We start from the raw sequence: 70,006 nt of genomic DNA on the forward strand, positions 1-70,006 counted from the left end.
TTCCTACACCTCTTCTGCATAAATCTCAGGTTTTCTGCCGCATCCATGCAAAAGACAGTGACTCTGTCAAAACTGCTTGTGTTACACATAAAAGATGTATCTTTCAGTCTTGCTGTATTTTTATTTTCATTATCAAAACAACGGTCAGGTTATAGTTTTATATTGCAGGCACACACAGGACAAGAGCTATGAAGTAAGGTTTTCACGTATGAATCCTCTTCAGCAAGCAAACTCCTGTAAGTTACCATTGTTGGAAAAATCTGCTGGATCTTTGCTTGTAATTTAACTAAGGAACCTATTGCCACAGGTTGCCCCTGAAACATACAGCTTAGGTAGGCTTTTGGAGAAGCTTTACGTTTCTTAAGAGCATTGGAATTGTTTCTCAATACTGAAATTAACCTGGAATAGAAAACTAAATGCAGCAAAATTAGAAATAAAATTGCCTGGACTATTACTTCTTGCCCTTTGATATTAAAGATGGTCTCAAATCGGGCTGAGAAAGGAATCTCTGTTCCAGCTCCACTGACAAAATGTTTGTTACCAGGTAAGGATGATTTCAGCGTCTTTTGAAACCTCCATTGCTGCCAGTTACCGAGACATCCTACTTGATGGGCTGCTTTTTCTGTTACATTGTGAGCAACGTTATTCCTCAGATTTTGCCAAACCCCAAACAATAGGACAAGTGTTAGGCATCACGGTTCACCCCCTCTCCTAAGCTGGATAGGCAGCAATGACAGAAAGCAAATGAAAGTCAGGCTAGAAACAGGAAACATCTGCTCCTATTTGTCTCACCCCCACTAAGACTTATCTTATTGCCCAATGCAGTGGATGTGCTGTGAATGAAAATCATATTGGAACAATAGCTCTGAGGGGATGCTTCACTTCATAACTCCCCTGGGATGTGCCTGTAAACTGTATCGTCCGATTCTCTGGGAACGTTTAATTACTAGTAAATGTTTTTCGCTGCAGTCTTTGTTTCATTCCTGACTTGCTGTGGGAGGGGGTATAGGAGGATAGCTGTTGCAGTGACAACTGCTGTCTGCACAGTGGGTATCGCAAGATAAAGGAAGGTTTGTCACTCGCTCTTTCTCCTTTGCAGCCTCTCAGTTCATTCACATGCACTTTCTTTCTGAATCTTCCTGTTGATTTATGTCCTGGTGCTTGAGCATCAGGAGATACCAGCGTATTTCCCTCGAGAAGTTTGCTTTAAAAGGGTAGCCGTGACAGAGCAGTAGTCACTTCAGTTTTGGCTGTCCTTTGGGGCTGATCTCAGCTTGGCAGGCCTTAGCAGTTTACCTGACTTCAACGTCTTCCTTACACAGAGTTGTGAAGCTGCTGTGATTTCTTGGTTTGTTCTCAGTAAGCCAGTAAAAAATATACTTTTTGCAGAGTCTTAAAAGACACAGAAGATTTGAAATAGTTGGTGGAATATTTTTAGGTGGAGACAGCCTAAGCAGCCCTCCTAAACTGGTCTATAGTCTCAGGTCAGTAAAAAGGCAACAGGTCCTTGTGCCTGCATCCCAAAGCATCTGAGTGAGTTCCCTTTCTACAAAATGCCCACTGACCCCTATCAGTCATGGTTTGTCCTCTTACAGTTGCTTTTATAGGGCCATCTTATTTAGATGGTAATTTGGTTTGTGCCATGGAGAAAATTGGGAAATTGACTATTAAAAAAAAAAAAAAAAAAGAGGCCTACTTCCCCTCTACATTTATAATTGTGATATTCTTGATGCAAAATCTGTAAAGGTTAGATGTACCTGTATGTCTGATTTGGAATGGGTTTGTTGTCGGTCTTTAAATTAAGATCATTGTTAACTTTTCATTGTATATGTATGTTCTCAAAAAAGGGTTAATGTTGGTATATTAAAAAAGTAAATCCAAGGAGCGTATGTTGTATTTCACTTCTGGAGCTGCACAAGGAAAACCTGGATGCATTTAGAAGGGAGAATTGCAGTGACAGGTTATTTTGCTACATAAATCTGTGTTAAACGTTAAGTATCCAGAGTGTACTCTAGAAAGATCTGTCAGTGTTTTGTCTTTCCCGAAACTGGAGTTGGATGGTTGTCTTTGAAGTAGAAGTTTGCTCTGCACGAATTCATCCCAGTCACCTTTTTGGAGAGAGTAGTTGTTACTCTAATTTTCTGCCAAGATTTGACAGTAGCATTTAATCTTGGAGAAACAGGGAACAGATCCTTTCTCCGTGAAGAGAGACAGCAAATGTTGAAGAACCGTGCTTTCGAGAAAAGAGCTTTGGCTGAGCCGTTGGTATGGCGGACGTCAGCGTGGTGGCAGCTCTCTGTTTCCAGCAGCGCTGCAGCGTGGTCCCCGCAGAGCATGGCGCACCTTGCTACTTGTGTATGGCAAGGGGTGTGATGGACCGCAGTGCTTTCCCTGCCACTCATAGCGAGTCTTAAGGATACATTTTTAGCATCATCACCTCTCCCTACAATGTGTTGACTCTTTTCTTCCTCACGGCTCCACTATCTCATTACAGGATGTGCCAGATCAAGCCCTGATGTTCTGAATTACTCTCTCCTGCCATCTCCAGCTCCTGCTCTTGAACCTCCTGCCATCCACTGTGCTTCCACTGGTGCGGTTCAAATATGCTTTATTTTATCCCTGCCAATTATCAATTCAAGGGCCTTTTAAACTCAAGGGCCTTGGAGGTGCAGATATCAAAATAATTGCAAGGTGGGATTTCAGAGGTGCTCAGTGCTTCTGACTCATTTTGCTTTTAGGTTGTACCAGTGAATGGTGAGCACTCTGGAAAAATGCTGTATTGAAAGACATGAAAATGAATTTAAGTAGGCGATTTTAATGTTAAAATACCTTCAAAATTTGCCATGAATGCCCTCCATAATGAAAGGCTGGTACCCTGGGTACTTCTCACGGGTAGAGCACCTTTTGATCAGGAAAGGTCTCAGAATCAGGTTAGTTAGTACTGCATAAATCTGTCCTGACCTTTCACAAGGAAGCTGCTGTCGTAACAGGCTACAGCACAACACAGGAAAGAAAAACTAAAATTGGTGGTACTGATGAGAAAATGGAATTTGAATGCCCTAGCCAGAGATCCAGAGGGAGTGAGTATGGTTATTTTTTTTCATCATTCTTCTTAAAGACTCGCATGTTTAATATTTTACTAGGACTGCTGCAAAGCATGTTCTTTTGTAAGCTGAAGTGCAAACTGCAGGTATTTCTTGCAATCGTGGATAGTACTTAATCCAAGAAAAAAAACCAAACCATCCTGCAAAGTCGTGTTAGATTATGCTAGAAAGTGAGCGGGTGCAGTTGCTAACTTCAATCTGGTCCCAAAGAGTTGGGAGGATCAGAGCAAATACTAGGCAAATGTTCCGCGTATATTGTCTTGTTTTTTTTCTTATTTTTAGGCTGAAAGAAATAATTTCTCTCAAACTGCCAGAAAACTCTGAACACAATATTCTTTCCATCTTTCTGTAGGATCTGAAAGTTGTCCCGTAATGAAGTAGTCACTTCAGACCTCTTGCTAACATCGGTTTGTAGAGAGAGATGGCGTTTGCTTAGCAGAAAAATCAGCTAGAACGCTTCAGCTTTACTGTTGGTCCGTGGATCCTTCGGTTGTATCTCATGCTGTTGGGAGAGCATGTAGGGCTGTGTGAGTTCTTTCTATGATGCTGGCCACTGCTGTAGCTGAGCACAATAAATTGAGCTTCGCGGTCCTTCCGCTTGGGTAAGATCAGCTTCTTACCTGTTCCTGCAGATAAGCAGTAAGGAGAGAAGCTGCGATATAGCCGAGGCCTTAGGAGTTGTGTGGGGAAAACCAGATTGAACACCAGCATCCCAAGCCCGTGTTGTAGCAGAACGGCCACATTTTGTCTGAACCGTTGGGTTTTTTTGTAGTTTTGGGTAGCTCAATACCAAAGTAGAGAGCCGTTAGCCTTGACTTTCAGTGTCAGCGTGCGTCAGCCTGGCCTGGCTTGAAGCCATTTAGAGACATTCCTGGTGCACTCTGTGTAATTTCAGCCTGATGGAAATGGCTGTAATGCAGTCCCACCTCTGCTGATCTTCAGGATTCCCCTGTCTGCAGCTTCTTGTGGTTGCTTTGAAAGCGAGTTATGTTTCCCATTACAGGATAACAGCAACAATTGAGGCAATTAAGTGGAGTGGCATGGAGTTAGCAGCACGCAGGGAGTTTCCCGACTGAAAACAGTGCGGCTCAAAGGTTGTCCCTGCAAGGTTTGCCTGTTTGCCGTCTTCATTTGTCTGGAAAAGGATCCAGTAATTCTCCTTCAAATTTCCTTTACTCATTCTAAATGCCAGTTTACTTGCATAAATAGGAAGTGCTCCTGCTCCAGATAAGCGTGACAACTCTGCAGTGACTCTGGACTGAGATCAATGCGACTTGGCCGTGATTTCGTTAGGTCTATGAACTTGAATCAGTGCTCAGTGCCAGACCGTATGCAGGGGGAAGACAACAGGTAAGATGGGCAAGGGGAGAACTAGGTGTCTATAAATAGAAATAACCCATGTTGTGACTATTTCTACAGAGTCATAAGAAAATACCAGTTTAATTATTTAGTTGCATCTGTTGGGTTTTTAACCTAAATTTTAGGTGGCGAGGGACTGGAAAAAGGTGAAAGCTGGACCATTTGACCAACAGAGGTGTGAAGAACTTGGGCTAGGAGGTTTTTCCTGTGTGATTATGAGATGTAGTTGCTGTTGCACCCTGTGCTTTTGAGGATGAAGCTTGTCTCTTCTACCCCTCACCCCCATTCTGTGCAGCAATGGGAACCTGTAAAACTAAAAGCCAAAGCTTGGGACTGACTGGAAAGTGCCACTTACGGGTATCCAACTGCCCCGTCTGAACATCTAATGCTCGTCCAGTAGATAAGCGCATAGTCCCTTGGAAAGACACCTGAGGTTTTCAGGCGAAAGGCTCTACGTTCCCTTCTCCCTGTCCGTATAGCCATAAACTCACAAAAAACCTGCTTCTCACCGGCTGGTCTCTCCATTTGAAAACTTACAGGTCCTTCTTTTGTGAAACCTTTCTTTCCAAAGGGAGGGCCAGGTCTAGGCACAGTTAGTGCTGGGTGCCTTCAGCTGAGGACCGAGGGAAACAATATCCTCTTTGCCACGCTTCATACAAACAGGCAAGGGAAAAGGTTGGAAGCAGAAAGGACCGTAAAATGAGATCCAGGAATTCAGCAAGGCCACAGCAAAAGGAGCAGATTGCTAACTCGGAGCATCTGTCTCTGCCCTGTGAGTAAGTTACGAACTGAAAAGCAAGAGAAAGTGGAAGATCCTTTCACAAATAATAAACACTTGTTTGTCTCAGATTAAATGCAACACCTTTACATGTGGGCTCCAGCTGGCTGTAAGTAGGTGCACCTTGCACGGCTGTTACCTTCCTTGCCAACGAGAAGATTATCGTACATCCATCTGCTTAAAGGTTAATAACTGGCTTTTAAAAAGAGGAAGAAAAAAGGCAAATCTGTTTAGTTTACAGGAAGAAAAAATTGTTTTTCATTAAAACTGCCCGAACTTTGCCCTGCCTCAAAGTCATATTCTCCAGCAGAGAAGGAACGCGTTAACCTAGGTGCTGTAGCCACATCTCCTGGAGAGGAATTTTTCCATGTGCTTTAAGCAACTCCTGTAATGCCAGTTAGGAAAGTGCAACTTCAAGAAAAGAATGTACATTTCTAATCTGGGTCCTGCCACTATCTGGAGTTTAAAGAGACTTTTTAGCTCTTTGGCAACATTCGGGCCAGGAGCGATTTGTGATGTAAACCCATACAACCAGGATGTTACTGAAACTGGCTTCAGGCTCTCAACAGTCTGAACTCTGCCAACATCTGGAAAATCTGGCTTTGAGTGCTCAGGGAGGGAAGGAATTTTTCTCCTACAAATGAGAGGAACGGATAAGCTTGCAACAGCACCTGCGTTATCCGTTTCTTTGCGAGATGGAAAACAGCCATGCTCCATCTGAACCGAGCTGACGCTCCCAGGCAACTGATGGAAAGGCCAGAGGGGCTCTGTGGGTCTTGGTGGGTTGTTGACAGCTGCTGGGCACCTTCTCAGCTCTGCCTGAGCGTGAAGGGCACTTTCCAGTTCACCCAGCATCTGGAGCTTGGGCTCCTACTGGTGCCTGTGCTGGTGGGTCCGTGGAGTCTGAAGGAAACGGCATCCCAGCTGAGTTCATTCATGGAGTGAAAGTGCCCTCCCGGAAACAATTTTTCCCCATGTTGGGGTGGGGTAAGACCCCCTGGGAACCCGTGGGATGGAGACAAGCCCCCTCCCCTTGGTGTGGGGAGAAGCGAAGCCCAGAGAGCTTGGTCTGCCCCGCAGCCCAGCGCAGGCACCTCTGGGGAGCCCGGCAGAGCCGCGGCAGAGGAGAGGGTGGGTGAGGCTTGGAGGCTCCTGCCAAAGCGGAGCTGGGAGGGGAGGGAGTGTGACAGGACCTGTGGGAATGGGGGAGAAAGGAGGGATTTTTTGGGGGGAGCTGTAGACTGCCAACCCCAGGTGTCTTCTCTTTGGATGTCAGGAGACCTCGTGCTGTGGTGCTCTGAGCATGACTGTGCGGTGTAAAAGAGGTGGTTGCTGTAGCACGGGGAGCCGGGTGGCTGAGGCTCCGCGGCATCTTGTTGCCAAGTCACTCACTTCTCCATGTGTCAGCCGTGATGGATTACCTGCTGCCTCCTTAGGGACTGCTGGGGAAGGGCTGGGAGACCCGTTTTTGGCTTAAGCTCTGCCAGAAGCAGCAGCTCCTGAGCGGTAAGCAAGGGAGACCATCCTCTTCTCTTCCCTGGGGCCACGGTACCCTCTGTGCTGGCTAGTGGTGATGCTGAAGGGCTCTCCTCAGCCGGGAGCTGGCTGGCAGGATGCTCCCGCGCCCGGCTGCTGGCTGTTAACCATCTCTTTGTACGGGGAGAGGCAGCGGCCCGTGAGCTGCCACCTGTTGTTAATCTACCCCCGGCTAATCCGTTCTGCACTGTGTCAGCAGTTCAAAAGGGCACTGTTAGTATTTTTTGCCAACTTCAATTAACGTGAGATTTTGGAGGCCCCTCTGATCACATTTCATCTGTCATGAGTCAGGAACAAACCAGCCAGATTGCAGTTGAGAGAAGAGAAGGAGTTTATTGCAAACCAAACCAAAACAACAACAACAGTGTTTGTGCCCCCTCGGCCAGGGCGCCTGGGAAGCGGGGTTCTTCCCAGCGATGCCATCCCTTTCAAAAACTGGAAAAATAAAAAGCGGCACCCAGAAATTCCAGCCCCTCCACCTCCCAAAAAAAAAGAAAAAAAAAAAAGGGGGGGGCAAAAAAAAAAAGCTGCAAGTGCAATAATTTACTTCAAAAAAAAAAAAAAAAAAAACCAAGTTAAAAAGAATCAAGCTGCAAGACCGTTTGTTCTTTTTTAATATTCCACTGTAATGAACTGGTAATACATGGCTGCATAGGCAATAACATTGCATGGCACAAACCTCACATGGCAACATTTTTAATGATTTTTTTTTTATTCTTTTTTTTCCTGAACTTTTTTAAAACTTTTTTTTTTTTTAGTATGTTCTACCCCAGGCCCTTAAGCTAAAGAAAAAAAAAAAAAGTTGCGTTTATACAAGGTTACAATATTTTACAACAAGAAAAACAATAATATTGATTGAGGTTTGTTTTCTTTCTTTCTTTCTTTCTCCCAGTCTCTCTTTCAAACACTGCACACCTAAACTGATATATTATTATACATTGAAAACTGTCCTTCAAAATCAGTAGTATAAAAGTCCTAGCTCTACCTACCTACCTAGCTATGTGGGGGCGTGGGGAACCGTGTTACCAGCAAAGAGTTAAGGGGGTGCAAGGCTGCTCCGTCACCTCCTCCCAGCTCCCCTTGGGAAGCTGCAAAGGGCTGAATGACTTTCCATCCGATTCCGTCCCCCTTTCCCATTTGGGTTTAATTTCTCCTTCGGTCTGTTTGCTTTTTGCCATGTCAGTCAGAGCAGCAAAATAAACGCGGGGCTCTGCCTCTGCTTGATTATTTTTCAAACCTTTTCCAGGAAACTACCTTTTTGCCTTTGTTTGTTTGGAGAGTGTTTTACAACGTGCTGCCCGGTCTGGGTGTGCTCTGGGAAACAGGGAAACGCGCCTCCCCTTCCCGAAACACCTCTGCTGATGGAGAAACCCAGCCGGCAACCCTGCTCGGGCAGCCCACCGGGTACACCCGACCCGGTTTGGCCCTGCGTCCCCAGGGCTGGCGGGGCAGGGAAAGCCACGCGTGCCGCAGCTCTGCGACCTCACCTGTGACGCGCTGTCACCACACGTGGCCTTCCCCTAACGCCCTGCCTGCGCTCACGGCTCACGCCAGGTGTGCTCCGGCTGGAGGGATGCGCGCTCCCTCACATGCTGCCGTGGGCTCTAGAGGAGAGGGAGGCTGGTTCTCCTTCCCCTGGCTGTCTCGGTCCTCTTCCCCGTGGGCTCTCCCCAGGTGGTGGGAGCTGACCTGCGCGGCACGTCAGGCAGCAGGAGCCTGGCCGCTGGCTGGAGAGGCCGCTGGGAGTGCGGGCGGGCGGTGGGCGATGCGCTGGGGGGCTGACTTAGCCCCCATCTCGCTCCTCTCTTTGAGCTTGTTCAGACACAGCAGCCCTTGGAGTTTGGGGCCCAGCAAGCCCCAAGCCTGGTTCTGCACTGGTTTGCAGTTGCTACCAAAGCACTAGAAGTGCCTCCAAGTACTCGGCAGTGAGTGGTACCCAGCCGCTTTTAAGCAGGTGCTAGGGACCTGTGCTGCTCTCACTATTTACGTCCTCCTAATCTCAAAGCTGTGTGAGGTTTCCGGTGTTTCTAACTGTGGGCAACGGAGGGCAGCCACCTTGCAGGGTACCTGCTGCGCAGCCGCGGCCAGGACTGCTCGGGAGAAATGTTTTGATACCTCTGTGAGGCCGGAGAGGGCAGCTGAGCGAGCCCAGCTAGCCGGGTGCTGCACCCACAGAGGAAGCCACCGCAGCCACGGCGGGTGTCGGGGTGGCTGGGGCTTGGGAGACATTCTGCTGGTGGCCAGGGACAAAGCTTGCAGCTTCAAAGGCAAGCCCAGGACAGGGAGTCGCAACTCAATGTATGGACAGGAGTAAAATGCTAAATAAGAAATAAATAGAGAAGAAAGTCATAAATAGAGTTTAAAGGTATTAAAATAGTAATAATAATAATAATTATTTTAAAAGGCATCATCGTGGTAACTTGAGATTGCAAGAACAGCACTGACCCTGTGACCCTTAAGAAATGCGGTAGCCGCAGGTTGGCTAGATTAAGATACATATGTATATATAAAAGTATATATATATATTTATACAGTTTTTCTTGTTAATTTAACAGCTAGTTTTAAAAAAACTTTTAAATTAATTAAAAAAAAGTGTTTGTAAATACAGATGCACATAGCTTAAAAACTGCCTGAATAGCTGCATTCGGAGGCTTCTGGGGGGACCGCCTTCCAGCGCAACCCACCGATGTGGGCACGAGGGGCCGTGCCGGTGTGGGGGCAGCACCCGGAGAGGCGAGGCAGAGCCCGGCAAGCGGGAAGGATGCCCTGTGGCAGAGGGGCTCCTGGGAACAGCATCCCTGCCCTGGCCTCGTGATGCTTTCGGGCAGGCTCAGGGCTGGGCACGTGTGGTGTCATTTAAAATAGATTGATGGAGTCCAACATGTGCTTTGCGCATGGATTTTAAGGTGAGAGAAAGCGGGGGCCAAGCCTCTATAAATGCCAAGTCTGCTGCCAGGAGACTCTCCTCTCTCTCTAACAAGACAAGGGATACGGCGCTTAATCCTCTGGGCTCTTAAACAGCTCGGGTGAAATCCTGGCCCCGTGGAAGTCCATGAGGAAGAGCTACCCTTTAACTTCAGTAGGGAATGCAGCTAACCTCTTGAATGGCTGTGGCCCTCCGTTGGAGCCGCCTTCGGTACCTGCAAGCCTGGTGGGACCCGTCCCTGTGTGCCCACCTGCCCCAGCACCCGCTCCCCCGCTCTGCCTGCTGATAATTTGCCTCGTCAGTGATGTTAATGGGCTGTTTGGGCAGCGGCCCTTCACAGGACTGCCTGCTGACTGGGGCGAGCATCACGCTCCCCGCTGCACCTTGGAAAATGCTCTCGGCACTGAGCCCAGCTGCCTGCCTGAAATCTGCTGGAGACATCGCCTCCTGCCACCGGTCCCTGGGCGGCCCAGGACTCTCAGAGGCTTCCAGGTACAACCCTGACCGGTCAGCGTGATCCTGTCGGGTTCGGTCATCGGCATCACTTTTAGCACCTAGGCCCTGGTGCCCCATTGCTGAGCTGGGACATACATCCTGGCTGCTCGTGTGGGGAGAGGCCCTGGTCGTACACTCGGCGTGGTTAACTGCGTGCTGGTTCCCTGGGTTTACCAAGGCATGTCTCAGCATTTCTGAGGAGAGACAGTACTGCCGGTCTTTTCTTATTCCAATAAATATATATTACACTTGATCTAGCAAGGCCCTATCATTTACGTAGTGTATGGCAGTCTAAGCACTATAGAAGTCCTTGCGTACCTTGTTAACCTGAAACCTGACATTTGGTTGTAGCTTATTTGGAGCCTTTTCCAATACCACTAAATACTCCTGGACCTCGAACTACAAGATCTCCTAACACTGAGCATGAGGAGGGAGGGCAGGGTGACGCACAATTTTTTATGGGAGTAAAATCCCGTAGTTCCTTGGTGAATCTCGGAGACGGCTGCCCCAGCTGAAGCTGAACGGCGTAGCCACCCTGTGGGGGTGATAGTGCTCAGCTGGCCATCAGCTTCTCCTCGGTGATAATTCAGTGGGGCAAAAGGGTGTTCCAAAATTATTTCTAGCACTACAAGATCATTGAAAAATCTTGTAAAAGATTTAACCTTGCAAAGGAGAACTTACTTAACAGTTAGTGATGTTGCAGGTAAGAGCGCCGGGAAGGAAAAGCGGGAGGCACATTGGCTCAGACAAAGCAGGCCAGTTCTGGTGTCTCCTGCTTCCTCTGCAAGGTGAAGAGGATCCGAGGTGGCTGGAGATGGGGCAATGCCACCTCGTCCAGCCTCAGGTCCCTTCCCAGCCAGGTCCCTGTGCCGTCCCCCGTGCGGAGATGCCCGCCGCGGCTGCGTGCAGCAGAGCCCTGGGGTTCAGGGCTGCAGGGAGGGGCTGTCACCGCACGTATCTGACCCCAGGACAAGGCGTATGAGGAATCTGATGGCCCCGCACAACCGTGGCTGTGTGCTAGCGCTTGAGCTGTTTCTCAGAGCAGTCTCTATGGGGACCTGTGGATTTACACAGCAGCTGTACTCCCCTGCCATAGCTGCTGTCTCTAAATTGAGGGTAGTAATTCCTGACCCAGTAAAAGCCAGAGGAGACATTTTGCTGCCTCACCATGCACGTGACCCCCAACATTGACCGTGACCGTGGCAAAGCAAACCTCAGGTGCTCCCTGGGGCAGCCGGCCGTGCTGGGAAGCTATTGCCTGCTGGGGTGCCCGCCAGGTGACCAGGGAGCGGGCAAAGACACCCAGCGTGGTGGCACCGTGCCCTGTTGGGAAGAAAAGCATCCCCTTCACAGGCCTCTACGGCTCCGTGCTTCACCTCAGACTGCAAGATGGAGAGGAAGGAAGCAGGGTAGAAGGAGACAGGATAATGTTGCCTTCTTTCTAGCCCTGGGTATCTTCCCAGCTCTGTTCCCCGTTCAGCTGTGGGAAGTTGTGGCTCCTGCTAAGAAGACAGGAGCAGCCTGAGAGGTGTCTCTTTGCTGGTGCCAGAGTCCCCATCCAGTCCCCTGCCCAGGGCAGAACAGATCTGAGCAACACTGTTGACAAATTAGGAGGGGATGTTTTGTGTGTGTGTGTGTGTGTGTGTGTACGGGGGTGGGGGAAGCCGCTGAAATGCCAGCCGGCTCTTGCTCTTTGGAAAGGCAGATCTGGTGTCAGAAAAAGGAGTGGGGAGAAAAAATGCCCAGGTTATTGGGGAGGTGGTGGTGAGAGGGGACGCATCCCGACCCAGGTCTCACTGGAAGAGGTGCTGCTCCACAGCCTCCCTCTCCCTGCCTGATCCCAGGAAGCCGGGAGCTGCCACGTTCATGCTGGAAACACTCCACTTACGTTAACATATGTACTTTATATGCCTAGGGTAGCTAAAAGTGCTGCATTCAGATCCCCGAGGAGGCAACTGCTGTCTGGAGTCCAAGCGGATGGATTTATTGGGCTGTCCCCATGTGCTCTCTCCGTGTCTGGCGGGCGCTGGGCTGCAGCCCTGTCATGTCGCCCAGGAGATAGCGGCGCTGTGCTCCTTCGCTTTCATCCTCAGGGCAGCGATGCTGGAGGTCTTGCGGTCCGGCTCGCTGTTCAGCTCGTAGCCATTGAGGCCAGGGCTCATCCCGGCTGTGCCGAAGAGGCCGCCCATGTGAGTCTGTCCCACGTGGCTGCCGGGGCCGGAGACGCCGAGGAACTCGGAGACGCCGCCGGCCGCGTGGGGGTGAGCATGGGGGGACATGCAGGAGGGCACCGTCTCGCAGGGGACGACGCAGGCAGGCACGGGGGAGGCAGCTCCGTTGTTGCCGATCCAGGAGGGGTTCTGGATCTGGGGGTGAGAAAAGAAGTGTCAGGGCTGTCCCGTGTGGGATGTGGCCGGTGGCTGGCCTGGGGAGAGAGAGTGTGTCCGGCCCTGGCCCCTGGGGCCAGCCAGTGCAGCGGGATGCGGCATGCTGGCCCCTGCAAGCAGTGGCTTCCACAGCCCGCCCTGAGCCAGTGGGTCCCCTCCAAAATCTGTATGCCAGCCCGGACAGCGGCAGGGAGCGTGCGAGACTAACTTGCAGGGGAGCAGGACTGTGCCCCTCCTCTGCCATAGCGTCTCTCTGTTCATCTGTTCCTGCTCCCAGCCATTTCTCTTTCATTTTTTGGTACCATGAGCACTTTTTGGAGCAGGAATGCTCTCGACACAGAAAACCTGGTACCATCCACCGTGTTACTGTGGGCCTACCTATCACAGGGGGAACAGGCAGAAAGGGATGCTGTGGGGCGGCTGATCTGCCTTCCTGCCCCAGCTGGGGGCAGTTTTGCCAAGGCAAAGGCTTTTCGTACCACACAGACATGCCCATGGGAGCTGAGCTGCCTGCAGCCCCCCTGCCTCTTGTTGCCCATTGCAGAAGCATCGCCTGCCGTGCTGCAGAGCAGAGCCCTGCGGGGCCACCTCGTGCAGCCATCTGGGCTCCTGCAGTGTCCCTCATAAAAGGATATTGCAGAAGAAGAGAGGGGGGGGCTCAGTATGTGCCAGCAGGAGTAGGTGCACTGCGGCTCGGGGGGGTGGACACAGGCACGCAGGATGAAAGCGGGGATGAGGCGAGCAGCTGGCTGGAGCGAGAGAGCAAAGGGCCCTTCATCCCACCGCCCCGCTGCACCCCTCACCCTTGGGCCCTCTCTGATCTCTTACCTCCTGCAAATTGCTTTTCATTTTTTTTGATCTCTGGGGCTGGGAGAGGAGGGCAGCATGGAGGGAGGGAGCAGTGTAAGTTACAAAGGCAAGAGAATGGAGTGCTGAAAAGGCTGCTGAGAGCGTCATCTGCTTGAAAAGCTGCTTTGGCATCTCTCAGCTGTTTCATAAGGGCTTCTTGTTCAGTTTGGGGGAGACGCCAAGCAGGAGAGAGGTCAAACGCTCCTGGCTTGGCCGCGGGGGAGCTTTGGTGCAGCGCTGGCTGGGGAGGTAGCTGACAGACGGGGCGTCAGGCGGGGAGGGCTCCCAGCAGATCTGCGAGGACAAGTCGGGTTCAGAGCATCACGCCTGCAGAACTGCGCCCTCCAGCAAATTCTGGGTGGCGGGAAGAGGAGTCGGCAGGATGGAGGGAGTGCTTTGTGGGGGCACAGCCTAGCCCTCCAGCTAATGAACGCCCGTCTGCCCTGGCAGCGTCTGAAGGCAGCGTTGTGAAACAGCGGCTGGGCCAGTGCTTAGGAGGCTACTGTGGTGACAGGTTTCCCAGGCAGCTGTGTCACCTGCCTCCTGGGCCAGGGCAGGAATGATCTCAACAGGACCCCGGAGCAGCCCCAGATACCCCAAGAAGGCTGCTGCTACCCTTCCTTTGGAGCACAAACACACAAGCCCCATGGGACGCATCCCCAGACGTCACTGAGCACGCTGTGGGTACCACAGCCCATTACTGGGAGATGGCTCTGGGAATTTGCCAGGGGAAAAATGCTTTTGCCCAGCTGCCTAAAGAAGCAGCATGGAAACCTAGGCAGGGTAACAAGAAGTGTTCCTGAGAACTACTGGCTTTTACGCATGAAATAGCCTTTGGGACCTTTTCCAAACCAGTGGGAAGTTAGCGGGCAGCAGCACACGTGACGGGAGAAGGACAGCGTAACAGGATGTGCTGAGCAGGGTGACCTGTGGCCAAAGGGTGGCCGCACCATATCACGCAGGGCTGGGCTTGGTGCCTGCTTTAGAGACGGCTGCTTCGGGCCAGGGCACAAGGGAACTGGGCAGGACACCCGGCTAAGTAACTCCTGGCCTTTCAGTGCTTGGCCATATAGCCCCAGCCCCGGCGCTCTTGCAGCCTTGCCCGAGGGCAGGTGGATGAACCCGAGAAGGGAAGCATCACTTGGGGGGGGGAACGGGAGCAGAAGCGGTGTGTCCAGCCGGCATCGGGACAGATGGACCAGGGCGGGGAATGCGCTCACCTGGGCGTAGTTCTCAGCACGGGTGAGCAGGGGCAGCTCGTAGGCGGTGGAGAAGTGGGTCCGGACCTGCTGCATCTGGCCGAACCGCTCCCGCTTGCGCCATTTCGCTCGCCGGTTCTGAAACCACACCTGGGGAGAGGGCGACAGGGGGGCTGTGAGCAGGGGGGCCGGCAGCGACTGGGAGCCCGGCAGCCCTGGGGAGCCCACGGGCAGGCAGGGCTTCACACACCAGCCCCACAGGGGAGCGGCCATCCTGCCCCACGTCCCCGGGGGGGTCTGGAGCCAGCCTGCCCTCACAGACTGGGAGCACCACAGACAAAAGGCGATGGCCGGCTTTCAGTGTCCTGCCTGTCTAGGGACAGTCACAGCTCTTGCCTCCCACGGCCTGGTTTGCCCTGGGATAACCCATCTTCCTCCTGCCCCTGAATCGGTGTTACCCCGGCGCTGGCCACAGCTCTCGTGCCGTCAGCCAGTCTCAGAGACGCGTGAATACACCCGTGTGTGCTGCTGCCAGGCTGAAACCAGCCGTGCTGGGGCTTTCCCCGAGCCTAACCCTGGCTTCTGATGGTGCCGTTGGCTGAGAACTTGCTTTTCTCACTGAACTCTCAGTCTTATTTTTCCTAACTGTTAAAAAAAATAAAAAGTGTAACACCCCTCCCTCCTTAGCTGCAGGAGAGGACAAGTGCCCTCTACAGAGCTTCATGTCCTTTGCTTTTCACCGAGTTTTCTTTGCAGGGTTTGCAGCGCTCTGCTTCACAGTGCTGCCCAGATCCCTTCAAGGCAGAGGAAAGACCAAAACTCTGTTTCTGCTCTTATTTTTACTGGCTTGACATCAGTGTGGATTATTGCACTGTTGTCAGCACCATTGCTCCTGATTTGCATCAGCCTAAGAGAGATCAGAGCCTGGCCCAGTGTCTTCAAAGCCTCTTGAAGCTTGTGAGTCAGGGAAACACATCAATCAAGAGCCGCTTTGAAGGCAGCGAGAGATGCAGGCGATCACCAGGGGCTGGGTTGTGCAGGTCACGCCAGTGCATGAAAGCAGCAGCCCTAGAGACGCTCGGTTCTGCTTCGAGTTTTACACGGTGACCGGTGGGGGGGGAGGAAGGGGGGGCATCGCTAACGAACAGCTCGGCCCTGCCTGCGCCTGGCCATGGGGCAGCCCGGCTGCTTGGTGGGCAGCTGGGGCAACCAGGCGCCAGGTGGGAGGCTCACATCCGTGGAGAATGGTGGGGCGAGCCGGGCACTGGGCACAGGGTGGGGGGGCAGGCCGGCTTTTGGGGGGGCAGGAGAGCGGTGGCACTTGCAGCCTGCATCAGCGCAGCTAGAAGCTGCTACAGGGAGAGACGGGCTCTGTGGTTTCTGGTCTGAGCGTGTGCTGGAAGAGTCATTTCAGGCTCTCCTGCTTCAGTTTCCCCCTCCCCACCGTGCAGGCAGCCTTGTGCTGGCCTCTTGCAGCTCCCCACCGCGGCCAGCCCCGCGGTACGAGTGGGCAGCTGAGGGCTGGCCATGCGCTGTGGTCTGCTCGGCGAGGGGAGCAGGCGGGACGGCCCCCGGGCACGTCCTCCCCATGTGGGCTGCAGATGGTGTAGGGTTTAGCGCCCTGCCCCGCGGCCGTGGCAATGCCACTGGCATGGGCCATCCACAAGCCAGCCGGACCGGCCACACCCAAAGCAGCAACCTGATATTACCCCCCCACCCCGAACCAAAAACCCTACGAGGATTTTCAGCGGGTGCAAAAAGCACCAGCAGAAAGGGCCTAACATAATCCCAGCTGAGCACACGCTGCACATGAAGAGTGTCCTACTGGAGCGGGTTTGATGCCCCAGGCGTCTGTCTGCTTTTCTTCTACCTCTTCTTGGCACGGCCGCTCCAGCCCAGCTGCAGGCCAGTCCCGGGGCTGGCCCAGATGATGCCGCTTTGATCTGCAGATTCAAAGTTAGCGGTGGTGACCCGATTCCTCCTCGGGCGGAGGAGGCCCCGCTGTGCACAGAGGGGTGGAGAGCAGGTAGGGAGCAGAGCGCTGGCTGCTCGCAAGGCTGGGGCGAACATATGCCAGGCATATGCGGCCATTCCTCTAGCCTGGCGAAGGCACCGGCCGGCCTGCCTGCCCGCCAGCCCGGCTGCACACCTGCGCTGCCGAGCCGGGGAGCCTGGCTGAGCATCCCTCCCGGGAGCCGGGCAGCCGCCCTGACGGAGCCACGGGGAGGTTTCCCGGGGCCGGCGGAGGCGGAACAGGGTCTCCAGCACAGGCTTCTCCTCTGCTGCTCCTCATTTACGCATCGGATTGAACTGGCGCTGGCAGAGCAAAATGGTTTAAACTGGCAGTTCCTGCACTGCCAATGCCCACGCGGCTGGTGGGCTGGGAAGCTGTGGAAAACCATCACCTTAGGCCGAAAGGAAGAATGCCTTCAGCCTGGGGGCATTGGAGATGCTCTGAGGGCTGGCAGTGAGACACTGCTCCAAAACGCTTGCGACAAGATTTGCACTGCTTTTTAAAGTTCTCCTTTCTCTTCTGGTCCAGGTCCTTTTAGGCTGCTTGGCATCTTGCACTCAGGTGTCTCCAGGCCTCCACAGTGCTTCAGGGAAAACGGGTCAGGCAGGTCAATAGATAGTGTGACGATGTCAGCAAAAAACCAAATAATCCTAAGTATTTCCTGGCTTCCTCAGTCTTAGAAGACACCTGCTTTTAAAAAGCAAATCTAAAACCCAACAGAAGTCCATTTTCCTTTCACTGCCTGTCACCTTTTGTCAAGCGAGGCTGCTATGGGACAGGGATGTGACAGCTGAGGTTGCAGCAGTCGGTGCAGCGTGTCCTCTGGGGTCAGGATGGGGTACTCCGCGCAGGGATAAGCAGTCGCTGTGGGCTGCGTCTCAGTGTTAACAATTAGAGTGGGAGTGTAGGGTAATGTCATTTATCTGACTCCTGCAGACAATGCTTTGATAAGCCCTGATGTACCAAATCAGCCCTATAAAATTCTACAGAACAGAAAATGTTTCATGTCTCCATAAACATTCAGCCATATGCTGGTACCTAAATCCATATGCATACACAGCTGACGTGCTGCGGGGGGTGGAGAGGCCGGGAACGGCCTGAGACAAAGAAAGCAGGAGGCTCCTGCTCACTGTCCTGCTGCCACCACCCTGGCACCCAGCTGGCGCTGCAGCTCTGCCCCTGCCACCAGGCCCCACGCACCCCGCGCCGGGCACGGCTGGATGGGCTGAGCCGGCACCTCACGCTCTGGCCATGGATGGATACTTGGGGACTGCATTGCTGCGTTCGTCCTTCCTCCAGGTTAAAGAAAAAGATGATTTCCCCTCTCTGCTACCTGCGGCGGAGGGGGAGGTTGGCCTTTGCGGACGTGAGGGTGGGCTGGTGGCAGCTGTGGGGCTGGATGCAGCCCGGTGCCCCATGCCCTGTGTTCAAGCCCCCCTCGCTGCATCGCTGCCTGGCTGCAGGCAAGAGCTGCCCACCGCCTTCAAGCTTCACGTGCTCCCGCTCTCCCGCACCATCCATTCTGCCCATCCCTGTCCTCCAGCCCTGTTGCCCTCCTCCCTCTGCTCAGCCTCTGTCCGTCTGTCTGTCTCTCTCTCTCTCTCCAGGACCCCATCCCTCTGGTACAGGCCAGGCCGTCTGCCCTCTTCCCAGAGATGGCCACCAGCCCTTTACTTTCCAGCCTGCAAGAACAGAGCCAGAATTCATCCTTGAGCGCTGAAACTGGACACCATTTTATCAGTGGCCTGGAATGGGAAATTGGAGCCTGGGATGAGAGAATTGAATAACTTGAGCTTGTTTTCATTTCATGTTTAATTTCCTGCAGGCTTAGCTCAGTCTTTCCGCTCCTTCCACCAGCCTCCCAGGGTTTTATGGGGGAAAAGGGATCAAGATATATTACTTCTTGCTTTGCTTTGCTTTTTTTCTTTTCTTTTTTTTCCAAGGCGGTGATTTTGCTACAGCGGAGTTTGACATTTCCCTCTCACTTTCAAGCCCCCGCTGCATCACAGGCTCACCGCCGAAAACATTTCATTAACGGTCCCAGCAATCATAAGGCTGGCTCTGGGCGGGGGGGCTGGCTGAGGGGTTATATTCCCTGGCCGCCAAGCCTCCTTCCAGCCCCAGCTCTTTCTCCTCTGCCACAGGGCAGGCCGGGAGGCAGAGGTACTTGCAGCCCAAAGCTGGGCTGGCGTGGGCTTGTGTGTGTGTGTCTGCTTGCAAGGGGAAGGAGCCGTGTGTGAATACACGTGTGCGTCTACCACGTTTCTCCAGTGTCATCGCCTCAGAAATCTGCTGCAGCCCTGGATGGGCTGGAAGAAGCTCAGGCAGTTGCCGGTACCAAGCAGGAACTCTTTCTGGGGCTCTGCAGCCCCAGACATGGAAGAGGAGGAGAAAGGAATGGGATATGCATGCCATGTAGGATTACACGGAAACAGTGCACACCTTTGCAGGTTTGTTTCCGAGCCCTAGCAGCCTCTCCCTGGTGGGGTGGCTCTGCCTCTGCGCAGGGCTTATGCATGGCTCCCATGTCGGAAAACAGGGACGTGCAGTAGCTTAATAGAACTTGGCTGCAAGAGGCCAGGTCATGGCGGGCAGGCAGGGAAAACGCAGTGGGAATTAGCTTTGACATTGTCAAACACCAGCACCGATGGCTGGCAAGCAAGGCAGGCAGAGGAATGGAGCAGAAGAGGGATCAGGCTGCGGGATGCCACCGCTCCGCAGACAGCACGGCCCGCCCCATGCCCGCTGCTGGCATGAGGTCTTCTCCAGGCACCGAGGTCTCCGTCAGCTCTTTCACTAATGAAGCATGAGCTTGGGAAAGGGATGGAAAGAAAACAGAGCTGCCGCTTGCCTGTCTGGGCTCTGCATCTGCCCCTGCCTGCAGCACGGTGGCTGGTTGTGCTCCCTGGGGAGCCGAGCCTGGCCAGAGGGGACGACCTCCAGCCAAAAGCTGGCTCAGCTGTGGGAGGGAGCATCACACCTCAGACCTGCTGGGCACCTTGCCTTCCTGCCGCTCTGCTTTGCTTGGTTCAGCCTTGCAGGCAGGTGAAGCTGGCCTCCATGAAAGTAGCCCAGGATGCTTGCCATCCCTTAGAGGACCGTACCTTCCTTGGAAAAGGCGCCGTTGAGCTCCCCTCGAAGCCCATGAGGCTGCAGTAGGTGTGTGCCCAGACACCCCAGAGCAGCCAGAGCCCCTGCCAGCTTGACAGCAGGCGCCTGAGTACATGGCTGCTGTTTGGCTTGCAGAAGGAAACAAGTAAGGGGCTCGTGACTTATTTGTGATTTTCACCCTCTGCCTTGGTGCTGGTTGGGCCCTTGGTCCTTGCAGTAGGCATCTGCTTCTCCATTGATCCCCTGGGCTGCTGCCCCATGCCCGTGCCCGCTCTTCAGCTGCAAGCTGATGCCCTCGGAGCTGCAGCGGGGAGGCACTGCAGAGCAGAGCTGCCCAGAGGGGTGGGAGGCCAAAGCCAAGCCAAAACAAGCTACAGCGTAACCCAGAGCTGGAGACAGGCGCTAGGGTGATTCACAAAGGCCTTGGTCCCGAAAGCCTCCCTCGTGGGAAGCACAGCCCTGTGCCATCAGCAGAAGAGCCCCATGCCACCCCAGGCCGTGTCCCCGTGCCTCATAGGGGCTGCCACCACCGTGCCAAGGCTGAGCACCTCGCTAGCCAGCACCCCAACCCCCTGGGAACCCACGTGAAATACCTGGCACCCGGGGTGCCCCCGAGCCTGCCCAGCCAGCACCCACAGCACTCGGCACAAGCCTGCAGGTTCTCGCTCGCCAGTGACAGGGAGACTGCATTTCTCCCCACGGCACCGCAGCCCTTCAGCATGGGGCAGTGGCTGGGTGCCAGCCCGCAGCCCGAGGGACAGGGTCCTTCCCAGCGGGGCTGGGGGAATGAGTGAAATGCACGTGCTTACCCCTTTCACCCCAGGGTAAGTGCTCGAGCAGCCAGGCCACTTAGACAAGTCCTTCAGACGCTCTGTTATATGAGCCCTGTCATCGCCATCCCAAGTGAGAGGTGCAAGCTGGCGGCCGGGAGAGGAGAGGGGCTGTTCTCGGCTGCCCATGCCGGCGGGCTGCTGGGGCGCTTCTCTCAGGGCAGGGTGAAACCCCCAGGCTGTCCACCCCTCCCCTTGCCAGATTTCCTCCTGGCTGCCTGAGGAGGTGCTTCTGCTGTCGGCTGCAGTGTTATCCAGTGGTAAAGTGGTGAAAAAAAAACCCCCTGAGATCATGGCTCACATGTAACGAACTTGTGGAATGCATCTGGCTCGCCCGCCCTGGCTCTGCTGGCCAGCCCTGCACGCTAGCTGGGATGTGCTAGCTGCGCACCCGGGCTCAGAGGCGAGCAGGAGGAGCCTGCCACCCTCCAGCACCTCATTCCCATTCCCGAGCTAAAGGAATTTCATGCACCGTGCAGTCGGTAACCCGATGCTGCGCCCGGCCTCCCAGGAGACCCCATCAGCACTAGTGATGTGTCCCTGGGAAATCAAGGGCTGCGTCCAGCGGCAGAAGCAAAGAGCTGGTGCTTTCAGCGCTGCCTTCCCCTGCCCATCCCGCAGTGCTCAGCACGCTACGCGCAGGACCAACGGGAATCGCGCTGCTTTCTACTGAAATGCAGCCATGTCCGGCCTGAAGAGAAACAGCTGTGGGGAAGAAGAGCATTGCAAACCAATTTAGGCGAGCAGACGAGAAAAATCCCGCAGCTAGTTGAAACTGGAAGTAAATGTACAGAGAAAGGATGCGTTTACAGGATATATATACAGAAAAATGTACTTATGAAAGGATGCTGGCCTGACTGTTTGCAACAACTGCTTGTAAATGTTAGAGCAGAGGAAAAGCTGGACTGCCTGGGACCTGGGAGTCTTCCTGGTATAAAATGATAATCAACTGCCTCCACACGCTAGATATTCTCAATGCTAAGGCAGGTTCTGGGAGTGGTGAGCTGATAAATGCCTGCAGACGGAAGTCACAGGATTAGCTAGACTGGAGAATGAGAGAGAGCCTAAGCTTCAGCAGAACCTTTGATGGCCATCAAGGCATGAGCTGCAGATGCCCGCTCCAAGTGGTGGTGCTCCTATTTGCAAATGCTTCTGAGCTCTGCCAGGCCTTCGGTTTAACCTTGACTCAGAGGAAAGAGCGGCGTTCAGAGAATCATTCACTTCTCCAGTGCGGAGTTTGGCTCTGCTGGACGCCCAGGTCAGTTCAGGGGAGCTAGTTCATGGGAGGTGGCACCTGTGTGGGTGGAGGCGGTGAGAATGCAGCACAGCTGTTTGACTCTCCTGCTTCTTCCAAGATGGTGGGAGCACCTTTTTGCTCCAGATCACCAGGCTTCGTGCAGTCTTAGTGCCTGCTCAGCTGCCTCTCCTGTACCACCTCATACCCTCTGGTACTGAACGTCCTGGTCACCTCCACATCCCCATCTTGCCAGAAAGCGCCCATACTGCGGGAAAGCTTGCTCCTACTCAGCCTAATGAACCTGTGTTCCCTGCAGAGTCTCCTGAAGAAAGTAGGTTTTGTAGTAGCTTTGTTTAGGGTGGTGGTGAGGCTTATCTGCCTCAAGGACAAGAGGCCTCTCTCTGAACACTGCAGCTCGGGACACCAGCCCAAATTAAGGAGCTGACACTAGTGTCACAGAATCACAGAATGGCAGGGGTTGGAAGGGACCTCTGGAGATCATCTAGTCCAACCCCCCTGCCAGAGCAGGGTCACCCAGAGCAGGTTGCACAGGAACGCGTCCAGGCGGGTTTTGAATGTCACCAGAGACGGAGACTCCACCACCTTTCTGGCAGCCTGTTCCAGTGCTCTGCCACCCTCAAAGGAAAGAAGTTCCTCCTCATGCTTAGGTGGAACTTCCTATCCTCAAGTTTGTGCCCATTACCTCTTGTTCTGTCAGACATGGATGTACCTCAGCACACTGGAGAGGTGTGCCAGCCCGCAGCATAGGCTCTGGGTCGGGCTTGGCTGCCTGCAGGCTGTGGTGGGGCTGCAGGGGACCTCAGGCACAGCAAGGGACAACCAGTTTGCAGGTCTCATGGATTCATTCCCCAGAGAGCAGGGGCTTGTTCGCAGCTTGCCCACCCCTCGCCCAACCCCAGGCCACCCCCATTACCTGTACACGAGCCTCGGTGAGGTCTGTCCTCATGGCTAGCTGCTCCCTGGCATAGACGTCTGGGTAGTGGGTCTTCTGAAAGACCTTCTCCAGCTCCTCCAGCTGGTAACTAGTGAAGGTGGTGCGGTTCCTTCGCTTTTTGCCCTTGTTGCTCTCCGAGTCGGCCTTGTCCATGGGACTGGGGAGGTCCGTGCTGGCCCTGTCCTGGGGCACTTTGACCCCGGCCTCCTTCACGCTGAGGTAGCTGCTGTCCATTCCCGAAGGGTCGGAGCTGGGCTGCAAGTCAGCCTCTCCCAAACTGCTCTCCTTACCTATTTGGGGGGTAGGGCAGAGAGGGGAGAGGAGGGCAGGTTTGAGCAGGGTGGGGAGAGAGAGGGAGACGAGAGGGAAGCAGATGTAAATCTTTTGACCAATTAATTGGTCCAACCAATGACAGCTGGCCATGGCAGTTGGGCAGCAGTCCCCACAGGCAGGCAGAGAGGCTGACGCCACCCCGGGCAGAGGCGGAGGAGGGAGGCGAGGCAGGGGGTTCCTGGGCGGGCACAGGAAAGGTGCCGGCCTCAGCCTCAGGGGTGCTGGCACCCAGCTCAGGGGTGGCCTGGGCACCTGGCTGGGCCCAACTCGAGGGAAGAGTTGGCTCTTATGGCGGGGGGGCTGTTGGCAACCCACGGATGCCAGCACAGCTGGGGAAGGGAAGGTTGGGGTGAGCTCTACCAGGTCCTCCTGATTCCCTTCCACGAGCCTGGAATGGCACCCCAGCGAGACCCTCCTTCACCCTCCCACTGCCCACAGTGGGACTGAACCCCGTGGAAGACTACATTCCTTGGTCCCAGCCACAGGGGCGGTCTCTGAGAACAAAGGGACCCAAACCCAGAGGATGGTCACCAGTCACCAGCCCATCCGTGCTCCCCTACCGAATAAAACATGGCAGAAAACCAGGGGCACACCGCAGCCACGCGTGGTGCTCGGTGGGATCTGTTTTCTGCTCATGCATCCCCAGGCAACGGTGGTGTGCCAGCAGAGGTGTTCCTGACTGACACCCCCGGTCACCCCCACAGCCTTCTGCGGGGACTTGCGCTGCTTTCGGCAAAGCAGCAATGAACGGCCCTCAGTGCCACAGAAAAGGCTGATGTGAGACACCTGTGGAAACACCCCAGCCTGTGTGTGGGGCAGAGAGAAATGAGAGGAGTCTCACAGCAGCCTGGAAGGCTGTTCCTGCCTGACTGCCCTGAGCAATTAATAATTAACAGGCCATGACATACGAGAGCAGTACCGTGAAGCAGGAGGTGGACGTTTCAACCGCTGCAGTGAGCTGGTTCCTCTCTAAGGCTTAGCAGCTATGAGTGAAACCAGGTGTACGTGCCCTCAGGCACAGGCAAAGGCTGCTGCGATGGGGCATCCTCTCCTCCTCACCTCCTGCCTCTAGCAATAGTGGTGCCCCCTTCATTAGCAAGACCCCTGCCACGCTAGCAGGATCTTGATGGGTACCCAGTGGCACGTAGCACCTCTGGTGACAAGTGGCCATGGCTCTCCCTTGCCTCCTGCCGCTGCTTCGTGCAGCAGGCTGTGCCCAGACCAGAAGAAGAGGGATTTGTGTGAGCAGGTGGCCCACCAGGCATGTGCTGTGCAGTCTGGTGTCCTGGTGTCCTCTCTGCTCACATTTCTGGCTGGAATCTTTGGACAAAAAACATGGTAGCTGTACTTCAGGGTTTAGCCTTGGGCCGCTACACTCGGCTCCGAAAGGTCTGGGAAGGAAAGGGTGCAGTAGTAGTACTTCCTATCTGTGCTTTCCTTACCAAGCCCACTGGCTAATCTTTTTTTTTTTATTTTTTTTTTTAAATTTCTCATTAGCCTATTTTTAAATGTCCTCAGTCCCGGATCAGTCTTTCTGGGAAACAGCTCCACCATCTAGTGATGTCCCCCACTGGGAGATTTCCTTCAGCAGTGTCATATCCAGGGTCTTTAATGACAGCTCAGGCATCTTAGTCCATGTCTTTGGAAATTCCCATTTTTTCCAGCACTCATCCCTCGTTGCAACATCCTACCACCTAATTCACTGTATATTATGAGTTTAGTCCTTCTGTGAACAGCTCTGTCATGGCTTCACAGCCAAAAGCCCGTGAGCAGGCTTGTGAGAAGATATACATATCCTTGCTCTTTTCTCACTCTCACAGCGGAAAGACTGCATCGAGGTGATTGGGGTGAAAACAGGAGGATGAAATGTAGCTGTTGTTCTCGGCCACGATGGCAAGAAAGACCCAAGTTTAAGCTTGGGAGCGTGAGCTATGAAAGGTATTTGTGAAAAAGTTGCCCAAGTTAGTACAGAGGAGTTAAGGGCAGAACTGGGATGAAGGCACTGGACGTGCAGGGGCTATCTGCCACTGCCACCCTGCTGTGGTTTCAGATTTATTGCTTCCTCTCGTACTGTTCCCTAGGGCTTTTGAGGAGCTCCCTCTAAAGCTCAGCAAAGCCCGATGTTGTCTAGCTCAACTTTCTTCACTTTGATCCTTAGGAATATTTTGTCAAGATTTATACTTCCTGGGTGCCAGGACTGGTGTCCAGGCCAGTGTCACCCTGCCTCCTCTTTGCACCTGCACCCACTGATGGGCTGAACTGCTCCACCGCTGCGGGGGGATGCAGGGGGACAGGCCCGTCCAAAACGGGCTGGGACAGTGCCCTGCCCCACAGCCTGGGTAAATTGTATGCTACGGCCATGATATTTATTCTTTTCAAAACTAACGATGATGAAACAGTTCCAGAAAGTTGCAGCAAGGCAGACCTACTGCCTATGAGAGTCAGTAGAGATGGAGTAATAAGTACATAAATAAATAAGTAAAAGTATTCTGGGAAATTTTTTCCTCCTTTCTTTCTATTTTATTATTTATGATATCAGGAAGCTCAGTACATTTTCCCCATGCCTTTGGGCTGGCTGCCTCCCTAATTCCCAGGTCCCTCGCGACGCCAGCAGCAGCAGCAAACGCAAGACCTGGGGCTTCTCCTCGGGAACTTCCCTGCCGCTTCTTATTGCTCGAGCAGCTCAGCTAGCTGGGGAAGGGTCTGCACAAACGCACACACGCAGAGAAAAGCTCCGGCTCTGATGTCATTTCGTTGGCTGGAGAGCTGGAGCTGCAGCTGGGAGCAGGGCCCAGGGCTTTCAGCAGTGATACTTATCTCTGCCGCAAGCCATCAGCCCCAAGGAGCAAGCGGCGGGTGTCCCCATGCCTGCCTGCCGCCAGCCCAGAGCCCTCCTTGCCGGCGCGGCCACGCTGCTCTCATGCTCCCACGCTGCGGGCGCTGGCAGGGATGAGCTGTGGCGATGAGGGGGGCAGGGAGAGCGGGATGGAGGGTGGGAGGCAGGGAGCATGGACGGCAGCGTAGGGAGGGGATGGCGTGCATCCACCCTCGGCTGAGCATCCAGAGGAGTAACCCTCATTCCCTAAGAACAGGCTCCCTGACCTCAAAACAGTCATGCTAACTGCTGAAGTGAAACAAATTGCATACATCTGCATATGGATATGTCCAGACTTCCTGTAACTGGAGATGGCCTCAAAGTTTCAGTGCAAAGTTTGGGGTGTCTGTTTCTAATCAAACCTAGAGAGACCTTGAGCAACATATTGTGAAGATCTCCATGACAAGAAGGTAATGCGAGTATCATTGCACCCTTACAAGCCTGATAGGACCGCTTGGTACCTCCTTCATTGCTTACGACTCCGTCCTTGCCCTCGCAGCAGTAGAAAGAGGATATTTTATGGCTTCCCATCCTGATACTCTGCTCTCCCAGTGCCTTGGCTGCCTGCTAGACCATCGGCACTTCCGAGAACTTCCCTGAGTCACTCTGTTTCAGTTGCCAACGGGCAGGGACAGCCCAGGACAGCCGGGCACGTGGGCCCCCATCATCATGCTGCTCCTTTTCGGGTAGGAGAGCTGCCTGCATCCCCACATCACCTGGAGGGGAAATGCCTTTCTGATTTCACCACATCTGTCCTGGGAACCCCATGGAGGAGAAATGGGGTGCAGGAAACAGCCCATGCTGCATGCGTGGCCGTGCAGTCAGCCCCCTGAGAGGTCCAGGCAGCACAGTGCTCTGCCGACACCCCGGCTAGAGGGAACGGGCATTTTAACCTCACCGTCACAACATCTGGATTCACAACTCATATCTGTTTTTTTCATGAAGTGTGCTATTTTGGGAGGGTGATGACATAAAATCTTCTCTATGTAAGATCTTAACCATGAAATTTAATTTAATGCAACGTCAGCTTGGTGCATCCCAAGCTTGGTGCATGCAAAGTAGAGCGAGATGTTTCAAATACACAGCTTCGGGCCCAGCTTGAAATGACAGGTGTCCTTTGCACAGCACAAACATGACAAGCCGCGGCTCCTTTGTGATAAGACTCCTTCACATAGATCCTGTGGTTGCAGCCCCACAGCCTCAGAGGTTGGAAGACAGCTACACAGCCAGCAAACCCCAGGGCTGCAGGCAGCACAGGGCTCTTTCCCCCAGGCTCCAGGCAAAGAAGCCTCCAGGGTCTTGATGTTGCTAATGTACTGCTCTGGCAGAGTCTCCTCCAAGCCGTTACGGTCTCAGTGAGGAGCCCCAGGCTACCCCAGCCCTGGGGGGCTCTGAGAGTAGCCAGGGACCCCTGGACACCTAAAGGCACACAGCAGCTCACAGAGGCTGCCCGCCAGCAGCCAACCCATGTCCAAAGCGTGTGGCACGGGCAGCGTGTGGCCATGCCAGGTGGCCTCTCTGCTCCCACACTAAGTGGTGTAGGGGCCTTCTGCCTTCCCACCCAGGCATGGACACAAGGCTTTTCTCCCTGCCCATCCCCAGATCCCTATGGCCTCCTACACCAGCCATTTCATGGTGCCTCTCCATGCTTGCAGAGCCGTGGTCTGACTTCTACTTTTCACAGCAACAATGCTTTTTTTTAAAAAAAAAAAAAAAAACAGCAACCCAAAACCTCTAGTGCAGATGCTTAAGAAGGCTTTTTAAATCCAGTTCTGGCTCTTAATGTCATTCTCTCAACTCCTGCTTAAATACCAGTGCTAAAATTTTGCCTGGATAGGGTTTGGGCAGTGTATTCTACACTTCTTACCAAGGAAGATTTGCAGCACAGCCCAGCCAGCACACCTCCAGGACTTGGCTGGCTGTAGTAACCTTATCCAGACCTTGTGATCTTGCCTTAACACATGCTGAAGCCATTATACTTGTTCCCAAGTTGTCTGTTGCAGCCTTCTGCCTCCTGTCTGTCATTGCAGCCTAGAAGTCAGGGCTATCACTTAAAAAATGTCCACATTTTGGGTTACATAGGATAAAAAGGAGTGGCTGGATTTTAGACGTACAAAGGCCCACATCTTAAGGTTTATTCCCATTCAGGGAGTGAGCTCTCTTGCAGTCTGCAGATGTAGAGAAGAGTTTAAAGATGGAGAGAAGACACAGAATTTTGTGACTGAATCTGGCACTACTGGTATTACTAGCAGTGATCAGATACTTAAACATACCTTCACTTTTGGGCCCAACTGAAGTGTAAAACTGGGCAGCATTCATCTCAATTGCAGGTGGTAAAAGGCTACATAAGACACAAGCTATTGGCATCGTTCTGGAAGCTGCAGTTACCCTTACTGATAAGCAGAAACCGATTGGAGCATCTCCATTTCAACTCTGGATGAGGATGAACACATCTCCTTGTGACCAGCAGTTCCCTTGAGTTTGCATAAAGCAGAGCTGGTTCCCGTACGGAAGCACGCCTGTCCATTTCTCCCAGCCAGGGAGCTCATTTAGTTCATCCTGCAGAACCTGAAGGAAAGCTGGAGTACGCTCCAGGCAGCTCCTCTGTTCACGGCATGGCACGCACCGACTTCCCGCTGTGCTGAGGAGACCACTGCGTGACTGTGCTCATCTGCATGGACATGGTCCGTCTCAGCTGAGCCCAACTGAAGCTGCTGGCACTGCTGCTCTGCTGCCTGCAGCCTGCTGAGCCTCTACAGCAAAGGAGGGACACAACGAAACCCACAGGCTAAAAATAGCTGTGAAATACCTGGCTGCCTCGGAGACCTAATTACAGACAGAAAAAATTCCTATGGAAAAGCCTATTCATAGAAGGATGAAAGGGGGAGAGGAGTGTTTCTTTCTACTGTGCTCCTCCTGACCACACCTAGGGCCCCTACCTTCAAGAAGAGACTTATTTTTCTGAGCAAAGCATATAGCAGGGGCAACACTAAGGCCTGGAGCAGAAAAATCTCAGAAGCTCCTTCTGTTCCTGAAAGGCAGTCTGAGGACAATGCCAAAGGTGCCACACAGCACTCCTGGGTCCACAGGCTTTTGGTGTCCCTGCAGTCAGTGTATAACATAACTCGCTGGCTCTGTCTCCATTTGGCGTGCCTCAGAGATCATAGAAAGGTTTAGGTTGAAGGGACCTTAAAGATCATCCAGTTCCAACCCCCCTGCCATGGGCAGGGACACCTCCCACTAGACCAGGTTGCTCAAAGCCCCATCCAGCCTGGCCTTGAACTCTTCCAGGGATGGGGCATCCACAGCTTCTCTGGGCAACCTGTTCCACTGCCTCACCACCCGATGCTTCCCTGGGAGTCAAAACGACCTCAGCCCTGGCTGCACTTAGACCCTCTTGTGCTTGACTGGTTACATTCCCCTCAAGTAAATCACAGTGTGGGTTTGGGGACAGACAGCTTAATACACATTAACTCCAGTGCTGCTGAGAAGCTAATGTCACAGCAAGCCTGGGGTTTGTGTGGGTGTCCGCGTGTGTGTTATTTGTTTGTGGAAGTTGCTGTTCCTCTTGCTTTTTTTCTGCATTAGCTTTCCCCCTCCCACCCCCCATACAAACATCTGCTTTCGGGGGCACGCATTGCTTTATTGTCTGATTAGCTGCATTCACACACCCTGTGGCTACTTGAGGAGAGCTCAGCACCATCTGCACAAATGCAATATGCGCCACTTGCTCCTCTTTCATGTTATTTAAAGGACACTAAGAAAACTGGCTTTTATATAAACAAATCAATTCTGAAAACTCCGCATAGAAGCTGTGGCTAGAGCAAAAAGGCACCGTTTATGCCCCAAGTCCTTCTGCACGTGGCACGTTCATTTGAACAGCAGGAAAGAGCTGACTAGCAAATTTTAAAGGCACAAAAGTGCTTCTAGGAAGCCACTGTAATTGCAGCTCGCTTTCCGGCTCCCAGAATGTGATACAGGAAAAGAGAAAGAACAAGAAAACGTACTGCCATTGCCTCCACGGGGAGAAAATGAAACTGCTCCATTGGCTTCCTCACTACCGAATGTGAAAGGAGATTATTGTTTATGCCAAAAATTCCAAGGCTGGGCATCTTGGCTCTCTCTGAGGAACCCCTGAATTTCTTAGAGACCTGGCTCTCTCCTCTCTGCCACCTGAAGGTCTTCAGTGCCTTGGGGATGCGCTCTGCCGTGCCAGGATCAGCCACAAGATGGCTTTTTAAGTGACAGTGGAGGGAGCTGACAGTCACCTCCGTGCAGCTCAGTGGCAGCCAGACCCTCAGTAGATCCCACACAGGCAGCCCCGGGCTTAGGGCTGAGGGTGGTCAGCTATGGGTTTTCAGCACGCCAGGCTACATACAAAGTCCCGCTTTAAAGCATGACAGTCAAGATGGCTCAGCTACTGCATTTTAAAATATGGCTTTTATTTCCCACTGTAGGCATGTCACAAACAGCTGGGAAATAATCGTGGGTTTCTGCTATGTCCTACTTATGCCTTCACCTAAAACAGTGTATGTGAACCAAAAGCCACCTAGTACCTCTGAACTGATATGTCACCAGTGCTTGTCTGACAAGAAAGATGCACGAGGCAGGCAAGAATTGGAAGGTGGCTTGAAAGGGCTTTCAGTTTCCCTTTAGCTCTGAATTTGATACCTTTTGGATAAGTAGTCTACACCTTCCAAAGCAATCCTGCATTGTCTTGCCATGGCCACGGTCACCTGAGGGTCTTGGCTGTTCTCAAGTCCCTCAGAGCCAGATGTGAGCACTTAACTGCTCTGAAGACCTGGCTCAATGCTGAATAAGAAAAAATATGAGACCTCAGAAAGAACAAAAACACAAACAAATCAGCATCACTAATATAGGACAAAGTATTGAATGAGATCCTCTTAGTCATAGCCTCATACCTACACACAGCCCAAGCTGTTTATTGGGAGCTAAGTCCAAAAAGGTCCGCAGACCCTTGGGTAAATGAAAGGCAGAACAGGCAGCTGTTTCCCAAAGACATTCGTTCTCCACAGACAAGCACTATAGGCAGCCTGGGGCTTTCCATGCCCTGATGCACTGACCCAGCATGGGGCTTCTGTCCCGCTCCTGTCTGAGCTGAGTTGCCCACCAGCATCTGGGGCAGCATCTGCCCCATCCTCCTGTCTGGCTTATTTTAAGATCATCTGCCTTTCTCAGGGTTGTGTTTCCTTTAGAAAACCTAGATACGGCAAGGTTGCTCCTCCCCTGTTTGGAAATTCTGTCCAGCAGAGTTACATGAGGATAGTCTTTAAGGTAGCCAGGATTAAATCCCCTCCCTGCTCCAAGGCCTTTTAAAGTCAGGCCCTGTACCTGCAGAGGGAAAGGTAAGCGCTGGGAAGCTCTGGGGCTGGTGGTCGGCAGTGCCAGTGGAGACATTGAGGGTTGTTCAGATGTGAGTGACAGACGAGGGTGATGCGGGGCTTAGTGCTAAGCTCTCACTCTGAAATGAAGAGCATAAGCCTCCCCATCGGATGCAGATTTATGTATTCGTCTTAACCTCACCCATGCCCTTTGGCCACTGCAAAGATCTGAAAAGATCCCTTGCCCGAGCACTGCAAGACAAAAGGGAGCTCTTCACTGCAAGCTGCCATCTCCTCCAGAGCTTTCCCCCACAACCGGTCAGCGCCTCCCTCTTCCCCACAACACGCCCTGGACATTTTCCCTACAATTTCCATCCAAGGCTGGGCACTGGGTGAGCAGGGCATCTGCTCTGTTGGGGAGAGAGGGAGGCACAAGGCACCAGTGCCAACTTCCATGGTCCCAACGCCTGTTGCCTTCCACATTAACCACCCACCAAGAGAAGCACCACCAGCCATCGCGTATGACAGCAGATATAAATCAGCCGCTGAATTAGAGGAGAGCGGGAGACACTCCTTCCAGCTGGTGGGGAGGGCTGGTGAGGCAAAACCACCTGAAGGGAGTCAAGCCTTGCTCTAACGTCTGGCTATGGCGCAGTTTAATTCCCTGCCGCCAGCTTGGAGAGTGATTCACCCCATCCTATGTGTCTGTGCCTGCCCAGACAGTGTTCACGCCGTCGGTCAGTTGGTCTGTCCGTCGGTCTGTCTCTCTCTGCGTTCTCCTGTCTGGCCGCTTTGCGAAAGCAACCTCTTTGCAGCAGGGGCAGCAACGCATTGCTGAAGTTCAGCTGCCTCCCAGAGGTGACTTCCAGTTGCCTGTTCTGTGCCGCTGGTAACAGGGCTGGAGCTGCGACCCTGACAGAACCGACAGGGCAGAGGGGCAGAAGGAGGGAGGTTAGAGCCATTTTGTCACGAGCTGAGCAAGAGCTCAGCTGCCTCTGCATTATGGAGTCCTGTTTCAAATTAGTGACAGACGAACTTCAAAAGGCTTGCAGGCACCGGCCAGAGAGGCGTCTGAGCGGGCTGTGCCCAGCTGAAGCAGCCAGCCTGCGGCCCTCATCCAGAAAAGTGCTGCAGCACATGTGTGTCCCTGGACTACCCTTATGCTTAAAGTGAAGCGTTATGTGCTTCAGACGGGCAGTCAGACAAGCCCCAACAAATCCGCCCAGCACAGCTCCTGTGCTGCTTCTCCTGCTTCCCAGTTTGGGCTCCCAGGTGCCCCTGCGGAGAAGAGCTGAGGACTCCGAGTCTGGATGAGATGCTGCAGCTGCCCCGTTGCTACCCAAGTACAATGCATCCGATGGGGATTTGGGTGCTACCGTTTTTGCTTGGAAATTGGAAAGTAGTAGTGATGGAAAAGCAGAAGTAAAAACAGGAAACACCCAAAGTTGGCTGAAACTCACTGAACCACAGAAAGGGTTGAGTTTAAAGGTTGGGCCAAAGTTTGGGCCAGGCTCTTTAAGAAAATAGTTCTGCTGTTCCTCAGTTTTATTCAGCTGATTAGTAAAGAAAGGCCCAGACGAAGGAAAAAAACATTCAGCCATCCCCAAATCTGCCTGTTCTTGGAAGCACAGCTAAAACTTATTTCCATTCTGACTGCACATTGCAAAACTCAAGGCCAGCCAGGTCTGGGAATTGCTAATGTTCCTACGAGCGCTAGGCTTTTAGGAGTATTCCAGAAAGAAATTAGGTTTCTGGCTTCACAGTCACTGGGACTGGTGACAGACTGGCATCAGCTTTCACTGGCAGAGAGAAAGAGGGCAGCAAAATCACAAACTGAAGCAAGAGGCACCACAACCAACCTGGGAACTTGCCAACCAAGAACAAAGACAAAATAACTAACAGCAAACCTGACAGGGGCAGGTTTGTTTCCCCCAACCTCTACACCCCTCCTCACTCTGTCGCTCAGGTCACCCACTGCAAAAAATCTGCCTGCCGTGGGGTCAGGAGATGGGGATGGTGCTGCAGTCCCCTGGGGTTTTCCTGCTGAGGCGATGCTGGTGCCCAGGGAGAGGGAGAAGCCTGGAGTCCCAACAGGGTCTGAGGGCACCGGCCACCCTTGCTAGCCAGGGGCTGTCACCCTTGGTCCCCGTGAGCCCCCCATGCAGTACAAGGAGTGCATGGCAGCCTTAAGGTCTGACTGACCAGGAGAGCTGTTTCGAGGTATTGGGGGGGCATATCTGCGCTGCGTGGCCTGGCCATGAACTGCAGAGTGTCTATGCTACAGCTGGGGAGAAAGGGCAAAGAAAGAAAAATCTGTCTAAGACTGACCTGCCTGGAAACTCCAATTGCCCCTCACACAGTCTAAACAAATATTTATTTAAATTACTCAGAATGCCCCAGTCTTCTTATATGTAGCCCCAAAGAGTGTCATAAAATGTCTGCAAAAAGGACTCCATTAACCTCTGCTGCCCTGTGTTAGAGGAACATATTTCAGCTCCGGTTAAACTGAAGTTTAATAAACTCTTGGCCCCTGTAGGATCCCTCCAGCCTCTGCAGCAGCCAGTCCTCCCTTGCCCTAGCCTGGCTCCGGGTCTACATCCACTGCTGGCATTTGACATGAAGAGCAGCTGCTAAGGTGGGGGACCATCAGCACTGCTCCAGCCTTCGATGGGAGCCCACCATTGATCACGGGTGCTACGCTCTCGTGCCTTGCGTTTCTTTCTGTTGGGGCCATGGGGAGGAGGGAAAGGATGTTTGGAGTTCTGCCCTGTTTCTCCTCAGCCCTGAAATCTAACCGCCAGCTGAGTGCACTTTTACCTCTGGAGGGTTAGCTCCATGTCCTTCGTATCACAGCAGAGAGAAGGTGCACGTTCCCCATGGGAGCCAGGGTAATCTAAGTCTTTTGAATCATACCAACCGCTGATGCAAGCTGCTGTGCTCGGGAAAATACTGGGAAACCCTGCTCGCGTCATGGTTTAAGTGCAATGTTTCCTTCATCAAAAAAAATATGTATGTGCATTTCAGTAATCTCCTCTTAATGAAGTTCTGCCAGCTTATCAAGGAGTAAAAATGATACTACGTGACCTGGCCAATTACTCTCATGAGACGCATGTGCAAGAGCCCAAGCACGTGGTTCGCAAAGGAAAGGGATGAAAATGATTTACAGAAGCAGCGAGGCAAAGGTTTATTGATAATGAGGCACGAAGAGGAAATGGGATGAATGTGCCTAAGATTCCTCTGGTAAATGAATAATGAATAGTATTCACAGCCAGCAACTTACGTTTTTCATTTTGAGTTGAGAATAGCAAGACGCAGGGCAAATGACAGTTATTAAGAAAAAAAAAATCCATTAGGTAGTACTGAACAAGGAAAACATCCACAGAAGTGTGCTCTTATTTGTGAAGGGGGAGTCGTGAATTGCTCAAAGGGTAAACTGTGCCTGTCAAGTAATTCAGAGCGCTATGCGCTCCGAGGCCTGAGAAGGGGGATTTCATTTCACTTGAGGACTACTTCACCTTGCAACACGTTTAATTGTCACCAGGGGAAAAAAAAAAGAAAGAAGTAAGTTTGTACTAGTCAAGAGAATTTGACCTTTACTTTCTTCTCGCCCTCAGTGGTTCACTTCTCCTCCCAGACTGCCCATGCCTGGTGAGCCGTGCTCCCACAGCGTCCGCCCATCCTGCACGTGCTCTCCAGCCACTCGACCCTGGCCACTGAAGTTACCAGGGTCTGGCCACTGCACCTGGTGGTGGCCGAACCAGGCCAAGATGTGGATCTCTCACCATCGCCTGCAGCACTGCATCCCTTTATAAAGCCACTCTGGAACCAAATTTTTCTGGGGTTTGGCCTGAAGAGGACATTTGCCCCTCATGCTGTTGCAGCTGTGGATGGTGCCTGGAGCAGTGTGGCTCCACCGGCACTGAGGGACTGCAGCTGCCTCTGCCAGCTGGAGGTGGTCCCTGGCTGCTCATCACCACGATTATACCTAATGCAGGGACCAAACTTGTCTATGGGACAGAGGAGGATGAGCAGTGAGAGCACTGTGCAAATGGCTTTTTGTGCCTTTCCGCTTATTTCCTTTCTAAAATATTTCTTGCTTCCTGGGTCTTTGGGTCATACATACTGCATCCCTACAGTAGACAGTTTGCCATTTTCTTCTCATCATCCAGCATGTGAAGGCGATCCTTACTTACTGCACGGCACCCGCACCCTGCTCAGCAGTGTCCTCTAGGTTTCCCGCAGCATTCACCGAGCCATATCGGAGTGCTGCACAGAGATGCCTAAGCCACAACGAGCCCGGTGAGATGAAGCACGGCTATTGCTCACGTTCTACGGACAGCAAACTGAGATGGAGAATGACAAAGGGCAGAACAACTGCCCTGATATACCTAAGACCGAGTCTTAAAAAGTACTTAGCATTGTCTAATATTTTTGCACCTTGGAGATGAAGGTTCTGTTGGCCTCAGTATGCTTCTCAGATGCCCTGAATAATGCAATACCTCTGTATCTTTGCCACCCAGACCTAAGCCCCCGTTCAGTCCAACACGCAACACACTCCCCAGTCTTCAGACCATTCAACCACATCCAGATTTCTTATCCCAGCCTTCTGCCTCTTCCCCAGATACAGTTTTTCTTCTATCTATAGTTACATCAAACAATGTGCTCCCCTACTTTGCCTGGGTCCAAAGAAGGCTGGACCATCTACGGGGGTAAGTGGCCACCGCAAGAAGAGAGAGTTCAGACCTGGCTGGAAACATGCCCGGAACATGGGAAATCTACAGTGTATTTTGTGTGAAAATCAACGCTGTCGCTACTGAGTCAGTGAGAACCACAGCTCCTTAAGGCTTGTTCTTGGAAGGTTTTTCAGAAGAAAGGCATGAAGCACATTTCCTACCCAAAGCCCAGCTCCTCTGCGAGTCGGTCGTTCTTACTCCACAGCACAGTGCACCAGAAATTTTGAAAAAGGACATAATTATTTTTTTCTGACAAGGAGAAAACAAAAACGTGCTTAGTTTTAGCTACGTTCTTGGAAACAGCTTAATTGATTCAGAAGAACTTTAAAAAAAAAAAAAAGTATTATAAAAACAGCTGGAGGCAAACAACTGCTGTGGGAGCTTTTAGGCCAAATCGTTAAGTTTTGATTAAGTTAGAAGCAAGCGGAGGCAGGATTTTGGTAGGAAGTGTCAGACAGTAGACACAAACAACAGTAATTCTGGTAACAGACTTCCTAACAGAGAACAAAAAAATCATGAATCTTGGAAAGAGTGAAACTCCTGGAGCACCACTAATTCTCAGCAGAACTGGACAACAACGTGAAAGATGATGACCATGAAAATCATTCTAAATTAAAAACTGTATCCACATCAGGGGGGCTCATGCCCACTTTAGTGTTTGTTTCCAGTTAACATGCCAGGATGGGATCATATTGACAGGAGTGACTGCAAATGTCAAGTAAACATTAGCAAATATTTACAGAAATGTTCTTTAGAAACTTGTGAAAAGGAGAATTTGCCCCAGAAACCTCCTTCTGCCAGTGATGCTCATCCAACCAGGAACAGATGAGACTCTTATCTCATGTGTCCGCCGTGTACCTACCTTCCACTTACCAGCACAGATCACCATTCTGCTGCCTACTTCTTGCACCGCCTGACACACGCGCGCAATCTGCTGACCAAAGATTACTCACAAACATCACCCCAACAACAATCCTGGCTCCCAGACAGACCTTGAAAAATCACACCTTGCTCGCAGACAGTTTGCAAACATAACGCAAGGGGCGTTTGTCCCTCCTTTCCCCTCTCTCCCAAAATACTCCCTTAGGGGAGCCCTTGTTTTGGGAGATTTCTGATCTACACGTGAGCGTCCATGTGCTGACACAGCCCCCAGCTCAGAAGGGCTTTGCCTAAAGAAGATGCCACCCCCACGCCAGTGCCACAACCAGAGCTTTGGTGTTTAAAAATTGCCTTTTTCTAGCAAGGCAGGAAGCAAGGGGAGGCCTTAAACAGCACGTGGAAAGAGCGACCGCAAGCGGGGTGGCCTAGAGAGAATAAAATACACAAGCATAAAACATGGGCTGCAACTGGTGCATGAAAGCGCCGGTCTGAAAGGTGTGTACTATTTCAGAGTTTCCTAGCTGAGAGTCAGCAAGATCCCTTTTCACCCACTCCATCTTCCTCCACTTTTCAGAAATAAGCCTATCTCCAAGGTTATGGAAAGAATTAGATTTGGAAAGAATGGATAAACACTTCAGTTTCCGATGTCTGGGGACTCGTGGCATTATCGGGGCCACTAGGCACGGGCTGGCCTCCGCTTCCCAAAGCATCCCCGGCCCTCGGGCTCAGAGGGGCTGTAAGGAAAGCTGCTGGGGCTGCAGTGGGTGGCTTTCTCCTTCCTTCTCATCTCAGACTAGACTTCCCGCACTCTGCCTTCCCGGATTTACTATCTCACCGTACATTCGGGTCGTGATTTTGCAGACTTCATGAGAGGCAAACATGCCTGTACAGGAATGTGTGATTTCTGCTGCAATCCATTTTGTTCATAAGGCTCTCAGGAGAAGATATACAGTGGGACGTAAATAATGGGGCTCCAAACTACAAAACTCCTTCAGTGAACACAGTTATGAGGCTGTAGCTTCCAACAAGCCAGGGTTTTAGAGCCAAGGTTTTAGTGCTAGAGGAAACTGGAAGGTCTCCATGCTGAAGAAGGGGGCAGAGAGCCCCTGTGCTGCGTCTGCTGGTACCAAGAGGCCTGCCCGGAATTAGGGGTTCTCTGAGTATTTGCAGCTCACATCCCCTGTTTTCCAAAGCAATGATGCACCTTCCCGAATCAGCTTAAATCACACTGTTCTTCCCCATTGACACCTTCTACAGCTGATGAAGTTGACGCTTATAAACAGGGATAGCACAACTGCTCTACAGTCCGATTTCCTTCAAAGTGTAGCACATACGGAACTAAATAACCTCCCCCTGTAAGCAATTCCTTTGTAAAATAAGTCCCAGCGGAGAGGGATGGGGGATGCGTGTGTGCATGTGTGTAACTTTGTCAAGAACGTGATCTGACATAAACAGAAAAAAAAATGTTGGTACTCCATCTCCTGTCAGTAGATGGACTGTGATGTTCAGATGCTACAGTTAGAAGCTCTATAGATTATTACCAGCCGGGGGCAGTCTGGAAGCCAGTGTGTCATCTCTTTATTTAATGGGTCTTGCCTCCAGGAGAAAACTCTGCCAGGAGAGCTGGGGGCTGTGGAGCAGAGCTGCCTGCCTGGGCAAGGGGTGGCCTGGCACCACATCCCTTTGTGCAGGACATGACAGGGCGAGGAGCGGGGAGGGACAGCCCTGCTGGGATCAACCATATCACTGCCACACTGACAGGTCCCCTGCTTACCCCTGCCCCCTGCTCCAGGGACACACAGCCTGCTCTGGAGCGTGCTTCGAGCACTCTTCGGTGCCTTCATCCCCTGATTTCATCGGCTTGCCCATGCCTACACCACTGTGTCAGTGCTTCTGGAACAGGGCTGAGCAAAAGGGAACTGCTTCGCTCACCACCACCAGGCACCCAACCCTGCAAAACCAGCCCCTGCTCAGCCTTCTGCCAGCAGAACCCACCAGACCCATGGACCTGCATCATCTCAGACATACAGGGAGGAAGAGAGTCAAAGCGACCAATTTAGCTATTTACATACTTGTATCGGGTTTTTCCATTGGGCCATTTTCATAGAGCCAGCTCGAGTTGACGCTTCTCCCACTGGGATGCCACTGCAGGCTTTCAGCTGCTGCTCCTTTTCCTTTTGACACCCTGAGAAGGAGTTCTCAGCAAAGTTTTTGGTTTTAATGAAATCTGTGGGCTAAACCAGGCCATTCCCTGTTTTTCCCCAGTAGGGAACTAATTTCTGTCAGACTCAACATCCACAGCTGTATTCTTGGCTTTCAGGACAGACTCGGTTTCCCTCACAACTCCTCTTGGGCACATTGCAGATATTATCTATTAATGGTAAGGCACAAACACCCTTTGATTAACACAGGACCAGGACCCGCTGGTCTCTTACGTGTTAATACACGTAAGTGGCCACTGCTACACACCATGGTTTATCTGCTTTGGGCTCCTAATCTCTCCATCTCCATGGGATGTGGAATCAGCCAGGTTTCTACACATAAGCCTACATCAGAGAACGTGCATGTTGCCTGAGGCAATACTTGCATTTGGCTTTGTCTAGAAAAACCCGAGCCATTCCACTTGATTTTTGCAGAGTCCAGATAGGCCAGACCAGTGCATAGCAAATGGCCCAAATTTACAAACGTTTTGCAAGGAGTGTGCTATGTTTCCTGGCTAATGTCTGAAAAGGAGAACTGGGGTCAGGCTGCACTTTCCCTTTCTACTTCTCTGAAAGTCACTACAATCAACAGAATAGACAAAGGGCAGGATTAGTCCTGGTTCCTTTGTCATTCTCTTGTAAAATAGCTGGGGTCTGATTCAGTTGCCTGCTCATAGGTTTCTGGTGCCATGCAAGACACACTCAGATCCCTCAGATGCCGACATGGGGCAAGCAGATACCAAGGCCTTGAGGAGCAGCACAGGGAGACCAGGCAGTGTAAATGGGGGCACCTAGGCCAAGCGTCATGCAGTTGGCTTAGCGCTTCCTCCCAGAACCAGCTAAGCTTCCCCTCTCCACCATCTGTAGGATGCTGGGTACCTCCTATTGTGTCTACTAGCATCTGACAAACCTGTTGAAATACTTTTGCCTCAAAGCTCTGCCTTGTTGCGTGCTCTTCATGTCTAGGTCCCCAAATATGGTGAAAAATTCATCCCTTAGAAGCTTGGTTGCAATCACAGCCTCTTGGTTCCTTTTTGGGTAAGCTTCAGGCCATTTTCTAAAGAAATCCATAGCTACCAACAAATATTGTCTGGCAGATTCCATCTCAGGCAAAGGCCCAACAACATCAACAGCAATGAATAGCAGTAAGGTCCCCAGGAGACACTGCTCCGTAGGGTTTCTCCCCATCTTTGGGGACCCAATTTTGAAATACAACCCATGCAAGAAATGCATCACATTTCCTGTAGTAATTTTCCATCATCTGTCTGCATTTTCCTCAAAACCAGTTCTCTCTTGGGTTGACTAAGGATTTTGGAACGTCAAGATGTCCAATGGTTTTGACATTATAACGAAACCTCAGAACCTCCTTTTTGAGTATTTCGGGTATAATGAGCTCTCATGAATACTCATCACCCATTGTTTTATTTCCCCATCTCCTATACAACATTTTGTCTTTAAATTCCAAGCTTTCTCACTATGGCCGAAGAGCTACTCTGTTACTCCAAAGAGAGTCTATACTCCAAAGCAGACACAGTTGCCAAATGAAAGTTTTTTTCAATCACGCCTTGTTTTGTTACTAGGAAGCTTTTTGAGAGACACTTTCAGCTCCTTAAACTCTGCTCTAGCAAACCTACCTCTACTGGATGAAGCAGGAGCATTTTCATTCCTGCAGACTATGAAAGAAAGGAGGAAAAAAGGATGCAAACTCAGTCTTTTCTTGCTGTCCTGGTGAGGGAGGTGTCTACCACCAAAAAGGCATTTGAACAAGGTGTTGGGAGAACTAGCCTTTGGTGACCGTGGTCTTGTGTCAGTGCTGTCCCCACCCCAGAGGCACCCCCAGCTGCGTTCAGCAGAGACTGCTTCAGCTCTGAAAATGCCCAGCTGCTCTCCTCCCGCCACCGAGGTAGCTTTCCCTTCTCACAAGGACCATGTGGAGCTTTTGTAAGCCTGGGAAGTCCACAGCTGAGCCTCCAGCAGCAGGACCAGTGCCCCGCAAGACTGACAGTGCCCTGCTCCCTTCCCTCGCATCGGGGAAGCACTGCCCCATTGCCCCTGGCTGAGCGTTTTCCCAGGGTGCAAACCTCTTTGTCTACCTCTTTTCAACAGCTCACCTCACTCTGGCGTCTATTTCAGATCGGCAGCCTTGAGCTCATGGAAGCCTGTTTGTAAAACATTATCAGTTGCTGTTAAAGAGTTCACCATGTGCCAGGATATCCTCAGCTATAAGAGAGAGATTGGATGGCTGGCCATATAATACCTGCTCTGTCGGTCTCTCAAGTGAGAGCTGCCTTACACGGGTGGCGGGACACCCATACTACAGTTTGCTGTGGACTTGTCCTAACACGAAAACAATTTTCACCACCAGATATCCACAGTGGAAACCAAAATGAACCTAGTGAGGCATATGCCAGATATTATCTATTAATGGCAAGGCACAAGCACGCTTTGAGATTAACATATTACACAGCAAAGCTCTTGCTCACCTTTTCTTTCTAACCAGGACAACAGATGAGGTCCATGAGCTGGCTACAAGCTCAAAGAAACAACTCAGGGGCCTGCCTGCGGAGGCAGGTGCCACAAAGAGATTGCCCAAACCTCTCTCTTTCACATGAGCCGTGTCTTTAAAGGAAAACACCGCAGGTTGAAAGCCCGTGTGCTGACTGACCAGGTATCAACCACAGTGATGTACACACTGAGTGCTAGTTCATCTCCCACCTTGGCCATGCTGAGCATTTTCCTGGATCCTGGTGGTCCAGTCTCCCGCTGGCATTTCTCCTCAGTAAGGACACTTTACCAGTCCCTGCCTTTCCTCGTACCCCCTGGGGTGGCTCCATTTTGCACTGTCCCATCATGTCCCTCTCCGTCTAGTTTTACTCATCTGCAATGCCTATAAAATACACATGCGGTAACCCCTCTCTTGCTGCTTGGCTTCCCCTGTAGCCCTCCCTCGGAAGTGGACCGCTGCCAAACGGAGGCATATAGGTTGTACTACCAAGAGCTCCATTTTTTCCCACCAAGGCCAAGGAAAAGGGGATTTCCAGTACAACCAGCCACAAAAGTACCCTTTCCAAAATCAACTAATTGAAGGCTACAAGGGAAGAGCCAACACCAACTGAACATCAACTTAGTATCCAGCCCTGGGCACGACAAAGCTTTGCTACAGCCTCAACTCTAACTTAAAACCAGTATCACCCAGCTTTGTATGTGCAGCTTCAGGTGCCTTTGCTTCCTGAGTTGAGTTTGGGCCTTTCAGTATATTTTTATGAGGCTCTGTCCTGTCTAGCCATATATTTGTAAAAAACCTCTCTGTGGATATTTCCCCTCCCCATCAGAGCTGCACTTAACCAAGCCGCTGCTCTCATGTTTGATGTAGTAGCCAATCCCCCATTGCTTTTCTGTCCTGCGTCAGTCCCTTTTTCTAATAGCTTGAAGTGGTATGAACTGGATGGAAATACTCTTCTCTCTAGCACAGGACCTTATACCTATATAAAGCAACCAGCTTCTCTCTCTTCCAGTAGCAGCTTTCCAACTTCTGTTCGAGGGATGAAATGCAGTATTTAAGCTCCGCCATAAATCCCACAGCTTCATGGAGTGTTTCTGGCCTCCTGCACAATCTGCCTAAGTGTCTAGCAATTGGTCCATCGGCTATTTATCTTGGAAGTCCTCACTGGCATCTGGAGACATGAGGAACACAAAATGTCTGCAGGTCCTCTGCCAATTTAGGTGGGTCTCTTCTTCCTCTTGCCTTCTAGCATTTGGCCGTGTCCTGTCTAGCTCAGACTGATATCTGGCTCCAATCTGCTTATGAAGGTTCAGACCAAATCTTGATAAGCTGGGTTATGTCTATAACACAGGGCTTCTCAGCTCTCAGGTATGGGTCCTTGCCACAGCTGTGGTCCTGACTCCGCTCCAGGATAAGGTCTGGGCATGCACCATCCTAGGGAAGGCTGGAAAAGAACCACACAGTGCTGCAGAAGGTGCTCCTCCTGATCCGGAGACCAGCACCACCGTCCAGGCTACAGGGTGTACCCCTGCCCCAGTGTCTGACCTCAGGCTCTTCTCTGTGAACAAGCGCTGCAGAGCAAGGCTCCGTCTGGCTCCTCTTTCCAGCTGGCCACCCAGTGGCAACGGACATGCGTCAGCCTCCCATGGGGTCCTTTCTCTAGTGGCATTGCTGAGGTTGGAAAAGTGTGATGCTGTGGGCTTTCCTGTGCTTGCGTTACAGAGGACACACTCTGGAAATGGCGAGTCCCACAGGTGACCCAAGCTCTGCCTGGCAGACCCAACAGCCTGAGACCAACTCCACACCCAGCAGGCTGGTACCCTGGTGAGGCTTTGCTTTCCTTTTGGAGATGGTTTTCTGTTCTTTCAGAAACCTTGCTGTGGCTCAGGCCTCTTATTAAGTTTCAGGCTGAATAACGTTTTCCTCTTTCCCCTGTTTTGTGAAACATCTTCTGGCCTGTGTCACACACGTTCCCCAGCACCTCGCGGAGTAGGGGTCTTGCAGCTGTGCCTTCAGATCTCTCTGGGCACTGTCCCAGCACAGAGTCTTTCTTTGATTGTTTTTGGCCCATTCTGGGAAAATTCCCGATATCGCCCTCTCTCCCTGTGTTTTGATTTTATTTCATTCTGGTGTGAATTCCTTTCACTTTCCAGCGCTCCTGAATAGGTTAGATGTCTGCAAGCACCTTTGTTATCTGATCCCTCTTGCATCAAAAGGATTAATACAGTTCCCCGTTTCCCCCTTGGAAACTGCATCCTACCCCGACACCAGCGTTACTGCTCCCGACTGAAGCAGTCAGCCGATATCCCAAGTCCTAAGGAGGGAGTTTCCACTACAGGGGGGAACTGATGAGACCCAAGGTATTTGTTTTACACTGCGGTGTTTGCACACAAAGCACTATCTCCCTAAACACGGTAGCAATCAGATAGGAGTCATTTCAAGACATTACAAGTTTCTTTTATTTCCCCCAGACTTCTGCCTGCCCAAAATGTTAATTCTGTCTTTTCCTCGGGTTCCTTACTTCCCATTAATAGCACTTTTCTGATGGGCCTTGACTTTCTGTTGACTTCCCCTCTTTGGTTTCGTAGTGTTTTCAGACTTGTACTGAATAAAGGCGGTTGCTACCTTCATAAGTCCCTCAGAGTTTCCACCCAGCCTCAGCGTACAGCTTGCCTATCAGTGACTAAACCAGCTTACCTTTCAGGCTCCATCACCAGCTAAAAACCCACTTGCCTGACAGCTAATGAACACAGTTCTTGCTAATAAAGAATATATTTAGAAATAATACTGATTCAACCATCTGTTTCCAGCAAGCAGATTAACTGCTTGAACCCTTAAATCGCATCTTCACCAAAAAAAAAAAAAAAAAAATCAGATTTAAATTGACATTTAACTGCTGAGTTAGGCAATGCAATGGTCTCCAATCAGTGCAGATAAGGACAGACCATAGCTCATGACATACCAGCTTGTCATGGCTAAATCCTGCTGGGACCTGAAGATAGCTACTAAGTGTTGAATCACAGCACTGTCAATGGAGAGATAAAGAATTTGATGCTGGTGGATTCATACTTATATAGTCCATAAAATCAGTTGCAGACCATGTTCCATAATAGCGGTGAGTCTGCCACTGCTCATCACCCCTCCAAGATATCTCCTCTTCTTCTTCCCCTGCCTCTTCTCATTCATGTCTGTTCCCTCCTCCCTCCATCCCTCTCCCCTATTTCTTGTTGACCCATCTTTCTTTGACCAAAAAATGGCTCTAAAATTATCGCGGTGATCACAATTGCTCTTTCACGTCATGCCTACTTATGTGACAGTCAAAGGATGAAGATGACATGCAAATATGAATGAAAAGATGACCAAGCAGAATCACCAGTATGTATAATAGCATTGATTCATCTGAACTTACACAGAAAATAAAGTGGAGGTCATTTATTTAATAGATGTAAGCAGCTTTCCTCCTTTAGTTATGAACTTTCATTTACAAGTTGAGGCAGCTGAGAGACATGTAACTATGGTAAATTACTCTAACGCTTTATTTATACGAAATGTTCCCATCCATCTTCTAGCAAATGATTCTCGAGGGGTCTTACATTAGCTGTGTTACTGCTCAGGTTCCTTCTAATCCAGATCTCTCTTTTCTTCTGAAAATGTATCTACATTAAGATAGTAGATGTATTCTTTCCAAGCTGATTAACAATTGAGATGGGATTTTTTTTTCCAAAACGTAGGCGTAATACCTCAGAAACACATGACTTTTAGGGCAGGGATTTCTCAGCATTTTCTGAAAGACAGTGACCAACCCACAGCTTGTTTGGGCCAATATAGTTTGCCCACGCTGATGAGTTGCTTTTTAAAGATGAGACCATTTATGTGGATTGACAGGTTGAGCCTATTTTATGTACTGAGAGACCTCAGCATATGAGAACACGCCAATTGCTATGGCTTCTTGCACTGAATAAGGACCTGGCCATCAGGAAACCTAAATTCAGTCCCCTCCAAAATTAAACACAGGATGTCTACTCTGTAAGTTTTCCAACTCCGGCCGTGGGCTCCTTCTCCAGCCCACTGAGAGCCTCCTTCTGCAGGAGCCCCGGCCCCTGGGAGGATCACACTGATGCCACTGAGTGGCGACAGCTTGACCTTGCACAAGCCACTCACACACAGGTCCTGAGCCTCAGTTTTTCCGACTGCATAATGCAAAGAAAAGTCTTTTACTGCTACAGAACGTGTCACACTTTTTACCTGAGAATTGCTACAGCTACCCAAACGCCCTGAACAAGACTTAAGGACTCCAGAGAGCTGGGAACTAGGGCAACCGAATGGACAGGGCTGGGGCTGGAGATGTCCTTTAGCAGCAGACCTTGGCTCCGAGCCTCCTAGACACCACCTCCCTCTTACAAGGGAAACTCATCATGGCTTTGAATGAAGGGCTTGGAAAAGGAATAAATCTTCAAGATCTGATGGACTGAAGTCTGCACATTAGCTCCCCTTAAACCCTGAGTGCATTTAACTTGGGAGGTTAGAAACCACAGCCAAAGAAATCTCTTTTGATTCACAACTTGTTTTGAGCAGTCACCCATAAAGCAGCCAGTGAATCACTCCAGCCAGTTAGTCATGCAACCACACTGACTGTACACTCAAAAGGCAGCACAAAATAAACAGCCTGCAGCTCCAGATAACACACACACAGCTCATTTGCGCTATCTGGCATCAGCATATATTGTTAATAGGACTCCTACACCAAACCCTTAGGAAAAGACGCACTCAGTAAGCATCTCCAAATCTCTCTCCCCATCAGTATTTTTCTCGTCTGCTTCGCACTGTGTTGTTTTCAAAACAATTAAGACTAGTAAAAGTTTTAAGACTCTTTCTTTTTCAGCACCCGTCTTGTTGCTGGTAACGTCCTGCTGGGGTTACAAGCTTGCGCTGCAGAAGTGTACGGCTAAAGCGGAGTTAATCCCAGTCAGCAGCGGACAAGTCGAAAATAAACAGCTCTAGTGCGAAAAGAAATCTTCCTGCAAGGAGGGAGCGGCAGGAATACAGGGGGAGGGAGGCTCCCGGTCCTTTGACACATGAGTGTTATAAACAGCTCGGGTCAGGAATCCTATAAAAGTCTCCAGCCAGATCTACCGTCCAAGTCAAGAGAAGCGCAAAACATCTTTGGAAAGAGCCGCGAATAAATCTTCCTGCGCAGCCGGGGTACGGAGCGTGAGCCCTACCTTCGCGTCCTGCTCCCTGAGGAAATCCCGCAGGTTTCCGCGGAGGAGATCCCGCACCTCCGAGTGTCTGTTCAAACAGAGGCTTAGCCAAACTCCTGGCGAGAGCTCCCTCCCCTCCCTGGGAGGGTGCCGGAGCCCTTGAATGGCAGATCTGGTGGCCCTATTGTGGAAAAGAGAGGGCGATTGCCAGGGCGGCGTCAGCAGCACGCCGGGAGCCGGCGGCCCTGCCGGCCGGCCCTGCAGCACCCGGGAAGGGGCCGGCCCCACCACCCGGCTCCCCCGGCTGCCCCGGCTCCCCTCCCGCCCTCGCTGGCTCCGCTCGCTGCTGCTTCTCCCTGGTGCCCGCCAGGGTCCCGTCCCCCCCTCCCCACTCGCGCCTCCCTCCCGCATACTTCTCCCCTTTATACTTCCCTGTTGCCCCCCGCGGGGATCAGGGCAGCAGCATCTCCCCACCCCCGCCCCCCCCCCTCACCTCTCCCCGCCGGGGTGCGGGGGGAGCCCGCGCACACCCCTCCTGCCTCCCCGCCGGCGCTTTTATCCGCGGGAAGGAGCCCAGGCAGGAGCCGAGGGCCCAGATCAAAGCTGAGGCGGGGGAGGAAAGGGGGGACAGGACCGGGGCAGCCGCCGCAGCCCGGCATCCCTCCCCCACGCAAAGCCCTCTGCGCCCTGCGGCCGGGCGAGGGGCAGCGGCCGCCCCCCGGGCCGATGGCAAAGCGGCTCCCGCGGAGATGCGCAGCGCGGTGAGCGGAGGCCCGGGGGAGCCGTAACAGTCCCAGACCTCGGGAGGAAAGCACGGCATTGCCCGATGTGGAAGAGCCCTGCAAGAGTCCCGGGGAAAGCAGCCCGGGAGCCCCCTCCCGCCCCCGGCTGGGGGCTGCGGCTGGAGCCGGGGGAAGGGGGCAGATGCCGACGGTCCTCCCCGGCGCACCGCGGGCTCCGCAAAGCCCTTTTGAACATCGGCGGGGGCGCGGCGCGGCGCGGCGCGGCGGGGAGCCCCGAGCGCCTGGCAGCGAGCGGTCTCTCACGGGAGGCGGAGGGGGGACCGCCAGCGAGCTCGTTCCTGCCGTGCCTGCAGTTTACATTACATTAGGGGGAGGAGGAGGAGGAGAAATGCATTAAAAGCGTCAATTTAAAAAAGCACGCAGCGAGCCTCTGATTCCTACGGCAGTTGCTTTCTGCACTTCTATTAATAACGCACTTTAGCCTGCACTTTTTATTTACTCGCTAAATGAAAGAAATGGTCGTTATTTGCATAACCCGGCACTTAAAGAATTTCCTCTGTTACAGAAAGCCCGTTTCCTTTCTCCTGTCTCCTCTGAGCAAACATCCCCATCACATTCGCCTTCACTCCCCCAAAGGATTTTGTTTTCCCAGACCGTATTTCTATACAACAATATACGTATATATTTGTGTGTGTGCATGGGTGTATGCATACATATGTTTCAAGACATATAACTTACTTCAGCTCCACGCAGTAGAAATAGCAAGTCAGATTACTACAGCACATAAATCATTCGAAAGCTTTTTCCCCTGCAAAGCCAAGATATATAACCTGCTCTGAGGGCTTTTATTTAAGATTTCGGCTTTAATTGCCGGTGCTGGTCTGCGGGGTAACCCGTACCTCCCCTTTTTACGGCGGGGAAAGCAGGGAAGCCGTGCGAGGCCGCCGGCCCGGCGGCAGCGCGCAGGCAGGAGGGCGAGCGGCGGGGGAGGCGGGGAGCCCCACCGGGACCCCCCCAGGGCCTGGCCGGTAGCCGCCGCACCGAGGGGGCCGCGGGGAGCCCGGCCGGGAGCCCGGGCCGCCCGATGCCACCGGCCCTGCCAGGAGCCGGGCTGGAAACGCTTCGGCGACTGCCGCTCGTGTCCTCCGTGTATTTACGGCCGCAGCTCTCCCTAGCCTATATTTATCCGTACAATGCAATGGAAGGGCTTAGATCTAGAAATAGAAGCCGAGAGCAATAGATGGCAGGCACGGGCTTTTTATAACTCGAAACGACTTGTTTATTAAAGAATTAAAATAAAATTAAACAAAAAAAAAAGGCGGGGGGGAGATCTCCACTCTCTCCGCTTCGCGGGGTGCCCACCGTGCCAACCGCTGGCCGCTGCCCGCGCCGGGCAACCCCGGGGCTCGACAAGGCAGGAGGGGGGAAAGGCGGAGGCTGCGGGGCGGCCGTGCGGGGAGCGGCGTCCCCGAGCAGCGCGGAAACCCGCCCGGGCGACGGGACCGCAGCAGCCCCGGGCTCGGCTCCGGTCGGCGGGGGGAAGCCGGCCGCCTGCGCACTGCCTGGCGGCACAACCTACCACTTTCTCGGGTTGTTTTTTTTTTATCTTTTTTTTTGGGGGGGTGGTGGTGGTGTTTATGTGACGTTGTTTTTTAAATTGAAGGATTTACGGGCACAGCGTCCCACCACCCCAGCATCCTCCTCAGCCCCAGGCAACCGGGAAAGGCGGGGAGCCAGCAGTCCCTGCCGCCGCCGCGCTCCTTCCCCGTCTGCACGGCAGTACCAGCACCAGAGCGGCCGCGGGGGCTCGGCGGGCGGCAGCGGGGCAGCCCCTGCTCCCCGGCTCCCCGAGCAAAACCCGTCTGCCGTTCTCTCCACCCGCCGTAACATCCCGCCCGCGCCTTAGCGGGCCGCGCTTGTGCCCGCTGCGGAGAAAGAGGACGGCTCCCTCTTCCCCCGCTCTCACCCACGCCGAGGGTATTTAGCCGGGCTCGATGATCTCCCGGTCCCTTTAGCCGGGGCGGGCATTCCGGGGGCACAACGCCTGTGCCCGGCGCGGTGGGCTTAGCCCTTCGGGAGAAGGCGGAGAAGCACCTACGGGTGCCACCGTCCCTGTGCAAAACCCCGATCTGGCTATTATTAGCGAGTCTCTCTCTTCAATCATTATCCATTAATTATTATTGCTATTAATTATCCTCGCGGACCCGTGTGCCTCTCATTACAGCCCCATCGTCCCTAGCCGCATCACGCGGGGCTCGCAACGAGCGCGGGTCTGGGCCGGGCCACCCTCCGCCGACGCGGGGCTCCCACTGAAGTCAAGCCTGGAGCCCCGCGTGAAAATAAATCGGGGGGACCCCGGTGGTGTTAAGGAGGGTGATAAATTCGTGTGGCTCTACCAGGGGTTGCAATGCGTCATCGCAGGCTAAGCCGGCGCCCTGGGCTTTGCAACCTACAAAAACAAGAGAGCCGGTTAGCAGGGAGAGGTCGGCAGGGCAGGGCAGGGCAGGGCGGCCGGGAAGGCATCGGGGCTCCCCTGTGCTCCCACTTCGCCCGGCGGGAGCGGAGAGCGGGTCCCTTCTCTCCCCGCGGGGATTCCCCGGCCCCGCCGTGCCCTTCCCCGTGGGTCCCGGCCTGGTCCCAGAAGGCCTCCGCAGGTGCGGAGCGGGCCTTGGCGCCGGCCTGGGGTTGCCCGCCTACGGGGAAGGGGGCAGGGGAAGAGAGGGAATGGGGGAGAAGAACACCCCAGCCTCGGCCCCGGCCAAAACACACGAGAAAGCGGCCCCCCAGCCAGACCACGCCGTGCCCCTCCTCAGCTCCGCGGGGACGTGCCGCGGGAGACGGGCTGTGCCTCCCGGGTGCGGGCAGGGTCAGAGCGATGCCCGAGGCGGGGGGACGGGACCGACCCCTGCCCGAGTCGGCCCGTAGGAGAGCGGGCAGCGCGGCCGGGCGCAGGGCATGCGGGCTCTGCCTGTGCCCCCCGGGCACGGCTGCCTGGCGAGGACTTCATGCCCTTTCCCCAGGAGGGGAGTCACCGGTGCTGGGGGAAGCAGGGCCCGCGGACCTGGATCCGGGGAGGGGTGCGGGGAACCCCTGGCTGCTCGCAGCGGGTGATGGACGGCGCCTGAGAGCGCCCGGCACACCGAGGTTTGGAAGACGGACAGAGCGAAGGCGCCTCTGCCTCCTTTTAAGCCTAGAGACGGGGCAAAGGGAATGTGTGAGGGCAGAAAGAGAAAGTAAAGAGGGCAAGGAGTACCCAAAACGACGGCGAGAGCCCGGGTCGCGGGAGGTGGGAGCGCCGGTCCGACCCGGGCCTCCCCCGGCTCCCCCGCGCCCCCAACCCGCAGTCACCCCTCGTCTTAGGGACACCCCGGAAATGTCCCTAAGACCCAGCCCGGCCTTGTCCTTGTCCCTGCCTGGCGAGGTCACGGTGGACCGGTGCCCCGAGGATGGGGACGCGGCCACCCCTGTCAGCGGCGACGCGCTGAATCAAGGCCGGGACAACCTCTCTTTGCCCGCACAGAGAGCGCCGGGATGGAAAGGAAGAGATTTCATTTCCACTTTCCTTTATTCGGAAAAAAATAAAATTAAAAATTGTGGGGTGGTTTTTTTTGTTTGTTACTTTGGGGGTTGGTTTTTGTTTGGGTTTTTTTTTCTTTTTCTTTTCTTTCCCCCTTCCCCCCGCAATTCGCCTCGATATAGCGGAAACCTCCCGAAGAAGCGTTTTGCCTCTTAAACCCACGCTCAGAATCGCCAAGGGAAGCGATCCCGTTCAAGGCAGTCACGCCGAGCGCCAGCGCAAAGGAGTGTCTTAATTGCCGCTAATGACCCTCGGAGAGGATGCGAGCGGGTTATCTGCAGCCGGACAGAAATCAATTAGGGGAGTGGCAATTAGGAGAGAAAGTGAGAGACAGAAAAGTAGGAAAGACCGTTACAGAGGGAAGTGAAGATTCCGGTGAAATTTTCCAGAAATTCTCCCCCTAGAAGAAGGTCCCCGTAGGGAAAGTTTGGGGCAGCCCGACGGTCCGCTCTTCCTTTCTCTTTCTGTTTCTCTCCCCCTTTACTGCGGATTTCCCCGCGTTGCCAAAGAGCTAACGTTTTCCGGGAGCGCATCGGCTCCGCTCAGAAACGACGATTAAAACCACCGCAAAGCGGGAGGAGAGGGAAACGCGGCTTCCCTCGGGCATCGCGGGCTCCAGCCCGGGCTGGGAATAAAGATACTCGAGGCGGGGGGACACGGCGGCCCCCGGCCCCGCACCGCGGCTGCGGCGGGACGGGGCTGGCCGCGGGCGCGCTGCGCTCCGCCGCCGCAGCCGGCTGCGCTGCTCGGCGTGCAGGAGCCAGGCAAGGTCTCCTTGACCCCGGGAGGACTTGTCCTGCCGGGCAGCCGTTCCCCGCCTCTACACCCCCCCCCCGCCCCCCGCCCCCGGGAGGCCCTTTCCAACCCCGGGCGTCTCTCTCCGGTTTCGCCCCCGGTGCTTCCCCCGTCGCTCGCCAAGGACTCACCGTAACAGGAGACTTGCAGAGCTCCGTTGTGGCCGCTGCTCTCTTGCAGCTTGAGGTTGCTGTCCGGGGGGGTTTTGCAGGGGCCTCGCTGCATGTAGAGGTGCGGCGGCTGCTGCTGCTGCGGAGGGTATTTGTTAAAGGAGGCCGGAGCCCCGGCGGAGCCGGGAGCCTGCACGCTGCCATCCAGGGACTGACATTCCTGCTGGCTGTAGCGGCTCCGGCACTTAGTGCTGCTGTCACCAAAGCCTTGTCCTTTGCTGGCCAGGAAAGTAGGGCTGAACTTGTCACTTGCTTGAAATGCCCTAAAAGGCGAGGAGCCTTCTGTGCCCTGGGAGGCTGCGTTGTAGTAGGAATCCATGGCAGCCGGATCACAATAAGAAACACAAGTATCAGCATTCATTCCTAAAATTAAAAGGCCCGAGTGTCCTTAATGCGCTTGGAGGGGCACCAGGAACCTCTCTTTCTCTCTCCCTCTCGCATACACACACACTCACAGCTGGGCCAGAGAGCTCTAAGAGGATTCAGATGTTCTTGAAAGCTGACCAGATCTCCAAACCCCCTTAAGATCTCGCACAGTAAAAGGGGTCTTTTTCTTTCCCTCCCTCTCCCTCTCTCTCTCTCTCGCACACACACACACTTGCCCTCCTTCTCTCCCTCCAAACTATCTACACTCTACAGAGACTCTTCTCCGCACTTTCCCCCCCACTCATAGGGGAAAAAAAAAAAGAAAAAAAGAAAAAAAAGAGACCTCTCCCCCAATTAATATGTAGATGATGACAGTGTAGGGGAGGGGGCCCAGGAAGGGGTGTGTGTGTGTATGTGTATGTGTGGAAGCGGAGGGGGGGGGGAGGTCATATCTTTTGCGTTAAAAAAAAAAAACATTAAAAAAAAAAAACAACAAAACGACCCCAAAATTTTTTATGATTAAAAAGCCGAAAATCAAACAGATGACACGAACGCCACGAAGGGATGGATGTGGGATCCGTACAGGCGGAAGCACCGGGGACGATTTTAATGGTCGTGACACGCTCGGTTCGCTCCGGCCCTCTCCGCTGCCCCCAGCTGCGGGGACCCCCGCCTCCGCGGCCCCCTCCTCTGTATTAAAGGCAATACGGATTTCCCCCCGCAGCTATATGCCTTTAAGCCTCCCCCGCCATTAACCTCTTCAGGGCCAGCGTCTCTCCCAGCGCTGCCCCGATGCCTCCCCTGGCACGGCGGTGCCGTGCTCGCCCAGCTCATCGCCAGGCAAGCTTCCCGCGGCCTCTCGCCGCACGTTTGTGATCGTCGTTATTTATTTACCTCTAAAAACGTGCTCTCTCCAGGTGTAAAACCACTGGATCAAAAGCGGGAGGGCAGCAGGGAGGGAATTTTAACAGCGTCGCCAAGCACATAAAATTGGCCCCGGCTTCTGGGACTGCCAGAGGTGAACTTGCAAAGGGACAGAGGCTGGCAGGAGCCCTTTTTGGTTTGAAGGGTCAATTGCAACCCAAAAAGGGCTTAAAAATAAATCAATACTCACCTTCCGCCGCTCCCCCCTCCCTCGCCATTCAACCTGATTCCCCTCCTCCCCCGGTTAACTCCTGCTACCCCTTACACTTACTCTTACCCTGCCTTCCTCCCATCCCCACATCTGGTTTCTATTGCTCGCTTACCTTGAAGTTTTCAGTAATAAAGATATTACGCAAACTACATCCACAGTTCTTCAGTCAAAAAAAAAGGGGAAAAAAAAGCAAGAAAAAAAGGAAAAAAGAGAAAAGAAAAAAGAAAAAAGAAAGAAAAAGAAAAGAAAAAAGAGGAAAATAAAGGAAAGGGAAGAAAAGAAGGCCCTTAACCCCTTCGGGAGCGCGGGCCGCGGCGGGGCCGGCTGCGGGTGGGGAGCGGGGGCACCGGCGGCGGTTCTGGGCTCCCAGCGGGCTCCCTCCGGGGCCCGGCCCATGTGTCCTCCCTTCTCCCCCCGGCTGCCTCCCCCACGTGCAGAGCGGGGGGAGACTCGTGGCTTTCATCTGCGTGTGTGTATCTGGGGGCGCGGGGGGAGCGGGATGCGGCCCCGGGGGGGGTGAGCGCGGGGCGGCAAGGCGGGGGTGCGGTCCCCGGAGCGACGGTTCGGGGGGGGCCGTGGCCGCCGCCGCCCCCCAGGGCCTTGCTCCAGGAGCAAGACCAGTACCGCCGTTTTCATTAGCTCGGATCTGACAAGAACAGCCCCCCCCCCCCCCCCCCGCCCCTCTCGCCCCCCAGATGCAGGGGGGATTTCTAGCGAGGTCGTCGTTAAAACAGCCAGAGACGGGTTCATTTACTAGATTTCAAACCATTTTGAGAGTCTCCCTCAGAGCAGTGCTGCGCTCGCTCAGCTTTCTGGTCCAAGAAAGCTTTCAGCGGATTTGCCTTCCTTATTCCCTTTATTACCTTGCTTAATTCTTTCCTCGTCGTTTCTCTCTCCCCTCCCAAACTTCCCCCACCCCACCGCAGCCCCCTCTCTCTCCCTTCTCCGCGACTTAATAAAAAGCAAACCGACTCAATGCATGAGAATCTTTCTAAAAACCACTTCGGGGCGGCCGGGGGAGCCGGGGCGCTGCCGGTACCCGCAGCCGACGAGCGGCAGCTGCCCAGCGGCGGAGCCCCGGTACCCGCAGCCCCGACTCCCGCATCCCCCGCAGAGGACTCGCCGCTGCGCCATTCATGGAGGAGAGTATTATGTGTGTGAGCTCGTTAAAAACGAGTTTTCCAGCCGGTTACTTCCCCAGGAATTATTCTGGCGAACGGAGAAACAGGCTGAAAGAAATGATGTGAGGGCAGTCCTCGATGCTGAGGCGTTATACTCGGCCTCGGGATTTCTGTTCGGCAAAGTTAAACAACAGCAGCAACAACAACAAAAACTAAAGGGAGAGATTACGGCATCGGGCAGGAGATTTATTATTTTTTATTTTCCTTTTTTTTTTTTTTTTTTCTTCAGAAGCGCTGCGGTGCAGGGACTCGCAGAGGCACTCCGGCTTGGCCGAGCCGAAGGAGGGCTGCCCGGGGTCTGCCTCGGCCGGAGCGCTCCGCCAGACCCTCCTTGCATTAAACTGTAACGAAAAGTCCATTAGTTCCCAATCAGGGCTAATCCAGAGCCCGCGGAAAGGACCGCAATAAAATCCTCTCCCTAATGGCCAATTTGTGTCCCTAGAAGTGGGAGGTTAATTCGGGAATCGTTACCGACGGAAAGGGTGCTCGCAAATACCTAGCGATCTGGCGGGGGGTGGGGGGGAATAACGGGGGAATCGCTTTCTTGACGGTTTTCGTTTGCCTGGGTTGGGTTTTGCTTGAAGTCCTCTCAGCAAGTTTGACGGGGGATTCCCACAGCCCCCGTTAGCTGGGAGCGGAGCCGTGTGAACATAGAAGCACACAGGGAGCCTGCGGCCGCCGTCCCCGTTAAACGAGGCGAGGGGGACTGCGTGTCGCGGCGCTGCCGAAGCGGCCGTGTCCGCCCGACGGGTCCGACGTTGGGGCTCTGCCCTCCCGGCGGAGTCGCGGCGGCACTGGGAGGGCTGCCGGCTCCGGGGCGAGAGGAGCATCCCCACCTGCGGGAGCGAGGATCGGCAGAGCAGGGACAGAAAGGGACACGCACCCCTTGAAACCCGATCTCACCATTTTTCCTCTGAGTGACCCCAAAACTGCCCTGTCCCTGCACCAAAGGCGTCCAAAAGGGAAAGGCGAAAGAGCGGCCGAAAGGTCTGCGCTCCGCAGCAGCCGGTTGCCAATCCTGTATGTATGTGTGCTTTGTACCGAGACTGTTTTCAGGTACAGTCGCTGCTGGTTTTGGAAAGGGTCACTCCCGAGGGTGCCTTCCCACAGAGGGCTGGGGAGCCGGGTGAGACCCCACTGGTCCCGCGTTTAGGGAAGGCGGCTCCCAGTCGAGCAAGTCACTGCTGGGGGAATCGCCCGGGTCTCCAGCTCCGGGAGATCCATGTGTCCCCTCCCGGCGACACCCCCGGGGAGAAGGGAGCAGCCCAGGGCAGCCCTGCCTGGCTTGTTTTCGAGGAGCCGTTTCCTCTCGACCGGGACAGGAGCGGGCATCGCTCCCGGGTGAGGACCCGGTGCGAGGGGCAGGCGATAGCGGTCGGATTCTACAACTCCATCTCTGCAAGAAAAAAATCTTTATTCCCATGCGATTTAGACACTCAGGCTTGTGTCACGTCCAGGGAAAAGGCAGAGGTGCAACCTGGTCCCTGCACACCGGGCGTGGGGCTGCGGGGAGCGGGCAGCCGGGAGGGCGGCGGGGACGTGCCCGGCTCTCGCAGGGGGCCGGGAGGAGGAGGCAGGAATGTGCTTCTCCGCTTTCACAGCCACCGCCGGGAGAAACCCACTGTGTCCCCCCACAAGCCTCCACCGTCCTCCGGGGGCTCCGGCCGCCCGCTCCGGGCCGGCCCGGGGCTGGTGCCGGTGGCTGCAGCCGGAGCGGCGGCGGGGTGGCTGGGGGGAGGCACGGCGAGGTGCCGGGTACAGAACCCCAGGTCCTCCCCGCTCCCCCCGGGGGGTGGGAGAGTAAATACCTCGGTTCAGGGAATGGGCTCACTGCACTGGGGAGGGGGACGGAGAGAGGGGGATCTTTCAAACCGTTCCCTACCGGCTCCTTGGCAAACCCTGCTCTTGGAAACTGCCTCCAGTTTGTTTTACCATTGGGCTGGTTTGTGTGGTCACTTCAGAGCCGCGAGTTCCTTTTGTACCGGACCGAGATCTGAAGGCGACCTATTTATAATACCGCTGCTGGCGGGGGAGAGAGGGGAAAAAAAGTATTCGTGCTAATCTCCCAATTTTTTTTTATTTTTTTTTTTCTTTTTAATTTCCAGTGGGACGAAGGCTGCGTCTCTGTTCGGGGAGCGGAGCCTGCCTGGCGACAGTGATGCTGGTACCTGCGCTCTGGCTCCCGCCGAGCGCCGCGCTGGGGCCTGAGCTGCGTCGGCGTGGGGGCTTTGCTCTCCTGCCCTCGGCGCCTTTCCTCGGGGATAAACGTATATAGACTTATATGCGACGTCGATTGTTACTAAAACACATTCTTCGTGTCACGAAGGAGCTTACAGAGAGACGGAGCTGACTCGCTCCTCTCCTGCCCGGGCAGAGCGAAGGAGGAGGCTCTGAGTCCGGCCAGGCTCGCCCCTGCCCCTCCGGGCTTGTGCTGGCAAAGCTCTTCTCCCCCCACCCTCCGAGCTCCTGCCGCTGCCTCTCACCCCGCTTCAGCAAGGCCTCAAAGCTTGCTCCCGGGCTCCGCTTCCCGCAGGCTCTCGCCCCGCAGCCCCGATGCCCACGGCTCCCCCCGGCCCGCCCCGCTGCTCCGGGGACGCTGTGCTCCGTGCGGATCCATAGGTGTGCGCGCAGCCGCGTATATCTAGACGTTTTCACCCAAACCGGGCACCTGCTCGATCCCTCGGGCGACGGGTGCGGGACAAGCCGGAGCCGCGCTGCCCTCCGCGGCCGGTGCCTGGGCTGCCCGGCCCAGGCGGAGGGCTTCGGGCTCTGCGGACCTTGGTGCCCATTCGGGGAGGAGGGAACCAGGCGGGGGCCCCGCACCGGGGACGGCAGCAGGAGGGGACCGGAGCTGCCACGGCCTGTTCCGCTCCACGGCCCCGGGTGAGTCCCCGTCTCCCGGCGCCGGTCGGGCTCGGCGGAGCGCTCCGGGCAGCAGGGGCTCTGTTCAGACTTTCTAGCCAAGGCTTTTTTTTTTTTTTTTAAATTTATTTTTATTTTTTTTTTCTTTAAATTTTTCATTATTTTTTCTTTTTCTTTTTTTCTTTTTTTTTTCTTCTAATTTTGTTTTATTTTCCAGGAAGTGCCGCGGTCGCTTCAAGCTGCAGGCGGCGGAGGGCATTTATTCACCCGCTCCTGTAGTCAGCCCCCGGGGCCGCCGCGGCCGGAGCAGGGCGGCAGCGGAGCCCGGCATCTCGGGAGCAGCCCGAACCCCTCGGTCCCGTCCTCCCCCCTCCGTCCCCAGAAAAACATGGAACCGAAAATCAATGGTTTTGGCATCGCGCTGCCGGGGGCCCCCGGTGACGCCACTACGTGAGAGCCAATGGGAAGACGGAGCAGGGGCGGCCCCGGCGCCCCCCGCGCCCCGCTCCGCGCCCCGCTCCGCGGCGGAGCGCTCCCGGCCGGCGCGGATGCCCCGGCCCGGGCCGAGCCGGGCGGGGAGGTTCAGGCCTCCCTCGGACCCTGGCCTGGGCTTAGCCGGTCGCGTCAGGCTGGGTTAAAGCCCCTCCGTGCACTTCGTCCCGCTTCCAAGTACCCCGAACACGATCTAGGGGGGTGCGCCTTTATTTAATACGCCATCCCAGGGCTGAAATTTTCACTGGCTATCTGTAAATTCCTTCCTGCGGGGAAAAATCCACTTACTATTAATTTCCTCGATATTTTCCTTTTGCGTGTGACCTTGCCAGACCTCTCTCTGCAGTCAGGGGCTATTTTTTGCTTGAATCAGAAGCCCCGGCGCAGGGAAAAGCAGAGCGGCTGGCAGGCTCTCCGGGTGGCAAGGTGGGCTAGCGGCCCGGCTTGCCCCGCGGATCCTGCACAGCTCTCACGGAAGAGTGCACAGGAGAGCCCGGGAGAACCGAGGGAGGCGGCGGGACGGAGGAGCCGAGGGATGCGCGCCGCGCTCTGGGTACCATCCCGGCCGTCCCGGGGGCTGCGCTACGGGACCGGGAGGACCCACCACCCCAAGCGCCCAGCGCCGGGCTCTGCTCCCGGGGACAGGACAAGGACAGCCCCCGGCGCCGGTGACCTTTCGGTGCCGGGGCCGCGATGCGCAGCGGGGGAGGTATTTCCCCCTGGGGTGCGCCGGCCTGGGAATGTCCTCTTTGCCCTGCGCACGAAACAAAGAGTTCGGGGAGGAGGGGGCTCCGGGCCGAAGGCATCCAGTGGCATTTGGTGCACCTGTCACCGGCTCCCCCTGACCTTTACGAGCAGGGACAGCCCGCGGCGGTGGGGGTGGGGGCGGGTGGGGGGACAGGCTGGGGCAGGCGGGGAGGCCGAGTGAAGGGGGGCTGTGAGGAAGCTCGCCCCCGGACCAGGCACGCCTGGTGCTGAGAGCCGGCCCCGCCGCCCGGGCCCCGGGGACGCCTGTGCCCCGGCCCGGCGACCCACCTCCAGCATCTCTCGGTGACGAGCAGCTGGTGCCTGCTGCCGAGAGCGGATGAAAAGCGCTCCCAGGGAAGCGTGGATATTTTTAATTACAAATATGAGGCACTCGGGGCAAGGCGAGCCCTCGGGCCGCCGCGATGGAGAGGCCGGCTCAGCCCCGTCCCCGTTACCACCCGGCCGTTGAATTCAGTTTGTTTCTCTCCTTGCCTTACCCCCTGACAGATTTTTCACCCCGTGTCGTTTGTAAAAAATCCACCTTTCTCGTCGTAATCTCCAAGCAGCTCCCTAAAACCATCCCTAAACCAAACAAGAACAGATCTCCCCAAATAGAGCAACTCCTGATACACTGCTAAGAATAATAACCGTTGTGATTTTTTTTTTTTTCCGGATTATAATGGTGTCCCAATTCCAGAAATCACGGCAACATATTAGGCCGTCAACGCACCATGCACAAATTTATTTTCCGTGTGATTTGCGCCGAAATCACCGCGGCTAAGGCGCTCAGAGCAATGCCTGCAGGGTGTCCCGGAGCTCCCGTCCCCGGCGGGGAGAGCCCGGGCTGCGCTCCCACGCGTGCCCCGGGGCCACGCCAGTGGCTTTGCCGCTATCCCGCTGCTGAGAGCGCGGGTTTCCAGGGCTGTGGCGCCGGAGGAACCCCCCTTTTCTTCAGCAGGTTCGTTCGGGGAGGGGTACAGCAAGGGGAATATGGCTTTTTTGTTTTTTTGGGTTTTTTTTTGTGCGGGGACAGAGCTCAGGCAAGCCGTGGAAAAGCCCCTTCCAGAAATATCCCGGAAAGACAGAGGAGCAGGACAAGGAGGATTTGCAAACAGCGTACTCGGCTTCTTCGCACGGCTGCTTCTCCCGGGACACTCCGCAGCCTGTCCGCCGCCCCCCGGCTGCCCCCGCCGCCTTACTGCCGGCTGCGGGGCCCGGGCTCGGCCGCCCCGCCGGGCGCACGCACCGCCCCGCTCCCGGGCTGCCCGGCCCCGCCGGAGCTCCACCGCCGGCAATACACCGCCCGGCTCTCGGGCTGCCCCGTCCCACCGGAGCTCCCCGACGGGCTCAACTTCCCAGCGCCGTCGGGTCTCGCAGCCGCTGCGGTGGGATCTCCGAGCAGATGTGATTCCTAGCAGGGGCTTAGTGCTGCTCTGCTAGTCCCCTGGACCGTAGCTGTGACCTTGTCTTTTCTGTTACTCGTTTGCTTGTTTATTATTTTAAGCCTTCCAGGAACGCTGCTTTTCCTTATTTTCAGGGTGGTTTTTTTTTGAGCTCCCACAAAAATTCTGATCAAGGCTGATTGTGTCAGAGCCATTGCTAATTCAGGGGAAAGGGGTTCACAGGGTTCGCAGATTCCCTCCACAGGATGGCCCAGGGTTGCTCTTTCTTATAGAAAGCAGCCAAGAAATTTTGCGAGCAACTGAGGGGTTGCCTGGATGTACATGCCACGAGGATGCCACTTATTTATTGTAAAGCCTCACACTGAGGGAAGCACCCTTGTTTTAAAGCAGAGAAAATGAGTCTCAAACGAGTGATTGCCTGAACTCACACTAAGCCACAAGATCTGCTCTCTACTGGGAGCCGTGAAAAAGCCCAGAGTCCTGCGGGTCTCTGCCCCTCTCTCCAGCGAAAGTTCAGCAGCACCAGCCATCCTCCCAGCTGAGCAGCTCAGCAGAAGCACCTTATCTACTGACAGACACAGGGATAAAAGTGTTGGGTTTTCCCCAGGTCCTGAGCTTCTTCAGCTTCCCCTGGAGCCAGTGAAAGCTGCAGCAGCTCAGACAGAAATCAGGCTACTGTGATTTAGACTACTGAGTCAGAAACCATGGTGATGTGCACCCAATCTCCAAATTGCCTGGCCAGCAATATTGCTCAGCCACAGCGAGATACCTCTGCCCAGCAGCCGCCCTCAGCTTTTAGGGGTCATCCACCCATGAAACCTTCTCGTCAGGAGACTATTGCATCCAGGACATGAGAGAAAGTCACCAAGAAAGCCCGGAGAGGAGAAGCCTATGAACGACATCGTTTGGAAACCCACTATAAAGGCAGGAGCAATGACTCAGGGTTACCTTTGGTGGCTTAAAGTTCATAAGGACAAAAAAGAGGGAGTAAACCCAAGAGCAACAACAATAACAGCAATGAAACAAATGCAGAGCCTCCACAGCCATTGCAGTCTGGGATGGAGACAGCCTGTGGCTGTGCTGATGCTGGGACGGGGTAGGAGGACAGACAGACAGACCTTCCCCGAGTTAGAAATGACAGTCCGGTCAGCTGAGCCCCAGGGCCACCTGTGTCCTCCCTGCTGCTCAGATTTATAGAGTGTAACATTTTAATAAAAAACACACACACCTCTCCACTTTGGTGCATTAAGAGATTTCTAGCAAAACACAGTAATGTTGCTATAAATTTCCCTCCCAGCACCCTCACAAGTAATAACTCAAGCCCCAGCATTTTGTATTTAATGTTTATTTTGATGGCTGCATTCCAGAAAGAAAAGGGAAAAAGAGGCAAAATCTACTCAACCACTCTCCCCATTGCTATTAGCCTGATGTTTTCAATAAAATTTAGTGCAAACTGGGAAACAAACACTTGGAAAAAGAAAGGAGGAAAACAAGCACACTTGGGCAAAATTCTCCTAGACATCTGCCAAGGCCTGGGTTCAAATCCTGGCTTAAATTACAGATGTCCTGCCATGGGTTCTCATTATGTCCTCCTCCCTTGGCATGTTTGAACAGCACCCCAGGGAGCTGTACCTGTGTTAAGCAAAGTTCAGCTGTGGGATGCTCCAAAGGACTGAGACATATGGAGGCTCGAGGCTGAAACAGCCAAGTCTGGAAGTTAAAGGCTGAGGTTTCTTGGCCAAATAACGCAGGGCAGAATGCTAGGAGTGCTGCCAGTCATGTTTGAAGTACGTGGCAGAGCTATTTAAAGCTTTCAGAGCACCTGCTTCTCTGTGAAGCCACCAGTCCTTCATGTGCACCAGCACTTAAGTGCACATTTGCCACTGGAAAAGGACGAAACCATGCGGACAGATGGTGGTACACCCAGACAAGCCGCGGGCATTTCCTAACCAGCATGCACGCTTCAAGAGACGACTCTAGACTCTGGTGAGAGTAGCTTAAACCCTCATACAATGGTGAATATTTACCCCCATGTAATCTAAACTTCTGATTGCTTACCCAGAAGTAGCAACCCTTGAATTCAACTTGATTCAGATGTGGTTAACAAAACTGTGCCGAGAGCAGCAGCGCTTCGTAACCAGGTTGCTAACTAATGAGAGATGTGTCCCAGGCTCGCAGTGAGCACGAGAGCGTGCAGCCTGCATGGGCTATGCCCGGAGAACTGCGCATCCAGAGCACGTGAAGCCCATCTTTGTGCTACAGACCAGAAGAAGTCAACGGGCTTAAGGAGTGACCAGATTTAAATGTCGCAGAAGCTTTGGGTCACCCTTTCTGCAAGGCACACTTGCATTCCCTGTCCAGTAGCCCAGGCGCATGCCACTACGGCTGTGTTTGCATTTCTGCATATTAATCCAGTTGAGTCTAGATCTGGATTTTCCAGATTTCCTTCTCTCCACAGATCATTCTAGACTCCAAGACAATGCAGGGACTGACCATATTGCTATCGTGATGTTGCACTGAGCCATCAGCGCCTCCAAATACTCACTTAGGACAAACTCTACTGGTCCCTGAAGGCTCAACCAACTCAACCAGTGCTCCTCTTTCCCCAGGGTTTCTCTGGTCTCTGAATACTTATGTACGGTATTCCCTTCCCCCTGCTTTTCAGCAGGGGAATTGGAAAGTTTCACTGCACTGAATCGTCACCAACCAGTTCTGCTATGGTGGCACGGGGGTGATTTCAATCCCTTTTTGCAGTCAGGCCAGCCTCACTCTTGAGTTCGTGTTCAACAACTGAGGTTTCTGTGGACAAAATTACTCTGCAGGTTTCAACCCCATTGTGATGTTTGGCTTATGACATTAGGTTCATCGGGCAACTGATATCTGTTAAATTAGATATTATGGCCCTGAATTCCAGAACTGGAGGGATCTATTATCTCACACTAATTTTTAGTGTCTGTGTGGACTTCTGCATTGCATCCTATCATATCAAGCAATCAAAGGCAAAAAAACCCCCAAGTCGCAGAGGGCCAAAATTGTATTACTCATGCCCACGGTGCCTTCCAGTGGGCCTCTGTTTTTTTCAGTGGTATGAAACAAGCATCAAGAGTTGGTCCTGAGCACACTGATCAGAATGAAGGTATCACTGCTCGTAGAGGGTCAATAAGGTTTTCTGATCTCCATTTCTGAGCTAATCTGATTACTTGCGTTTGAATTAATCCTAGTCACACACCTGTCACACGATGTGTGCATAAGGTGCGTGTGAACTCACGCCTGCTTTACAGGAAGCAATAGGCTCACGGTGATGGTGAGCTGCTCACCAGCAAGCTCTCTGCTCACAGGAATGGGAATGGCTCTTAGCTCCTTGTCAATGATTGTCAAAACCATATTTGCAGCCAGAATAGGGCTAGAAAATGTCAGATTTTTTCCCTACTTCAAGTTGTTTGCTCTGTTGACTTCAGTGCTGCTGAGTGGTTTCAATGAAGAGAACACTAGTTTTACACCTAAGAGCTGGTCCTTTGCTTTCTTTTCATTCTTCTCTTGAACAGAAATTTCGTTGAGCACCCTAAAACTCTGCAGAGCGAGGCTGTTAATCGTGCTGGGACTTTTTGACTCATTTTAAGAAACGCATCGGTTAGTGAGCCCGTGGGTCTGAACTGTGAACCTGCTCTTTCTAGAGGAGTAAGACACATCTTTTTACCTGTTCTGTATTTTCTCATCTTCCTTCCCAGCAGAATTCTTTACAACAGGCTTAGCGCATTGAACACCCAGGCTGGTTTTTTACCTGATAGAAATTGCATGGCTCTGGTGACACCATGGAGATTCACACAAGGCATTTGACTGCTCGGTATTTATCTCAATTCAAAAAAGGAGAAACCTAATGATGCTTAAAAAGGATAATGATGTTCAGAAAGAGGGCTGCATGGGTTTGGGTTGATTGCGTCCCAACGGTCAGAATCAGCGAGACTCTCAGCCAGCCTGGACAAGAGGAGAGAGTCCAGCGATGTGTCCATCTGATTTCTTTTTTTTATAGAACACACAGCACTGCCAAATATTGGAAGAGGTATGGTAGTTCCTCCTCAAGGCCTCAAGCAGCATGAAGGAAATATATTCACTAAAAACCTTAAATTGACCCAGTGGACCGATAGCCAGTTCCAAGAAACTCAGCATTTTATTCTGTATTATTATTTTTTTTTACTAGGTTAATATTCTTTTTATAAGGAGAATGGGAATAACAGTTCACTCTGGATGAGCGGCGTGATTTACTTCAACTGCATCAGCACTCTTCCAGCTCATATTCGAGGCAGCTCTTGGGTGATATTTCCGGATGGGCAATGGAGTTGTGTGATGCCATTTAAACAAAACAGAAAGCTGAAATATGTTTTTTTTTATATATCTTGAGAGACAAGAAGAGATTTGTTTTAAAAACCTTCAGTCGCCTTAAATCCATAAATTTATTTTACCTCAGGACAAGCAGCGAGGATGAGATCACCGAACTGCATGGATGAACAGAGACCTCACAGATACCACAGAAACAAGAGTCTGGTTACTTCCACTGTTGAGGATGAAATGGAACTCTCTCCACCGCCTCGTGTCCAGCTCCTCCTCCCCAGGGACACCGTTTCTGTGTTGCCCTGGGTACCAGCCTGGCAGACTGAGATGGTGACGTGGCTTGGGCAACTGCCCAGGAAACCTGCTGTAAGGGGCAGCAGGACCATTTGGTGGTGTCCTCTTGGACTCTTGGCCCTGACCTCTGTTCCATACCTGCACAGGCTGCCAGGCACTCTCTGGGTTCATTAGCAGAAGCTAGCCTGAGTTTGCTAAACCGATCCTTTTAGACTGTTCTCCTTTGAAATCCCTAAATAACTACAGCAGCAAAAGAAAAATGGTGTGATTTTTACTGGGACTGCAAGATTGTCTCCCTGTCCTTTGAGCTGCAAATATGGTCATGGGGAACTGAATTTATCTGGAAATTAAATTAATCCACTGGAGAAAAAAACCCCTTCACTAAAGCTCGATGCAGTGATGTTGCTATTCAGCTCTGCTAAGGATACACCTCTTGCGTTTTCTCCTTACAGAACCAGGGGCCAACTCAAGGTCTTTGTACCGATTTTTAAAACTCTTGGGAGATTCCTCTGGTAAGAGTACGAAGGACCGCAAACAGCAGTGTGGCCTCCCGACAGCGGTGGCTGTTTACGGTATTAAAACAGCGACCTGCAAAGAGATATCTGAGCTGAAGGGTGCAAGAACGTGCAACAGTTCTGACAAGTGTTCAAAAAACTCATTTCTCCAGCCCGTCTTTCCAGAAGAAGTACACATGCATATATGTGCAACTAGTACAGGCACGTGGACTTTAAAGTTTGTTTTTCAACCTGCTAAAAAGAGAAATATATATTTTTTCTGGAGCTGTCCAAGAAACATGCGTCCAGGTCTGCAAGGGAAGTTGAGTTTTGGGAACTCTCTCCCTCTCTTAGTCATATGAAACACCAGCATTTCAAACATTTGGGTGGACGTGTTTCCAAAGGGAAATCTTCTCCCTAACCTCCCGAGACTGTATGTTGGCTCATACAATCTAGATAGTGACTTGTCCTAATTTCTGTGTGCCTGCGCCCAATGTGGCCTGCACTAAAGTCTATAAAAGTTTTGCTGTTCAGCTCCTTGGCAGCGGGATTAGGCTTTCTGTTTGTATTACTTTTTTATCTGTGATTTAGTTTTTCTGCCAAGGCCTTTAACCATTAATGTCAACAGATGACAGGGAAGGCGAGAGGAGAGGCAGAGATGGCATTTTTCTACTTGAAATACTATACATTGAGCATTTAAGCATCTTACCAGTTGGTACAAAACTTACAGTTCTTTATGCAAATGCCTGCCTTCCCAGCTTAGAATGACTTGGCGAAGTTACTCTGTACTTCACCTTTGCAAAATAGCTCTTAAAGATATTTGTACACCTTAAGCCCTTCAAGTATTATGCCAATCGTTTAAGAGCCAAGAGCAGGAATATGCCCATGGGTTGTTCAAAAACTGAGTAAAGAATAGTCTGAAGTTATAGTTAACTTGCTTTCCTCTCTCTCTCTGTCTCTCTGTGCCTCATATGGGCCATAAACCAATATCCTCTATTCTCCAGAAGCAGCAGGAGCAGTGGCTAGTAGCATAAACACGCAGATATTAAAATTTGAGCTCATTCAACCATAATTGACCAAAAAGAAAATGAAGTGAAAACAAAAAAGCTTAGTTATACAGCTAAGAAACAAATAATGTCTTTCCCAAACACATAAGGGCACCTTTCTCCCTCTCTGGTTAGAAATCCTCAGGAGATTTGGGTTTCAAGTGGGGTTAAAAGCTTTATGATTTGTTTAACCAACTCACGTAAACCCAAAGGCTATTTTTGACCGGGAGCGTATCCTTGGCGCAGGGAGCATTTGCAAAGAGACAGTGACACCATCCCTTCTGTGCCGCTGCCCAGCTGGTACATGAACATCCTTTCTGTGCCGCGCTGGGAGCCAGCGGCTGGAAAAGCAGCTTGGGAATGCCAGTCGTGGGAGGGGGGTTTCTGCACAGCAGGGGTGAAGACCAGGACGGCCAAGGGCTCCACAGTCACTGCAAGGACACCGTGCCCTGGCCGGGGAAGCTGAGCTATCCCCAGCCCTGCACGGCAGAGAAAGGAAGACAAGTGCCTGAGGGACGCCTCTGGCTCCCAGTCCTTCCTCCCTCCCAAGCAGGAAAAGCTCATGGTGGGCACCGGGCTGAAGCCTTAACGCAGCCCAGCTCCCCAAACCTTTGGCAGACAGATGCTCTTATAAAAAAAAAAAAATCCAAGGACAAACCAAATTTTCTCTAACAAAGTAACAGACTTACAGGCACAGGAATTTCTTGTGGGTTTGGATCATTGCTGCAAAATATTACTGTGAAAGTATCCTCGCTATGTCCCTTCTCCAGCACGTACGGTTAGACAGAGCTGCTCCCAGTTGCCCAGACTGGGCTCTCAGTTACACAGAGGTAAATGTAGGGCAAATCCACAAGGCTCTGAGCATCAACAATATGAAGTCTGGGACTGAAAGGGAAGATTCAGGCAGCTATGGACGGAGTAGTCTGATATCGCTCACGGATTAAGTAGTGCAACGGTTATAGTAAACAGCATGGACAAAAGTCTTTTGCCAATACATGGCTTCGCAGGAACGGGTCTTGTAAGAGGAACTGCTTGTCTTTTTCAAACAGGAATACATCCTGCTTGGTAAAGTCAACTTACATTAAATCCGCCTACTCGTATTTCTTGACGATGCCTGTCTTAATACTGCCAGATTAAAAACTTGTAGTATGTGGTATTAAGGTGGAACTTTTTAAAGTAAAAGCAAATTTGTTCATGGATTTTAATGGAAATACTGCCAGTGTGACACCAGTAGTAATGCTGCATGTTTCTGGGAGCGGAAGTCGTACAGCAATGCAGATGCAATGGCTGGATGCTGGAATTCATCCTCGGAGCAAGGTATCATTTCATTGCCACTGAAGGCACCTCTCTCTGTCCCGGCAGCAGAGGGGCTTCCTGGCGCTTGGAAGTTTTAAGCTTGGGCAGCATTCGGGAAGACAAGCTTTAACCCAGCTTCTGGGAAAAACCTATTGCCTGTGTAATACAGGAAGTAAACAAGATGATCACAGCCGTCCCCTCTGGTCTGGGAACCTGGGAATAAAAGAGTGGAGGTGCTTTGCTTTTGCCGTGACATGTGGTGATACGAAAGCTCCTTGGTCATTTAAGCATTTTGGGGTCTTTATTTTATAGGCAGGGATAATGTCTAAATACACATTATTTTTTTAACACCACCACCCCCTCTTGTGCTTTGTAGAGTCCCAAGCTACAGTTGCAGAGCTGTGGTCAGGATAAAAGCCGACAGACCAACCATAAATCAGCCAGAACCGAGTTCCTTAACCTTTCATATTAACCTCTTGCATTGACTTGAGTTAGGTGCTACTCTCTGCTGCTATAAATCATCCCGCAGTGAATTTATGAGCTTCAGCACAATAAAGGGGTTTTTCTTTATCCCCCCCACCCCACCCCTTTCTCTTAGTGCATTTTAGAAATTATGCAGGAAAGGCCTAATGACTGGGATCTGTAAATATTACTAACTCCCCTTCCCTACCAAAGGGATCTGGCAGGAAGATGTGGGGGTTGGGAGTGGGGCGAGAGAGACTCTTAATTTCACTTACTGGTGACACGATCAGGAAAGCCTGTTCTAAAAATCCCAAGAAACCATTAGCTGCCCCTTGAAATAGGAAAAAAAAAAAAAAAAGCTAGTAATGAAAACCATTTAGGGGTTAAAATAGCAATTTATCCATTCGGATGCAGTCATCACCCCGCTTCCCCCTCTCCACAAAGCACTTGGTGCATGAAGACGGTGGGTTGCTTTTCCCTATGGACCCTGGGTGCCCTGCTCCGGGCATCCCTTTGGGTTTTGCTGGTCCCAGCCCTCTCCAGGCTCCTGAGCCGCACGTGCCGGAGTGAGCCGGCGGCAGCACAAGGAGACCCCTTAGAAAACCCCCTCCCTCTCTGCATTTGTTCAGCGAGGCCGTGGCACTGCAATGAAAGCAGCAAGGTCCGGTGGCCCGCGGGGCAGCAGGCGTGCCGGGCTGCTCCCAGGGTGGCACTCGGGGAGGGGACTTGGGGCTGGCACCACTGAAGGAGGGCGCGAAGATGGGGTTCCTGGTGTTACTGGGAGGGAGGAGATAGTTTCACATGGACACCAAACGCCACAGATGCCTTTCGGTGTGAGTGGGAGCCTGCCAAATCCTTCCTTCCTGCCGTTACTCTGTAATGCTCCGGTTTGCTGCCCTCCGTCCCAGAGCTGGCTGCATTTCTGCGTTATTCAGGGGTTTGGCAGTATTTTGAGATATTTATACAGTGATAAAGTATGTGTCCTGGCATCTTTCAGCCTGTCTATCTGCAGTATTTCCACGGTGCTGGCGACTGCAGCATCTGAGGTGAGAGCTAAGGAGCTCGGTGTCGCTAACACCGAGTTTGCTCCTACCTCAAGCTCTGACACTCTAATGCAATTAAAATGCTGATGAACATCACACCGCAGAGATGCCCAAGGCCTGCTTGGCCTTGCAAAACCAGGCTCTCTGACCCCGTGGCCAAAGGCAGGAAATACATTGTGCAAGCTGAAATTTTGGGGGGCTTCTGCACCTCGATATTTTGGTGCCTGACCTGCGAGTGCTCTCCCAGGCAGGAATGCTGCTGGGGCCGGGAGTGCTGGAGGCACAGCCTCGTTGTTTCCAGACCAGCACCCCTGGGCCCCACATCACGGGGTGGTGGGGATCGGAGGTACCTCAGCTAACTCTGACACAGCTACCTCGGGAGCAAAGCATTGTCAGCGGCACGGCTCGCTGCTTTCCTGACGCATCCGCTTTTCTGCAGTCCAGTCAAAAATAAGCAGCCCTCTGTCCCAGCTGTGGGACACTCCGTTTCGGTGGCTCTTTCAGAGACAAAATGGCTACTTCAGTTAAAGATAACTGCCGAGCCCCAGAAAGCCTTCTCTTTTTCCCAGGGGAGGTAATTTTATTTTGTTATTTGTATTTTTTAGTAAAGCTGGTACTCCCTAAAACCAGAGTGACGTTGCTGAGGTGCAGGGAGCCAGCTGGGCTCTCCTGCCCGGGGGGTGGTGGGGAGCAGGGGCCGTTCTCCGGAGCCGGGGATGGTTTG

At 53.0% G+C, this 70,006-nt stretch overlaps 2 protein-coding genes across 2 annotated transcripts in view; one reads left to right on the plus strand and one right to left on the minus strand.

Annotated features, from left to right (window-relative positions):
• EXT2 (exostosin glycosyltransferase 2) overlaps positions 1 to 1,881 on the plus strand; it is a 77,507-nt gene extending 75,626 nt beyond the window's left edge. The window contains exon 14 of the mRNA XM_074584326.1: positions 1 to 1,881. This exon is cut by the window's left edge and continues 834 nt beyond it. The gene's annotated coding sequence lies outside the window, so the exon portion shown is untranslated.
• A 10,359-nt stretch (positions 1,882 to 12,240) lies between these two features.
• Positions 12,241 to 53,371, minus strand: ALX4 (ALX homeobox 4). Its single transcript, XM_074582424.1, has 4 exons — positions 52,094 to 53,371; positions 22,760 to 23,070; positions 14,655 to 14,783; positions 12,241 to 12,564 (listed from the first exon to the last, which is right to left on the minus strand). Exons 1-4 carry the CDS (start codon positions 52,491 to 52,493, stop codon positions 12,241 to 12,243), a joined length of 1,164 nt encoding a protein of 387 aa, XP_074438525.1. The 5' UTR covers positions 52,494 to 53,371.
• Between the last annotated feature and the right edge of the window lie 16,635 nt (positions 53,372 to 70,006).

This window comes from Larus michahellis, chromosome 4 (genome assembly GCF_964199755.1).
Source record: "Larus michahellis chromosome 4, bLarMic1.1, whole genome shotgun sequence".
Lineage (NCBI taxonomy): Eukaryota > Metazoa > Chordata > Aves > Charadriiformes > Laridae > Larus > Larus michahellis.

Coding starts and splice junctions, on each gene's coding strand:
- ALX4 (XM_074582424.1), bottom strand. CDS start 52,493: ATGAATGCTGATACTTGTGTTTCTTATTGTGATCCGGCTGCCATGGAT. Junction 23,071..52,093: donor TCTGCAAGTCTCCTGTTACG/GTGAGTCCTTGG, acceptor CCCCCCAAATAG/GTAAGGAGAGCAGTTTGGGA. Junction 12,565..14,654: donor GTGCTGAGAACTACGCCCAG/GTGAGCGCATTC, acceptor TCTCACCCCCAG/ATCCAGAACCCCTCCTGGAT.